At 40.0% G+C, this 72,089-nt stretch overlaps 1 protein-coding gene across 2 annotated transcripts; it reads left to right on the forward strand.

The window, feature by feature from the left end:
- Window positions 1-40,872: 40,872 nt before the first annotated feature.
- On the forward strand, window positions 40,873-60,540 carry C2H21orf91 (chromosome 2 C21orf91 homolog). Of its 2 annotated transcripts, XM_034074614.1 has the most exons (4): window positions 40,873-41,022; window positions 54,776-55,309; window positions 58,607-58,669; window positions 59,507-60,540. In XM_034074614.1, the coding sequence occupies exons 1-4, from the start codon at window positions 40,899-40,901 to the stop codon at window positions 59,665-59,667; spliced, it is 882 nt and encodes a 293-aa protein (XP_033930505.1). In that variant the 5' UTR covers window positions 40,873-40,898; the 3' UTR covers window positions 59,668-60,540. The 2 variants fall into 2 exon arrangements, with proteins under 2 accessions (XP_033930505.1, XP_033930506.1); XM_034074615.1 differs by lacking the exon at window positions 58,607-58,669.
- Window positions 60,541-72,089: the final 11,549 nt, after the last annotated feature.

Genomic DNA, 72,089 nt, shown 5'->3' on the forward strand with positions numbered 1-72,089 from the left:
TTTGCAGTGAGCAAAAGGTGAGGATAAAAATACAAGGAATTAAGAATGGCATGTATTTGAAAGTCTTAGGTCCTCATCTCTATAACCGTAATGAGTTAACAGGTTAATTACTTTCAAGGGAGTGAAAATTAGTCTGTGATGGCAATTTAATACATTCACCACTAATGTGGACTATTTCTTACATTTTAAGACCATTCTTTTTAGACTTTTTTCTTCCCTTTCTTCAATGAGAATTACTGCAGACATTTCTGTTCACCCTTAATAGTATTCAGAAAAAATGGTTCTTGCAACTTGCACACTATTTATTGTCACTTCTCTTCCCATAAAATTGGAGCGAGATGGCTGAGACAGAACAAGGTAGTTTCATGTAATCATCAGCCTGAAAATCGTTCAGAACATTCTCTCAGAATACCCAGAACTATTTTGTTTCAAATACACCTCTCATAATACTTTCTCAGATTACTCCCTCACCCCATCCCCCAAGAAGCAGCATCAGAGTTTTCAGGTTTCTAAGAAATTTTCACAGATCAGACTAAATATAGAAGTGACAGCTCCTGTCATGCACACATGCATGTGCCCAATAGCCACATGGCAAGAAAAGAAATTTAGGATGGGGATTCAAGGACCTGCTTGGGATAAGACAATGTGAAGATTTAGAGGCTTAAGGCTAGAAGAGCCATTTGCGTTATCAAATCTTCCCTCATTCACAATACAACAGATAGTCCACAAGAACAATTACTGCATGATATTTCAAAAAAATTTTGCAGCATCATTGAGGAAGTAAACTAAAAAATAACAGAACAAAACAGCAAAATCTATGAACAACTGAATACACAGGAGGAGATCTGAAGCCACCCGAGATATCATATACATTTCTTCAATATCACAGCACTTCTTAAAGTCATCTGGTCTCCTTCACCTAGCAAATGCAACAAACCAGAGGCTTGTTTTGAGCTAATCAGGCCCTTAGGCTATGTCTGTACTAGTAAATAAAGGCTCAGGCTGAAGCTGTGGCCTGTGATTATCCAGACTGCTCACTGTTTGTGTGCTCCCCGCACAGCTTTTACCTTCATCAGCTAAAACAGTCCCAGACAGTAAGGGGTATATTTGAGGAAATGTGCCAAAGGCTATTTCCAATATAAAGTGTAAAGAGGGCTTAACTGATTTGGCCCCTCTATCCACTACAATTGTCCAACATAATGCCATTAGGCTTTGCACCTTTTAATTGCCCTTATTTTCTTAGCATCATGTGACAACACAAACTGTCATGTCATTCCAGATACTTCAGGCTGAAAAACAGCATTATTCTTTTATTTTAGGACCATAGCAGCCCATAGAGCTGAAGTGTGGTTGCAGTCAGGCCATGCCGCTGGCCTAAGGGCCAAATGGTTTCTGGCCTGTTTTGTTTACAAATATGTGCAGGTTAATGCAGATGCAGTTTACTGTGTATTTTGGACAATTACAAGTAGTGCTGGCTTCTTGCTCAGCTGGTTCATGAGCATACCTTCTTCAGAATAAAGATTTTTCCTTGTGTTAAGAACCCCAGGCCCTGACATTGTAGTTGAGGAAAGAATGAAGTGCCTGCATAGCAAAACCTTTGATTGCCACAAAGCCTATTGCTGCACCACCTACCTTTGATAATCTGCTTTGCAAGTTCAGAGCACATTCCTGTGAGCACGACATAAATGTTAGGGAGACATATTGCATAAGTACTAATATCAGAGGTTTCTAGATGTATATAGTCCAAGGGTCTGCTGTAGTGTAAGTTACCTGCACAAGCACATTCATTATGAAGTTATACAGTGACTTCAGTATAACATCTCTGAGCTGAAACCCTTAGTTTCACCTTAAATTTATGTAAATCCCAAGATGGCATTCCCATCTTTAATATTTACATTATTTCCTCTCTCATTGTTAACCTAATTGAAGAGTGGGAGATCCAAAAAGACTGCAGTACTCAAATATTTACACTAGCAATGTAAAAGTCTTATTACAGGAAAAGATCTAGCAGCCATGAACATTTTTAATGTCATGCATCTGAAAGTGAAGATTATGGCTCTCTGCCACCTCTGAAACAGGGTTCTAGCAATGTTTCCCCTGCAGCTCAGCAGTGGCCAGTGTTACAGCCCACCACACCACTTTTGTTACATGGAAATGTTATCTTTTTAGGGACCCTTTCTTTTGCTGGTCAGGTAAAACTCTAAAGGCAACTAAATGGCTTTATTCAGCATATATTTCAGCTGAAAACCAGAAGATATTGAATTACCTGTCACTGTGCTTACATGAAATTTTTAATGGAAAACCTAGAAACCAAGGAACCAAGGACATTGCTGCTCATTTTGTGTCATATAAATGTCATACTTTCAATAGGTTCCTAAGCCTTATCTCAGATCTTAATTTTTATTGTAGGGAACTGGTAAGCTATGATGATAATTTTAAACTCAGGCTGAATAAAATATTGTATTATAATAGTCAGCATAACCAGAGCGGCAGGAAGGAAGTAAAGAATAAAAGTAATATCAGTAAGTTTCTTAAATTAAATCACATCTTATGCTTCCCAGATGGGAGCAGGACAGTAACTCCCACTTCACCATCATTCCCACCTGGTTATGATTTTTACCTATTCAATATAATTGAAAAGAGTATGAAAATACTGTGTATCTCTCCAGGAACATGTGCTGAAATGAAACTAGTAGATAATTCTTCTCAGCAAAAGCATGCCTACTTTTCTGATAGCCATTCATATTGAAATATTTTGGGGCTAAAGAACAATATATATATATTTATATATATATATGTCTCATTGTTGAATCAAGAATTAGAGTGGGATGAAAAATTGCCTTTTACATTGTAATTGTAAATGGAAGATCAACATTGTTCTTGTAGAATATTTGGAGCATTGTGGGTTGTACTTCTCAAATAAGTTATAATATGTAAACATCTCTCATGGAAACGTGCTGTGGTCAAGTTACTTGCCATTGTTATAGTATACGCAGTCAGTAAAGATTGACAAAGGTTTGGATTAATTTTCTTAATTCTGCTTTTTCTACTGTTTAGTTTAAATGCAAACAAACACAAACTCAGATCAAAATTTAAAGAAAATATGGTATATCTCAAAATTCCTGATTCTCTCAAAGGAAAGCCAACATCACATGATTAAAATTTTTAGAGTACATTCCAAAGGAAGAAATTGAGCAACAGCAGTGAAGGAAGTTATGAGGCCAGTTCTGCCCAAAAGCAATTTGTAGTCTTTGTGGAATTTCGAAGACACATAAGCAGGCAACAAGCCAAATCCCAAGCTTGTTGTTTCATTTTCTGTGTGCCATGCTGGTGATACACAGAAGTTTTCAGCTTTTCTAACTGGTCAGCTGAGATTCTTCCCAATGTGTGAATCACGATCCACACTTAAACTGAACTCTTATCACTCCCTTTGGAGGTAACAAGACCATCAAAACCTGTGGTATTTATGTGATCTCCAAAGGTGCATTGAAGTCTGAGTGAGGCCACTAGACAGTAGATGGGGGACTAGGGAAGTGGAAAGATGTTGAAAATTGAACCAAGCCCATCTCAGTGCTGTGCACAGGAGGATACCATATAAAAGAGGAAGACAATTACTAAGGTATACTTAAAAGACAGGACCTTTTTGCTGTGTTTTGAGGGGTGAAAAAAGTGGCATGCCTAAGCCAAGGGTTCAGGATTGTGGGTTGTGAATGGAGACACACCTGCTTGCTCATCCCATGTTAGATGGCTACAAAAAGAGGAAGGCCCACTTACCTGGGCATCCCCATCTAAGGCAGGCTACTCTTCCCAGGCCTTTTAAAGATCAATTAAATATTGTCTCACAGGCATGGATCTTTTAAGGACATCAGAACAAGCTACACATGGTTTTTGTAGTACCTACTCTTTTTGATTACATTAACAGTGAGTAAAATTGATAACCAAATGTAAGAAAAGCATACTAGAGAGGAGTATGGGGAAATTAATAAATGAAGCAGACAGATGTAGTGAATATCAAAGTGAATGACTTAAAGTAAATAATAAAGGCAATAAAATCACCAGTGCAATTTTTCCATTAAAGTTATAATTAAAATAAAGGTATGGTTCGTGATACTTAATCTTAAATATAATTAACATGAGTTGGCAAGGGTTGGATGAATGATCAATGTCCCTCTACTATAAAAATGAAAGTGATTGAAAAATGAATCTTTGTTGGCCTGGTAGTCTGAGAATTATTGTATTTCCACGTGTGTGAATGGACTCCACATTATGCTAGGTTCTGTGAGGCTTGCGAGCAGCCTTGCTGAAAGGTACCTGAGGGTCCTGTGGACAGCAAGCTGAAGATAAGCCAGCACTGTGTCATTGCAAGAATGAAGGCAAGTCAGATCCTGAGCTGGATCCACAGGGGCATTACTGGGAGAGATAGAGACATGATCAGCCCACTCTACTCAGCGCTTATCAGGTCAACACCTGGAACACTATGTTCACTTCTGGTCCCTGCAATTCAAAAAAGACAAGGAGAGACTATAAAGGGTCCAAAGGAGGACCATGAAGATGATCAAAGGGCTGTCCCATGAAGAAAGACTAAAGGCATTAGGTCTTTTTACCCCAGAGAAGAAAAGGCTTTGGAGGACCTGATCACAGAATTCCATACTTAAAGTGTGACTACAAAGAGTATGGTGGCTCCCCCCTCACAAGAAGGCACATGAAGAGGATGAAGGGCAACCAGGAAAGATTTCATATTGATATAAGGAAGAAATTTTTTTTTACAGTCAGTCACTGGAGCAACCTTCAACTGAATCTTTTGAACTGTTCTGAAAGATGCATGTTTTCTATAATCTAGCAGGAGAAATATGAACATATTTAAAGGTGTCACAGAGTGTTCACTTGATGAATACTGAATATTAAAAGGATCTTCATTTATAAAATATACTACTGTTCTTTTTACAATGCTGAGTAGTCTGAGGTCTTTTTATTCATCTTTATCTCACAGAAAAAAATTATCTTTTGACCATTTTCTTCTAACTAAAAGAAGAAAGAAACCAAAGAAAACTGTGCTTTGGGGAAAACTGACCCTTTTTTAAACAAATCTTCCTTCCTTTCTTTAAAAATTTTGCTAATGCCAAGTCTGATGCGATGGTATTTAGAGCACAAAGCTATTTTTAAAGCTAGAGGGAATTTGGAGAAGTGATTTCATGCTATTGCAAAGAAAAGATTTGTATTTTCTGATTCGTATGACAAATGTGTAGCAGATGTGAGAGGATTTTTCTCTTAGATTATAAATGACAATTCTCCCTCATAACCCACAAAATAATAAGATGGCTAAATGAAACCCAAAATACATCTCTATAGTATATCTTCCCCTTTCTAGTGCCTACATATCAGGCAGGAGGCTCACAGTCAATTAGCACCTCAGCATAGCACTGACCCCAGCAGGTGGGTGGGTAAGAAGGTGCTTCTTGCTTCATTTGCAGTTCCTTTTGTCTTGCTGCTGAGTTACACCACAGAACTTCACAAGCACAGAAGCCTAGAATATTTTTTGGCCTTTCCTTCCTCTGAATCTCTTACACAATTAATCGTCAGTGATTTTCAAGGACCCATCTATTTATTTTAGGAGTGCTATTCACTTACACAAAACACAAACGGGTTCATACATCTCTATATGTGGTTACTTGAATTTTCATTAACTCCGACATGAATTGGCTTTTAAGATGTTATTTTTCTGATCATAAGGGAATAAAAATTTGGCAACAAGTACAGAAAAATTAGGCTTTAGTATTGTAAAAAAAAAAAAACAAACAGCATGAAAAAAAACCCTGAAAAGTAAATAACAGTTTAAGAGCATTTATTTTCCACGTTTGTATCTCTCAGTTATTATTTCAGATAACAAGAATCCTGATCACAGTTCATTTTAATGTCAGCTTTACCCCAACATCATCTATGAAATGTCTCTTACTTGTTTTCTTCCCATTTTCATTCTTATTCATGTTGTCTTCTCAACAAAACACAAAAAATACTAATTTAAAAAGATCAGTTTTAAGGATGAACTATTAATGTGCATGTACATAAATCAATCTGCTTTGGGGATCTGAAAATCAGGGGGCCTGCCCATTTAATAATCAAATAATACACAAAATGCCTATGTAGAAACATAGCAAAACATAAGTTCTAGGTACAAGAACAAAACTTTAGCCATTCCTACTTAATTTAGGAACACAGTTCTCAAACATGTCTGCCACAGTGTGCTATCAGTTCTCTAGCCAAGGCTTCTGTAGATTCTTTGGTCACGATAAGCTGCTCTACATGGGAGTGCAGTCAACAAAGCAGCAGCCAGAAGAAAGGCTATGTTCATGCTGCAGCTCAACAACATAATATCTCCCACTTAAAAATTCTTTATTCTGGATTAAAAACACCTCAATAACATGATATGAAACTCTAATACATCATAAACTCACTCTTATGATTCAAATTTAAAGTATTTGTGTAAGTTTAGTATAACATGAGGCCTCATTATGAGGTCAAGTATTGCCTACCCATTACACTATAAATTTAGACCAAACCAGGTATCACTTGTCCTCCTATATCTGTTGTAGACAATCTGTTAGCTCCTCCTGCCTGGTGTACCCCTACACCTTTTAGAATTTCTCCTGTTGCAGCTTGCGACCATCGTCTCTTCCTTCAATGTGCACTTCTGAGACAAAACTGGCTCTGTCTTTCCTATAACTCACCCTTTACATACTGAAGGTAGATGGCTGACAAAAGTAAGGATCACAAAGCCTGCAGGAGGGCAGGGACATGGGATGAGCAAGCAGGTCTTCTCCCTTTCTGCCATGTCTCTCTCACCTGATTGATTGATTCCATTAGATGATTTCCAATTACATACCTAGAAAGGCTGTATCATAAAGAAAGAAAGAGATAACGCTGTAATGGCTGAAGTCTTTATTATAAGTGGAGTAGAACTGTAAATCATTGAGGCTAAAGCAGGATCCTTAAATCCTGGAATCAAGGATTCATCTACATAACGCAATGGAGACCAGAGATGAGATCTGTGAGATGGCATCTACTTGCAATGGTACTTCCACAGAGTGTGCCCTGCACAAAGCCAACCAGATGGATCAGGCTGGCTTTCAAGATATTTAATTGCATCCATTAGAGCAAGTAATAAGTCTAATGATCAAACTAGTTTCCTGTTTCAAGATTAGTTTGATCATTACCAGTTTGCTGATGTGTGCAGGGCTCTTAAATTCTGCACAGATACACCTTACAAGCTAGATCCTCAAAGACATTTTAGGTACTTAATTGCTATTTGGTATTCTTGTGCAAGTTAAGCATTTCACCTTTGTTTAGCTAAATGTGTTAATATACTGAAGAAATTAACTTGAAGGGCTGCAGTCAGATCTGGAGATGATTTCCAGCATCAGAGTCTGAGGGGGGAGCAGCCAGGAACACTATTTGATAAACGAAAGCATATGAAATGTACTTGCTGGAAAAGCTCAGGACTTTTTTCCTGGTAAACATATTAAATGTAGCAACAACATGAAATATTGTCCAGTGTATGTGCACTTAAAGAAAAAAAAAAAAAAAACAAAAGGAAGAGGAGAGGGGAGCTGTGGGTCATTTTTCAAATACAATTTTTGTCTCAAAGCCCAGCATTTTAGTGTTGGAAGTGAATAAAGCACTAGCAGAAATGACCTGGTAGTTCAAAGGGGAGAGAGTTAATGCTAACAGAGGAAAGAAACCCATTCCTGTCCAGGAAGGAGCAATCTCAGCACACCAGAATATGACCCCTGCTCTAGTGAAGTCCTTCCTTTAACTGGCACAGGTATAACACTGTCTAGAAACCCCAGGCTGTCTCACACCAATTCCTATTGGCTGATTCATTTCTTCTTGTAAGCTACAGCAACATCATAAATCAGTTTAGAAAATGGGCCTGGGATCAGGAGTCTTGAATTTGTCCCAGTGGATCAGATCTCACATCTCTCTGATCCAGAACTCAATTCCTGACTGTCATCAATGTTAGGCGTTTTGGAGAAAACCAAGTATCACCAAGTAGGTCAGTACTTGTGACTTTATACACGTGTCTATCATCACGGTTCCTGCCAATTCAATATTAGTTTAATTGCTGAAGCATGAGGTTTAACGTGCTTTCAATTTTTCTTCTTTTTAATTGTAACCAGTGTCACTTATTGACACATGGGGATAGTTTTCCCCAAAGGTGTCCTTTGAAAACCAGCTAGACAGCAGAGTTTGCAGAAAGGTGTCGGCTTTATGTGTGAGAAACCCCATATCCAAACAATTTATGAATGCAAATGAACATAAACCAACTGCTTCCTTTGAGGTCCCTCGGTAGCCAGGACTACCGTACCCACACACCGCACTGCCGCTCTGCACACAGAAGTTATGTGCACCCAGCAGATTTTGTAAAACGTGGCCTGGTTCACATTTTCCCATACACCGGGAGCCTAAAGGAGCCCTTTTCCGCCCTTGTCGGCGGCTGCAGGTGTTGTAGCTATCCGTGCAGCCCTGCTGCCCCCCTGCGGGCGAGCGCCCGCCTAGCCGGCAACGGCAGCCGGTCCCGTTCGGGAGGGAGGGAGCGAGCGGCGTGTGGGGCAGCGGGAAGGGCCTTCGGGCTCGGCGGTGTGGCCTCTGGAAAAACACCTTCCCCCAAAAGGAAACACAAATCAAACAGCAACCGAAGAAAAAAAACATAAAACAACCAAAACCAAAAACACACACAAACAAAACAAACATCAAAGAAAAAACAAAACCCACACCAAACAAAATGCGTTTTAATGTTTTCCTGTCTCAGAAACATTCAGGGTCTCTTGATCTGATTGATAACAAACCCAGAGCTATGTGTTTTGCTTTCACACCTCTGATTACCTGAACAGCATTTTAATGACAGAATCATGGAATCCTAGAATCATTTAAATTGGAAAAGATGCCTAAGATCATCCAGTCCAACCATTAATACGGCAGGGCCAAGCCCACCACTAATCCATGTCCATTGTTAAGTCCACCCCTCGATTACGAGCCCATTTGTATGTTGCATCTTTGCCCTGATGGCCTGAGGTGTCATGGGCCCACCAGGCCAAAAATAATTCACCTTTATGTTGCCAATCTAAGTCCATCTGAGCCACTTCAATCTTAGCAGCTTTATCCACTTGTTGTTCTGGTGTTCCTCAGTGGCCCAACTCTTAGGTACGTGAGCATCTACATGGTGTACCCTCACCACCAGTTTCTGCATCTGGGCAGCGGTATCTTGCCACAGTGCAGCAGCACAGATGGGTTTACCTCTGTTGCCAGTTGCTCCGCTTCCATTGCTGCAACCACCCCCACATGAGTCAGTATAAAGTACTGGCCACTTTTCTCGCTCAACAATGTCCAGGGCCAGCTGGATGGCTTTCACCTTGGCAAACTGACTTGATTCACCCTCTCCTTCTGCAACTTGTCATTGAGGACTCCACACGGCTGCCTTCCATCTCCGATGCTTTCCCACAATACAGCAGGACCCATCAGTGAACAAGGCATACTGCTTTTCACTTTCTGACAATTTATTCTATGGTGGTGCCTCTTCAGCACTCATCACCTCCTCTGGCTTACATGGTGTGGTTGTGGCTCAAGTGCAGGGTCCTGGCACTTGTTGAAACTCACGCAACTGGCCTCAGCCCATCAATCCAGTCTGATATTGCTTCTTTCTGCAAGTTTTGTTCAAAAGAGCAAAAATGCCCAGGTTTTTCACAGGCAATTGATCTATCAAGATGCCAGAAACTGATTGTAGTGAAGACATCTCTTCCCAAAATACTTAATGTGGTTTTATCTCTGAGAACCTCTACATCTTTATACCTTTAAAATTTGAACAATTTCCTCCTAGGTAAGAACCATGTCACAACATTTCTAGAATCTCAAAAAAAGTTTACTTTTTGTTTTCCTCTTCTATGTTTGTGTTTTCTGTTTCTGGAAAAATACAAGATCTGAAATAGTATGGAAAGCTTTTCCTGGCCTGGCTGACATACAGTTTCACTAGTAGCATAGCAAGAAAATCTTGTTCTTGAGCTATTTCTATGCCAAAAGTGTCTGGATAAGCAACCAGTGTGTTCCAAGCTTATTTATTAATCATTAATATATAATTTTAAGGTATTTCTCAAATTATCCTGTTGACTGAGTAAACTGAATGAGTTAAATTAACTTAAATTTGCAGAAGTGAGTTGCTATAGTGCCAAAGTACTACTTAAATAAAATGTGTTCTTACTGCAGTGAAGTAAGTAACTAGTCTTCTTAAACATACAATCAGCAAAGTGCAGAACGCATCTTGCAAAGCACAGATGAGAACAAATAGAGTCAACAAAATCACTTTAATATTGCAGGATTCAGGAGTCATTATTGTGGTTTTAAAGTAATATTTTATTATTTTGCCTTTCAACATTGTTGTTTTATTAGTAAAGCCACAATCTTATTATGATTCAGTATTGAATAAACACAACCAATGTGGTCTTAAAAGGTTCAAAATTCATCAAATGAAGAATGAAATGCTTGCTATTGATACTACCAATGATTTGGTTGAAGAAGTATTGATCAGATCACATGCTAAACAATGAATTCATTAAACTCAATGGGCTGTATTTAATTAACACACCAGGGCTGGTGAATGCCTGAAGGATGCTGTGACCCTGTGGGAAGCCTGCGCTGGAGCAGACCTCTGGCAGGACCTGTGGATCTGTGAAGAGAGGAGCCCATGCTGGAGCAGGTTTGCAGGCAGAATTTGTGACCTAGTGGGATCACAAGTAGAACTGAGGTTGTCTTAGGAAAGGGATATAAAGTGGTTAACAGATAAAAAGAGAATGCAGGTGTTACTTTTCACAGATAAGTTAGCTCCCTGTGGTAAAGACTTTCTGGTTTGGTTTTGCCTCTGTTTCCCTCTGTGGTTAATTTAAGGCATAACTACTTTTGTCATTTCTCTTCATCTTCTCACAACAAAGCAATTTGGCAGCAGCTCTAAATCCAGGAATTCCCTAGATCTAAGGTTCAAGACGGCTTTCTAATCGACACATTCATCCTCCACTATGGTGACAAGATGGAAAGGAGAACTGAAAATTATTCAACATCCTGTATGGTAGCCCAACTCTGTATGATAACAGTTTTGAGGGGCTCTTTAGATTAAGTCCCATGTTTTCTGTCATCCTGGAAATGGCTGGTTGATCACAAGCCTGGTCTAGCATTGATGTACTACATAAAAATGTTTTGCACATCTGTCTGGCTTTCTTTTAAGGATTTTAATGCACTTTATTAATTTTCCCTTCACAGACAACTATTGTCTACGTTACACAAGAAGTGTGGCAGAGATTAAATCTGATTTGCCTGATTTCAAGTTTTCTTGAGGAGTAGAATATGCCTTTGTGTCCCAAGACAAACAATCTTATTAATTTATCTGGAATTTAACTTACTAAGGCAGTTATTTCTCTGGTTTGGCTTTCTTTTTGTTTGTTTGCAGTTTTTTTCCACATTGTTACTGAAGTAATTGTCCATTTCATCCACAGGATGGCAGCAAGAAGCTTAAAATCCCATCTGATACATATTTAGACTTAGAATCATAGAATCAACTAGCTTGGAAAAGGCCTCTAAGATCATTAAGTCCAACCATTACCCCAGCTGCCAAGTCCACCACTAAACCATGTCACTGAGGGCCTCATCTACACAGTTCTTGAACACTTCCAGGGACAGTTATTCCACCACTGCCCTGGACAGCCTGTTTCAATGCCTGAGCACCCTCTCTGTGAAGAGATTTTTCCTCATACCCAGTCTAAACCTCCTCTGGAGCAGCTTGAGACCCTCACCTCTTGTCCTGTCACTTGTTACTTGGGATAAGAGACTGATCCCCACCTCACTACGACCTCCTTTCAGAAGAGTGGTGAAGTCCCTCCTTAGCGCTCTTTTCTCCAGACTAAAAACCCCAGTTCCCTCAGCCATTCCTCGTAAGACATATTCTCCAGCTTTGTTGCCCTTTTCTCAGCAACTCAATATCTTTCTTGAAGTGAGGGGCCCAGAACAGAACACAGTGTTCTAGGTGCCGCAGCCTCACCAGTGCTGGCTACAGGGGTGAAACTGTGATATTGCAGTAAACTGTTCTAATTTCCAATCTACATTGTAAGGCAAATTCCATTCAAAAATCTTCTTTTTCAGATTTTCAAATCAGCATGAGGAGTCAAAGATCAGTCTTTTTTCCTGAAAATAACTTCTTCAGAAAATTGAATTTTATAATATTGAAATGTTTTATTCCATCTTGGTCTGACAGTTTCTCTGTTGAACACATCACAGTTTGAGTGCATGGAGTCATAGTCTTCCATATGGAATAGATATTATGAGTTTTTCTTCCATACTGTTTCAACAAGAAAAGCCATGCAACAAACATAGTTAAGACCATACCATACCTAAATCATAAAAGCCAACAGAAGCACCAGAACCCAGGCCAGTCTTTCGTGAGGCATTTTATAAGGGCACATAAAATGGATCATTGAAAACTGTCTAGCAGTCCAAAATACTTTAGCTGAGTCTGTTCCCATCCAGCATTTAATATTTTCTGGAGAGACAATTTAAAAATGGGAGAAAAATTAAATGTTCTTTAAAGAAAGCCTCAACAGTGAAAAGTGCCCTCTCCACTGAAAAATACAATTAATATGAAATTCCTAAAGATTGCCATTATAGATGATGACTGTCAGTAATATCCAGTTAACTGTACTTTGCAAAGGCTGTGAGGTCCTGTGACCAACAAAGTTTGGGTTTAATAAATGTGCATTAATAATTCCTATTCATACTATTGTTCTAACACAAAAGAAGAATTTGAGACATTATGGTATGCTGAGACAAAAGGTTTAATTCACTCTGGATTATAAAATATCCTCAATTATACATATATACTTTTTGGGAAAAATTAGACTGGAAGGAGATTGTTCAAATGGCTTAGACTACAATTTTTATTTGCATTTAATTACTTAGGGTTTATGTGGTATTTTTAATGAAAGGATATTTGCTTTACTGATTCTGTTCAGTCAGAAATTAAACATCATGCTGTAGCTCAGTCTAGCTCAACCTCTTACAGTTGGTGCCCCCCATTTTTGTCAGTAAATTGCAATTTATATTTAAAGGAATACTGATGGCTTTCCAGAACCATATCCACATTATGAATATTTCAGCGTGCTATCAAATCACCTATCTAATCAAGTTAGAAAGGGCTATGGCTTATATATCCTTCCATGTTATCCAACCAAATACGTGAATTGCAATGGAAATAAGACCACTCCACAAAGGATAGCTATACTGCTGCAAAAATACGAGCTCCTGTTTGGTTGATGAGCTTCAGAAAAGTCAGAAGCCATAGATTCATCTGCTTAAACAGGAGGGACTTACTTGTTTCTTACAAGTCTTTCTGTCATATACCGTAGGTATATGGGCTTTAAAAAAGCCCTTACCAGCCCTGTTCTGAAGTGTGCTCAGCACAGCAGAGACCTCAGCATGCAAAATATCGGATGTCCAAGTATGTTCATATGAGTCTAGTCCCTTAATATTTCAGCTACACCTTGAACCACCTCCTCATCACCTGCACTCCAATACATGAAAAACATTTCCATCTATTCAGGAGTTTCTCTGGTCACAGCAGAAAACTGTGATTTGGCCTTCAGCTTGGGCTGACAGCACAGGCCTGGTAGAACGGTTCTGAAACAAAATGAAATTTTTAGTTAGTTTCTCACTGCAAATTGCTTAATGTGTGGTGTCTGAAGCCATCCTACAGGACAATATGGTGTTGTGTGGTTTATTTTCAATGAAATAATACGCCAATCCCTCACTCTGCCTCATTGCACATATCCCTTTAATGGCAAAACACTTTCTTGTCCTTCTAGCATTTGGAATCAATTTTGTTAAATAATCCAGTGACAGGATTTGACTTTGAGAAGCTGTCAGAAAAAAAAGCTGTGATATGCAGCGTCACAATCTCAGCTTCCCTTGCTATTTGCACTAAATTGACATAAAGGCACTGAAATAACAGTTTTTTTCTTAGGATCAGGAACATTGCTCATAATTAATTTTGTAGATATTAACACAGAAATTTCACTCTAGCAATCATTGTTGGTCATTTCACATCTAAACATCTACCTTATTCACCCCTGGGTTCAGTCACCTTGTAGCAGTAGATTTGTCTGTTCTAATATCCTCTACCTACGCAAATAGGTAACATGAACTTTAAGAAGTTTGCCCATGCATCAGAAGCAAAGCAGCAGTAGTCATGTTAAACTGGGGTTTTTTTCTCACTTGTAAGGATTTATGGATCCCCAAATCACTGCCAAGCAAGAAGAAAGTACATATTTGCTACGCTTGAATTGATATTTCTTATCTTAGACAGCAGCATTTGAAGCTGCACTGTCAGTGTAAAATGCGAAAGGCTTAACTCGAAAAGTACTGAGCCCCTTTAATGAGCTCTCAAGGACGTCAAACACTGTCCAGTGTCGAGTGCATGCTTTGACATATCTAAAAGCTTGTACTTTTGCGAAAACAGACAACTAAAATCCCCATGTGCCTTTTATGTCACCATGCCACTGCTTAGCTCCAAGTATGCAGGAGCTGTGGTAACACATCAAACATAGGGTCCTTCTGGTCCAACACCCTGTCCCTGCCACTACCAGGCACTGGGGACCTCAGAGGAATTTCTGTGGTGGACAATTATCAGTAACATCTTTAGCAAGGGTTTCTTCTAACTGTCAGGCATTTAGTGACTACTTGTGCATGACTATGTGTGTATGAGTCCGTATGTCCCACACACAGAAGGAGTTTGAGGTTTGTTCTTTTTGTCTCCTTTAATTCAACCTGTGGATCTTTTCATTGCTTTTACAATACAAACCTTTTGGTCTGTTCTCTTGTTTTTAAATTACTTGTATAAGTGCCTGAACATTATTATATCTTTTGGCAAACAGTTCCACATGACGTGTGTGTGTGTGTGTGTGTGTGATCAGCTTGCTAATTTTAAACTATCACATTTTATCTTCGGGGAAGGGAAATATCTGTATCCTTTGTATATCCTATATGCCATCCTTTATTACACAATATGCCTTTGTTCAGGCTTCTCACATTTACTGTACAGTGTAAAGCATTCTGACCAGTGTAAAGCATTCTGACCTACTCATTCTGTTCATGTAGAAATTAAGCCATTATGTAATTAAGTGTCTTGATCAAGTTTGCTACATTTCTCGATATTGTTTTATTTTTAATATTTTATTTGCTATTTTTGTCTGGATTTGGCAATGTGACTAGAAGTCAGAAGAATATTTGGTATGGTTTAAGCAGAAATTATTAAGCCCATGGATCTATACAAGGAGCTAATTTACAGAGGGATACATTTCATAATTTAGCTGATCTGAAAGATTAAAAGGAATTACCTTGTCTGTCTTCACTGATGCTCTTGTCCCATGAATTGGTGGTCATTCTGTCTTAGTCTCTAGTCCTTACTCTTTCTGCTTTAGAGGTAAATTCTTAGCCCCACTAATACCAAGGGAATTTGCAATTCAGAAAGCCAGGATTTGATGCTTCAGTTGAAGATGCTGAAGAAACTGGAACATCAACTGTGGCTCAAGAGATGATGTAAGTAGGTTTGTTGGCACCTAAGTGAAATATTACATATAAAAAATAGCCTTTTGGAGCACCAGGACACCTAGTTCCAAAGGCACCTAAACCATACCTGTGCCTGCAGTGCTTAAGGTTTGAAAGCATGGCCAAACAAGCATCCCAGACTACATGTGAGTCAATGACCTGCCTTTTCACTCCTTCCCTCGGCTGCACAGCCAAATGTAAAGTGATGATCTCACAGCATGCCTACCTTGTCAGTTTCAGGCACAGTTTCATTGAATCTTACAATCTTAGAATGCCATCTTGGAAGAGACCTCAGGGTTCATTTGCTCCAGTCTTTCTTAGCAAAGCATGAACTGGACTAGGTGTCCTAGCACCCTGTCCAGACAAATCTAAGTGTCCTACATAAAGGAATCCACCAAAGGCTGATTGCTTTCACTGGGAAATATCTTCCTCTTGTGTCCAGTCAGAATCTCCCCAGGAGTAACTTGCTTCCTTAACGCTTCTGTTTTTCCATGTGACTTCTTGAAAATGAAATCTCCTTCTTCTTTATAGCCACTCTTTAAACACTGGAACATGGTGATGAGGTCTCCCTAAGCTTTCTTTTCTCAAGGCTGAACAAGCCCAGCTTTCCCAGCCTTTTCTCATATGGCAGGATTCCCAGTCCTTTGATCACCTTTGTGGCCCTTTTCTGGATGCCCTTCAGCCTGTCCACGTATTTTTTGTATAGCAGGGACCAAAAACTGAACACACTATTCCAGGTGTGCCCTAGCAAACACTGAGTAGAATGGGAATTTCAATTGCAGTTTATAGTGTATATTAAACAGGTATCACATAGGATATTGACAGAAATCCATGTCTTTTTTTCCATGCAGGGAAGTGTTCTGATACCAAACTGTCCCCTTCTACTGGGACAAATACATCTATTACAATTTCCTACAAACTGAAGTCTTTCCAAGGAGAGGTAGTACGGGTCATCCCTTCTGAATTGTTCTGATGGTTAAGACCACAAGAGGTAAGAGACACAGATTTACAATCTCTTAGGCAGAAGAAGAAAATTATTCTATTTTTTTGTTATCTTGTTGACAATTTTAAATACTGAGCTACTAAATAAAAGAAACTTACTGTATGTCTCCTTACATGGACTTTATATAGTAGTCTCTTCTTCATAAAGTAGAGACTTGAAGAGAACTTGAAGAATCAGACCTGCGAAACACAGAATAAACTGTTTAAAGGCAAGATGAGCAACCCACTTGTTTTTCAGTGTTTCCTGTGGCTGTTTCCTGCTCTGGATGCATTGGTATAATTTCGGGTATGTAATTCTTATGCATCACAGAGGAATCCTAGGCACCCAGCTCAGGACTGCAATTTCTCTGGGAGAGACCAGGTGCTCTCAAGGTTACATGTTGCACTACTATGTCTTGTCTAGTAAGATACACTTTTACGTTTCTAGCTTTTAAGTTGCTTGAAGCAGTCATAGTAGTAATAATAATAGCAATAATAACAACAATAATAATACAAAGAATAAAAAAGATTTATCTCTTTTGTTTTAAGTAAATCAGGCACAGAGGGGTTCTCCCTTCACACCTAGTTTTGTCACAGCTTTTGACTATTCCTGGATGCTCTTAATGTATCCCCTCTTATGAGATCTGATATTGGAGAAAAAGCACTTGGCTTTTGCTGTTAGGAGTAAAATAGTTACTCCTTTTTTAGAGAGGTCTTGTGTTGATCTCCAGACTAATTACCATCAACTGCAGTATAGTAGGCGGTAACTCACAGTGCAGAAGTAATCTATCTAGTTATGTCAACAGCAAGGGAGCAGTGTTCAACCCCAAGAACTATAATTCTATAAATGTACTATACACCACAAAATAATTTTATAGAGAGACTGGATCAAGCTCTGCTTTCATTTGCATCACTTTTGTAATGGTGACATCCTTGCATCAGAACAAGTGAAAACAGATTCACTCATCTTCTGGTAAATGATTTGAAATAAACAAACTAATAAAGTTCATGTATACATCATTATGTTTTAATTCACTGAATGCTTATGCCAAGATCTTTGCTTGAATGAAAAATTATCCCCACTGGAATCTAATAAGGCTATTTGACATAAGTACAGAAATGAATTTAGTATTTCTCCCTGCCAACGGATCCTGGGCCTAGGCCTGCTGCTGTTGAACTCATTGGATAGGTAGGATTCATTATCCTGTCCTTGTAGAAGATTATGGACTACTTCTATGGTCCTGCAGAAGGCTTCTCATCAGCTCTAAGCCCTAAATGATCTGATAAGTGGCTTTCATTTCTGCACTGGCATAATGTTACATACAATTCTAATGCTATTTCCAATGCCAGAGCAAAATCCTGCCCTCAGACTTTTTGGCTATGGGATCATGCTGCAGCTGTGTGAAGAGAATTTATCCTCAATATGATTTTTTTTCTCTTCCCACTGTTACAGTGGGAGGAAATTGCAATTAATCTACTTCAATTTCAAAAAAGTAATTACAAAAATTAAAGTAATTGGGGCATTAAGCTGCACTTGAAATTATATTCTCTTCTATAGTATCCTTGCTGAAATGTAGTTTCAGATTTACTAATGAAATGCCCCTTTTCCACCACCATTAGTCTTCATAAAATATAAATCTTAAAAAAAAAAAATTATGCCATGGGTATGAAGTCACTGAAATCAAAGAATAAAAGTCAATGACTCTGTTACATTCAATGGTGCTTGATGTCAAAAAAAAAACACCACAAAAACAAAACAGCAGGGGTTACATAAAATTAAACCCATGTAGTAGATTTTCTAAAGGAAATTATCTTTGAGCTTCCTGCAAAACAAAGGCCTGAACTGAAATTCCATTGAAATTACAGGAATTTTTTCCTTAAATTAAATTACTTAATGTAACAGAATGTAATGTCCAAAGTGTCAGGAGAATAGTGCTTCTGTAAGCAATATTATCAAACTTAAGAAAATTAAATATTAAATTAAATATTAATATTGATACTATTAAACCAGGTTTCTTGAGGTGGGCTGATGCCAACTTCATGAAGTTTAATCATGTCAAGTGCAAGGTCTTACACCTGGGTTGAAGCAATCCCAGGCACAGCTACAGCTTGGGCAGAGAAGAGATTCAGAGCAGCCCTGCAGAGAAGGACTTGGGGGTGTTGGTCGATGAGAAAATGAACATGAGCCAGCTTCAGTGTTCGCTTACAGCCCAGAAAGCCAACCGTATCCTGGGCTGCATCAAAAGGAGCGTGACCAGCAGGTTGAAGGAGGAGATCCTGCCCCTCTACTCTGCTCTCATGAAACCTCACTTGGAGTATTGTGTGCAGTTCTGGTGTCCTCAACATGAAAAGGACATGGAACTGTTGGAACAAGTCCAGAGGAGGCCACAAGGATGAGCAGGGGACTGGAGCACCTCCCATATGAAGACAGGCTGAGAAAGCCTGGAGAAGGCTGCATGGAGACCTCTTAGCAGCCTTCCAGTATCTGAAGGGGGCCTTCAGGGATGCTGGGGAGGGACTCTTCATTAGGGACTGTAGTGATAGGACAAGGGCTAACAGGTTGAAACCTAAACAGAGGTTTAGATTGGATATAAGGAAGGAATTCTTTGCTGTTAGGGTGGTGAGGTACTGGAATGGGTTGCCCAGGGAGGTTGTGAATGCTCCATCCCTGGCAGTGTTCAAGGCCAGGTTGGATGAAGCCTTGGGTGATATGGTTTAGTGTGAGGTGTCCCTGCCCATGGCAGGGGGGTTGGAACTAGACGATCTTAAAGTCCTTTCCAACCCTAACCATTCTATGATTCTATGAAGTAATCTCATCGCAGTAGTACAATCCCAGCGCCTCCCCCATTTCCTTCCAGTTCCCTGTGCCAGTCTACCTGTCAGGGAAAATGTGTGCTGCAGCAGTGCGCTGACTCCTCCCAAAGAAAACAAGTAACAACATGGTTCTCTTGCATTTTCCTTAGTAGTAGAATTAAGGTCTCTTCTGTTTGAGCACTGGTTTCATAAAGCTACTAGGGGCATGATAAATTTGAGACTTCAAGACTTCTCCATTTTGGTCTCAGTGGGTTCAGAAGTTACTTGATGATGATGATGATAACGTAATACAATTAAAAATGCAAGAGCCACACTTTGTCCTGAGATCTTGCAAAATCAGTACAAAATCCTGTGGCCAGTTGCTAGCAACTGCATTTTTACCGGGCTGCTGGGCTGCAGTTCAAATCACCGAAACCTATTCTTTAGAAAACGAATGTAACATGGAGAAAGGGAAGTAGTTAATTTCTTTTGTGAATTGCCTGTTTTATTTACCATAGTCATAAATATATTTCATTTGAATGTGATTTTCAGTGGAAAAAGAGGCTGGCACAGGTAGTGTCGTGGTTTAAACTAAATCTGCACAGTTCCCCTTTTGTTTCCCCTCCCCCCCTCACCTTCCCACTCCCGGAGGGATGGGAAGGAGAGCCAGAGGAATACAACTCCCACGGATTGAGGTAAAATCAGTCCAGCAATCAAGGTATAACAGAAATCACTACCGGTACCAATAACAAATCAATGTTAGAGGAGACAAACAGGGACAGAGAATACCATACCACCCGCCGACACGAGGCCAGCCCCGAAGTCAAAGACCTCCCCCCTCCCCTCCTGGCCAGCTTCCAGTTGCTTCCCCGAGCCCAGCCCGGAGTGTTAACCCTTTCCCCCCTGGCCAGCTTCCAGTCCCCTCCCCGAGCAGGACGTGCTGTGGTATGGAATACCTCCCCGACTAGCCCAGACCAGCCGCCCTATCTCTCCCTCCTCCCTGGCAGAGCATGAGCTACTGCTGAACCCATGACAGGTAGGAAGCTAGCCTGGGTACAAAATGGAAAGCAGTGTCTAACAGAGGTCTCAGGGACATGGTAAAGAGATGTGGAGCAGCAAGAAAAGTCACTGCAGCCTTTCTCCTCACTTTTCCTTACATTTAGGGTTTGCAAGTTCCCAGTGAGGGAACCTTTGGTGTCACCTGCAGGTGCTGCTCTCTGGTTTCCCAGAGGCGCCACTCAGCATCAAAGACTGTTCCTCTGGGAACTGCAGGTCTTACTGGACCACCCTCACTCACACAACTCAGGCTAACTTTCTAGATCTGATTTCTTCACATGTTCACATATAGTCCAGACCACATGGGTTATGTCCAGGTCTGGCAAAAGGTCCACTGTACATAGGGATGCAAGATGCCCAAGGAAGAGGCAGCAGGAAAAGCTGAGAGGTGTCTGGCTTGCTTTAGGACTGTGTCAGGCTACAGCAGCCTAGAGAAGGCTGCAGGGGCTCCGGTGCACCTAGAAGTGTTTGGAAACACAGGAAAATACTCTAGTATATAAGAACTTGCGTATTAGATGATTATGCTGTAAACATGTCTTGGGTGCAGGGAGTCAGTGGAAACAGCAACCGAGCTTCATCTTCCAGTGCACTGGTACCCATAAACTCACCTTCTATCAGACTGAGGCAGTGGGACTGGCTCTTGTTCACATGGAGACATCTAAGGCATAACTGGCTGACAACTCAAGCTCCATTACCTGAGCTGCTTTTAGCCTTTCTCCTGCTGACCCACTGTCCTCACTGGCTGGTTGCTGCTTCACATCAGGAAACAGGATCTTCCCTTTGACACAGGTCACAGTACAGCACCTCTGGTACTGCCAGGTAGGCATTAAAAAAGGAGGAATGACTAAGCATCAGCCTCCTGGGGATGACACAGGCAAAAAGACCCCCAGAAGCTCAGCCCTTGGAGACACCTTTGAATTAGGAGGGCATTGCAACTGCATACTATTAATTTCATACTGATCCCATTTCCACAATTGGAAGACAGTTCTGTGGCCCTTAATATGGATTTTTATGATAATCCTTATAAAGACTATAACAGCTGTGTAAACACTTTAGGTAGATGAGGACAAAGGAAGGATCTGGGAAAGATACCTTGCAGAAAGATGCTGCATATTCTTTGGCATTTATTTAATTTCCTACCTGGAATGTACTTAAGGACTAACATGAAATAAACATAATTATGGGAAGGAACAGTTGACTGTAAAACTATTTAAAATTAAGATACTGCATTTCATGCCTTCTGTGAGATGTGAGCAACATTGTGGAGGCTTCCCATATCCTCAGAACGTCCATTTAGACTGAGAGCTGACTCCCTGTGGTTTTATGGGCTCTAAAACCTCATCTCCAAAACTAGTAAATTACCAATTAAAAGCAGTAATGGCAATTGCAGCAAAGAAGCCATGACTGGTAGTAATAAGATCTTTCTTGTTTAAAGAAGAAAATGAAGAGTGTGTTTGCTTTCCAGAAATGGTGATCCTCATAACACGTTAAGAATAGTTTACCTCAAGCTCTATGTGGAGCAGATGGAAAGAAAAATAATGCTTAAGATTGGGAATGAGTCCCCTGTGAGGTTGGTCTGCTGGCAAGATCTAGTTCATTATCCATGGAAATGTAAATGTTATGTCATCACTACAGGGGAAAAATGGAGTGATCTTCTCTTTTAAAAGACAAAGCCTTGCATTTTCTCTAATTTAGCTGCTGTAAAATTAGCTGCCGTCTTTACTCCCTTTGATAAAGTTTGCTCCAAAATCTAAGCTTTTATCTAAAACAACAGATTATGATTCTGCACCTCTGCTGTGAAGAAAGTCTTCAAAATGTCACCTTAGTCCAAACCAATAAAATATCATTCTCATTGAGCAGCAAATATGATTTGAAAAAAATAAATCTGATTTTCAGTTTCATTAATGTTTTTTTCACACTGCTGTAGTGTTGTAAAGGTTCCTCAAAGAGCAAGGACGTGGTCTGTGCAGATTTCCTGTTTTGAGCTCAGCTAACTCTTTTCTGCTGGCTTTCCCTCAATCACTTGTATCTGATGCAGAACTAAAGCAGGGTGCATGGCCAAGCCTGCTTACAGGGGGTCAACAAGCCTTTCATCTGCAAATAGGTACCACAAGACACATCATTGTTAAGGCTTCTTGTGCACAAAACATGAATTAAAATATGATTTGGCATTTCTTGTCTCCTGATCCAGTTCTTTGCCTCTACACTATTTAGCACAGTCTGTGCTTCGTCAGCTTCAGAAAACAATAAATGATGACATTGGTTCATCTGCTCTTGTAACTTATCCTACCAGTGGCTGACAGTTAACTGTAAGTTAATGACCAATTTTGAAATGCAATAATTACTTCTCCTGTGCTCTTATTTTTATTCAGAAAATCTGTGTTACTGAATTTGTACATAATTTTCACAGGCAATTTGATGTAAATTCATGACTTTGAAGTAAAAAGTAATAAATGAAATGTATTGCTATATTAAAAGTCAGCTCAGGATTTCCTGATGTTGTAAGCATTAAAGTTCCTTCCTCATAAGTTTTGATTAATTACATGTGATGTTGTTTAGGCAATTAATTTTTATTTCTCCAAGAAGGCCATGTTCATAAAAGGATGTTTATTATGTCCCCAGCCTGGTGTCATGCAGAACTGGAGGAAGACAGTATGAATGATAATTGCAGCATTACACTTACAGGAAAACACTATAAATAGAGCAGCTAAACTCAGGGACACACCTGCCACTCTGCTTTCAGAATTAAATCCTCGTACAAGGTGCTGAGCACCATGAAGGAGGAAGCTCATAGAAGTCACTAGTCATTAAGATGATCCATGCCTATGTTGCAGAGTGAGGTAGAGGTGAGAGTAATGCCAGAGTTGCTGCAAAACCCCTGAAATGTGTTATTTTGAAGCATACTGAAACACTGTGTGCTTAACTTCATGACACAGCTCACAGTGCTTCCTCCTCCATGCTGAAAATAGAAGACCAGAAAATGGCTAGTGAACCAATCCACCATCTCAGTGCAATGTAAGAGGTGAATTTCTCCATAGTGCTTCCAAAAGCACCAGCTCCTCACAAGAGTGAGGTCCCTTGGTAGCCGCAAGAGCAGAAATTCCTTCAAAACCAGTATTTAAACCCACTATGTAGATCTTAGAAAAACCCCTATCTATGTAACTTCAAAGTTCAAAATTTTCTTGCCTAACAGTTTTTCAACTGGTACAGTGCACTCATGCTCTTCAACAGGATTTGTGAGCCTGTCCTTTAACTTAATGAAGCAACAATATCATATACATCCCAGGAACTGGGAGTTAAATACAAATATTGGGTGGTGTGAGGAAAGGGAGGCTGAAATGTGAAAAACTGATGAAAGTGAAACATACGTTGCCTGCACCTCAGCTTCATCTCCTTTTGTGTGTGCGTATGTGCGTGACATGATGATGTTAAGGACAAAGGATTTCAGAAATAAGACAAGAATGGAAAATTTCAGTCACTGAATCCAACACCCTGATCTCAGATATTTATATCACCTTAACTATAAACTTGTGAAACTCCCATCTAGGTTTCTCAGCACACTGCTTTAAGTAACATTTTTTCTGATTACTACAGTCTACCTGGTTTCAAGCCAAATGTACTGTGCCGGTTTATATACTTTTGGTTTTATATAACCATTGTTCTTCAGTGTTTGAGCCTTTTCCATCTCATTTATCTGTTCACTGTACATAAAAAAGGAGCAACCATATCCCTTCATGTCTTCCCATTACAAGCTGAAGAGAATAAAAGCTTACCTTCATACTTTAACAGGAAGAACAGTACAATTAACAGGAAAAGAGACATACTGGCAAAATCCCAGTTCTGCTGGGAATAATAGCAAAACTATTATTTATTTTACTAAGATCAGAATATTATATCCATCACAACCAGACAGGTGGTCCATAAAACACTTATAGATCCAATAAGATCCAAAGACAGACAAACTAGAGACTGTTTAATACAGAGTAATATATTAATCTTATTAGAAGGTTGTGTTTAGTAATTTCTAGGTGTATGAAAGGGGAAGTGTAACCAGTACTTCTCCACTAAGTCAGAGGCTAAATCTTTATGAACCATAGGAGACAAGGGAGCTGCAAATGCTTTCTGCTGTGAATGCTTTCTGCTTCGCAGGATGGAAGCAGAATTGCAGCCTTTCATTCTCAAAAGAAAATGAGGGATGGGTAAGGGTGGCACTGTAGGGAGACTTTTGGCTGCCACACATGTGTGGGGCACACAACCACCACATTTAGTCTTAGGTTCTGCACAGACTTGAGTTATAGGCAATGTAAATGCATCAAGTTCATTACTGTGCAATTATTTCACTCATTTACAAATATCTGTTGTATTTTCTGTTAGTCGACTTGGGCTACTTTTATTAAAAAAAAAAATTCACAATACTTTAAGCTTTTTGTTTTGGAAAAAAAGAACACCTGGAAAGCAAGTCTTGCTTCTCCCATAAAGAGAGGGTGATGTGTTCCGAATAGTTGATAAATTACACCATGTAAATATTCCATAAATAAAAATGACAGGTCTCCAAATCTAGTCTTTTTTTCTTATAGTTACTCTGGCCTTTATTGCAGTAATGGAGACTGTCACTGAGAATGGTAAATTCACTCAGGAGCTAAAGACTGTCTGAGAGTTTTACAGTATTGCTTGGAAGGATGTTTTCTTGTGGCAATCACTAGTATATCAAGCCAACAGCTATTACACCTTCCATTGTTTGACAGGGTCCCATGAAACCTACCTGGAAGTTTACAGAGTTCTCATTTCCTTAGATGGAAGAAACTGCATTTAGAAGAAACTCACAAGGGACTTAGAAACTCAAGGAAATAGCACAGGCTAGGCAGTTAAAAAATAAAGCAAGAAGAGGTGGACATAAATAAAAAGCTGCTGGCAGAGCTGGATGCTAGAGTGCTTCATTATTGTTTCCCAGGGAGAAACAATTCTGTGTGGCAGGTCAGAGTTGAAGGAGGAAGAGAAGGGAGGTTGGTCTGACCGTTATCCCATGAGTACGCACGTGTCATCTTGATTTAAAATTAACATCAGTTGAGGAGATTAACTTGTAAGTTACACAGTGCTTTATACTAATCAAAATATGTGAAGAAAATTAACACAAAGTCTTTAGTTCTCCTCAAGGGAGACACTTTTTAGTGTTGTTTCCAGTTGATGTAGCTTTTAAATGAGTAAGGTTATAATTGGTAATTAAGCTGGCTGCATTTTGGGCATACAAATGAAGATGAAAAGTGGAACTCCAGCTTCTGAGGGGAAAATGAGAGTAAGCATATGGGAAGCAAATGAAGCTAATATGACACAATTCACAGCTTCATTAACATCAGCATGCAAGTCAGGCAGTCTCCCCTTGACGTTAACTCTACACTCGCTAAGCTTGATCATGAAATGACAAGTTCTGTAATAAGCCTGAAGAAAACAAAGAGGTAAAGCATAGTTACTAGGTAGAAAATACCTAAAGGGAAAATACCCACCAGCCTCACTCATACTCTGAATACAAAGATGAGACAGAGTCACACTATTGAGATATGGAAGATCTGGAACATTCCAAAGTTGACATGACACATAAATCCAGGGTTGTGATTGCTACAGTTACAAAGCAGCCTTGGATATCACTATTTCTTCCATTTTGTACAATAAAACATTTTCACTTTTATCTTCGGCCAAATTTTCTATATTAACACACCAGTAGAGAACCCAGGTGATTTGCAGCAAGAAAGTTTCCATACATCCAAGTTAGAGAGCATGTGAAAAACTGAGGATAACAGCTCAATAAACTGCTGCCCTTTGGGCCAAAACCCACTGAATAGGAATCTTTCCACTGAATTCATGAGGGTTTATGTGAGTGGGCTGAATGGGTATCTGGCAGCACCAATTTTCAGATACTCACAATATAAGTCTCTTCCCAACAGCAGACTTTGATTTTCACTTCCTTCTAGCTGTATCTTACCAGTCTTTCCAACTATGTTCTAATAATTTTGGTTCCTCCTACCTCTATTCAGTCAGGTGGTCCACTCCAGATTTAGGCATTAATGTCTTTTGGATGTTTTTCCCAGTGTGAGCAGTCAGGAACAGCTGCATTCTGGATCCCACTATGGGCAAAATTTACAGCAATTTAGAAGAAAAACAAAGTACCTCAGCCTCTTCTACATCCAACAATAATTTGATTCTCCTTATGAAATAGATTGCTAAATTCTAAAGATCCAGAAAATCTGCAGGTCAACAATCTTTTTCTGCTGGGTTTTTTATAGCTTGTACACAAATGTGCCCTAGATAAATGTATCAGGAAGGACAATGAATGAGTGAACTAGATTTTTAAAAAAGCTCTAACCAGAAATATTAAAACCTGAAAGAGCATCTGGCCAGAGGTCTGAATCCTGCATGGCTTGTGAATATAAACTGCATCTAAGTAAGTCTGCACAGAAAAGTAAGAGAAGTTTCATTCAGATTTTTCTCACACTCCTCAAGATTTCATCAAACTTTTGTTATCTTTCCCTTCAAAAAAAACAAAAAATCATCAGTGCAAAAGCAAGTGGGCAGGTAGCGTAAGGGAGACAGAGAAAAAAACAATTAAAATGTCTTCTCTCCAGACACGTTTGTGTTTGGTTTTTGCAGCCAGTGTCCTTGACTGGCGCAAAATTGACTTTCAATTACTTGATGTTTCATCACTGTGATGTAAGAGGTAGCCTTGAGGGTTGCAGATAAAGTTAACAAGTTAATAACTATACTGCCAAAAGATACATCTGGTCATTTTATGTTTCAAATTAGATGTTGATCTGGGAGGTTACACACCATTTTACTGAAAAAGAGCCAGAGCTTCATGCTAGTTACTGTACAGCCTGCTCAAGTAGGTCAGCACTACTGTGCTATTGCAGTGGTGTGTCTACCATTTTGGTTGCTGTAGTCCATATTTTTGCTGAAATATATTTTATACGTGACTTTGTTTAACAACAAATGCTCCTATTCTCCGTGATAAGTTTTTCCATTTGATTCATCTATAGTGATACGGTTCTGTTTTAGGAAACTGATCTTTGATGACTTCTGATACATAAATATAACAATTTTACATATATATTAACATTACTTGCTTTACACATTACAAAATAAACTACATTAAATAATTCTCTTTACATAAATATATTTCTATTTCCCCCATATCAATATATAGCTATCAGACTAATATCAAACTAATACCAATAATCAATAGAATTAGATCATGTAAACATAATTCTTCATTATCCTGGACTCTATGCAAGTATTGATATCAAAAGATGTAAACATTGCCAAATTAAAATGGTATATTGGGCACTCACTCATTGTGCTGACAGGGCCTTTGGCACAGGGTAATGAAAAACACCTCTCCAGTACTGTTAATACTCATTTTTGTAGATTGTCTACTATTTATTAGGTTTTTGTTAATGTTTATAAGGCAGCAAGTAGACAAGCAAGATTTGAACACTCTTAAAGTCGTGGGGATTTTTTAGTTTAAGTCATTTGCTTGGGTTCCATGCACAAGTAAGTGAAATTATCGTAATTTTTGATACACTGAATCCACCCAACTTATATCCAGAAGCTAAAAGTAGGCATTTTAGGTCAGAACCAAACTGCATGTTGTTAACAGTGATAATCATTAATCATTGTCCTGTTTATTAAGTGATACCTACCTAATAACGGGGAAATGGCCATCTTAGTAAAAATTTAAGGTCTTTCTAAAGCCCACAGCTGCAGCAACAACACAATACATACGCCTAAGAACCATTTCCCAGCCTGGCTTATGCATGTCAGACTAGACTACTGCAAACACCTTTCTTGGCACTGAAGATGCTACAGAGAACTGAACTGTCACAAACAATGTGAATGACCTATAGCTGATATTTTGCCAATGATGTATTGCTCTCCATATTCTAGTCTGTGCTTTAATGCATTATCTTCCAAAATCACTTGGTATACAAATATATTAAGCTTGTTAAATGGTTAAGCAGACATATGAAATTAGCCTTGTTTTTCAAATTCTCTCTTCTAAACAAAGTGAGACTTACGTCATCTGGTAATCTATGAGTCATAGTGGCTTTAGTAGCCCTAAGTATAGTATTTAATATAATATTGGAAGTATGGTATGGTAACCACCAGTGATAGCATGAAAATAGTGATATAGCTTGTAAGAGTGAGTAAAATAACTGAGCAATAGTTAAAGGCACAATATCAGAGAAATCTGAGGTGCAAGACAGATGCAATCTTAGGCTTCCCACGGGCACATGACAGATTAGAAGCAACAGTCTGAAGACCAAGTAGCAGATAAACCTGCTGCCAGTACAGCATGGGTGAATTTACCTGATTTATAATGAGATTGTATAATTATATCTAATTATTTCATGTAAATTAAGATATTCTTGTATTATTAAGACAATATAAGGACAAGTCAATTACCCCAAGTTTTCCTCTTCCCTTAAACCTATGCACAAACCACGCAGAGGTTCCCAACTGCAGATGCCCAATGTGTGGTCACTGAACTTAGATAAATTAGATCAGATTCCTGACGCAGTCAGTAATTTTCTCATCAGTGTTTTATTGAAATAAAAACAGACAAACAAACAAAACTAATTTACTAAGTAACACAACTTTTACTTTAAATCTACTTTTCTTCTTTTTTATTTTCATTCTAATTTCACAGTCATCTTTTGTTTACATTTCACAATTAGAAAAGCATGAATTTGCCATGTCATATCTGTAATATACAAATTTTTATCTCTATTATACTGCACAATTGTTATGTGAATTAAAAAAACAACAACAACAATAATCACCCATTACTATGAGACCCAGAGCTCTTCAGGGAAAGTTTCCAAAGCACACATGATTTCCCCATTACCTTCTGGGGACCACCAAATCAGAGTGCCTTACCGCATGTTTGTGAATAGCTATAATGGTCTGTTCAAAGAATGCATCTCTTTAGCCATCTTCCTTAATCTCTGTTAATAGTTTTTAGCTCTTCCTTCAATTTCAGCCATATTTGGCAGAGAGACAAAAGTCTCAACAGTTTTTTTCAAATTTAATGAAAGTGGGCATATAGGCCAGAGAGATTTTAACAGTGTCCCTACACAGGAAAAGAGTGCAGTGTGAGGGTATAAAACATTTATTGAGTGCTAGAGATGTGTGAGATATTTTGAATGTCTCAGCCCTAAGACAATCTATCTTCCCCATGACTTTATTCCTTCCTACATGCCAGAGTTTATTCACAAGGTACAAATCTGCAGGAAATTTCATAATACCAGTGCTCAGGGAACTCTGTGCTAATTCCTTTTTCTGGATATTTCCATATGAATGAAGTTTGGCATGCAGTTTGGCAGTAAAAATGGTAGTTAGCAGCCCATCTTTGGTCTAGTTACAGAAGCAAGTACCTTACCTGAAGAGACCAAAAATACAATGGAAAAAAAATAATATCAGAATGCTGTTTTAAATATTAAGACATTTTAGGGTTAAAAAAGAAACAGACATAATGCTCATTAAATAGAACCAGCAGGCATCTGATTTGAAATGGGATTAGTTCCTTAATCCTGCTGTGCTGTTTTCATGTACATGGATAGATTAACAAAACAGGTTGGGTTTGATTTTTTTCTTTTTTATCCTCATTTCAGAACTGTCAGCCACTACTTCTTCCTGACTTTGCGGACTAAAACTTTTAATGAATTCCATCAATGGAAACTAGGTCACTGTCAATAGTGAACCTAATACTAACTGACACTGGAGATTAAGGCTCAGCCTGTAGATGGAGTGATGTGTCATTTTAATTTTAAGTAAAAAGTCGCAACTAAACACAGCCTTTGCTTCTCATTAAGTTTAATAGAGACAACACACATATTGGGCAGCTGCATGGGGCACTGCTAGTATTTTCCAGAGGCTGATAAATTGACTCAGTAAGATTGTCATAAATCTAACATGTTCAGGGTTGGGGTTAGGAAATCCAACAATCTGATGAGGGATGTGAAGGGTAACAATAAGAGCTTCTATAGGTACAACAGCAGCAAAAAGATCAGGGAAAATATGGGCCCATTGGCAGGAATTCTGATGAAAAAGGACATGGAAAATGCCACAGCATGCAATGCCTTTGACTACTAGTCTGCAGGAATCACAAGTCCATCCCACCAATCCCAGGTGGAAAAGTCTGGAGAAAGGAAAACTTAATCCTCAGCAGAAGAGAATCAGGTTAGGGAGCTTATAAACAACCTGGATATACTCAAGGCCCTGTAACCTGATGGGATCCACCCAAGATTGCTAATGGAGCTGGCCAACGTCACTGTGAGGCCATGCTCAATAATGTTTGAAAGGCTGTGGCAAATAGAATAGGTTTCTGAGGACCAGAAGAAAGCAAACATTACCCCTACCCTCAAGAAGGGCCAAAAGGAGCATGAAGACAACTACAGTCTGATCATGCCTTACCAACACGAGAGCCTTCAATAAAACAACCAGTTCAGTGAATGAGGAAAAAGCCATGCTCTTCTTTATTTTGACTTTAACAAGGCTTTTAATATTGCCTCTGATAGTATTCTCATGGAGAAACTGATTAAATAGGGACTATACCTGGGTAATGGGACAGAGTGCTCTTCTGTCACTTTATAGTTGGCACAAAACCAGGAGGTGTGGCTGAGACACAAGAGGGTTGTGCTACCCTTCAGGTGCTCCTCAACAGACTGGAGAAATGGGTGAGAGGAACCTCATGAAATTCAACAGAGAGAAGTATAGAGTCCTACACCTCAGGAGGAATAATGCCATGCACCAGCGCAAGTTGACAGTCAACTGGCTGGAAAGCAACTTTGTAGAAAAGGAGCTGAGGTTTCTGGTGGGCAAGAAGTGGAACATAATCTGCCGAAGTGGCCTTGAGGTCAAGAAGGCCAATAGTCTCCTGAGACGGATTAGACAGTGCTGCCAGCAGCAGGTCAAGGGAGGTTATCGCTCCACTCTGTTCAGCCCTGGTGAGACACAACTGGAGTGGTTCAGAGCTGGGCTCAGAGTCGCTGGAGACAGTCCAGTGGAGTGCCACAATGACTGAAGGTGTTCATCCTACAGGGAGACTGAGAGCTGGCACTGTTCAGACTGGAACAGAGAAGGCTCGGAGGGATCTTATCCATATATACAAATACCTGATGGGAAGAATAAAGAAGAGGAAGACAGTCTTTTCACAGTGGTATCCAGTGATAAGTCAAGAGGCAATAGGTACTAAGTGAAACACAGGAAATTCCACTGAAATATAATGAAAACCTGCTTACTGTGAGGGTGGTTGAACACCAGCACAGGATGTCCAGAGATGCTTTGGAGTGTCTTAACACTGGAGATACTCAGAACCCAGCTGGACACAGCCTTGAGAAACCTGTTCTCACTGACACTTCTCTGGGCAGAGGTTTGATCAGACTACCTACTGAGATGCTAAACTACTTCAGCTGGTCTCTGAGTGTGTGATTAGAAATGTTGCAAAGTATGTTATGCCCACGATTCTAAAATTAACAGCCCACATTTATTGCACAAATTCTTGATGAGGTTTTCCTCCCTCACTTTGCATCTTCTCTTATGTTTAGGCACCTAGGCTGAGGTCTTTTCTAACACTGTGGTATGGCACTAACTCTTCCTCCTGCTCACATAAGCAGCTACTGAGTCTACAGTTAGTGCAAATGCACTAAAATGTACCCACCAAAGTTGGAAGGCAGTGCTAAGCCAATAACCTGGACAGAGGAGGGATCTTAACAGCCATGCTACAATGAAAGTCTCTCTATATATACATAGACAAAATGCCTTTAGAACCGAGAACCTCAGTGAAGTGAGTATTATGGTAGGTTCACCATCTGCTCCAGTGCAAATTCATATTGCTGCAAAGTGCTGCTTCCTTCTGCAAGAACATTGGCATTGAAGCACGAACTTTCAAATATGTGTGTGAATAAACACATAAATGGTGACAGCAATAACAGGCAAAAGATGCAGCAAACAATGTCACTGCATAAATGAGTTTCCAAAGAGGACTCTGTTTCCAAAAGATTACTGCTGCAGCAGTAATTGGAATTAGTGTCACTGACTGCGCGGAGAGCTCATAGCAGCCTTTCAGTATCTGAAGGAGGCCTACAGGGATGCTGGTGAGGGACTCTTCATTAGGGACTGTAGTGATAGGACAAGGGGTAACGGGTTGAAACTTAAACAGCAGAGGTTTAGACTGGATATAAGGAAGAAATTCTTTCCTGTTAGGGTGGTGAGGTACTGGAATGGGTTGTCCAGGGAGGTTGTGAATGCTCCATCCCTGGCAGTGTTCAAGGCCAGGTTGGATGAAGCCTTGGGTGATATGGTTTAGTGTGAGGTGTCCCTGCCCATGGCAGGGGGGTTGGAACTAGACGATCTTAAGGTCCTTTCCAACCCTAACTATTCTATGAACAGTTGAGGCACTTTAATCAGGTGTATGTTTCTTGAGGCAAGCGCAACTGTCACAGAGACATCCTACCACTTGAAGAATTATTATCACCAGAATAAAGAAGAGAAGTAATTCAAATGATGGCATTCAAAAGAGAAAGTGGCTCTCATTTTTTCTAAGCTTCACTAAATGTTTTAAATTTGTTGTATAATTTTAAATAGGTAGTTGATATGTCTGGGGTTTTTTTGCTTTTCTTTTTTTTGTTTTGGTCTACTGTACTTTAAGAAACAAACAGTGGAAGGAACCACATAATGGATCAGCTGCTTCTGATACACTGTTAAAGAGCAGTTTCAGGGTTATTACAAAAAAAAACCAACTAGGAGGACAATAGTATGAAGATGTTGTTCTCCTTGTGTTTGTTGCTACAGCAGACTAGTATGAGGACAGCATACTCCATATTCTGACAGTACAACTAATGCTATCAGTTTTCTAGGTAAGTACAGAGCATTTGCTAAAATACTGAAACATACTTCAGAAGCCGTACCTTAATCTGTATCATAGATAGTGATACACACCTTTCTGCTTTCTCAGGTTACTATCTTGGTTTACACTTTTCAGGTTGATATTTCAACATGCGAAAAGCCACTAAAGAACAGAAAACAGAAGTTTCATAATGCTGTGGGTATACATGTAGGTTTCATAACACCGTGTTGATGTTGTTCTATTATAACAAAAATTCTCCTTATAAAAAATCAGGCCTTTCTGTGCTACTCAGTGGTCCTCACATATGGGGAGCCAGTAGCACATATTTCCCACATAATATTATATATCAATTAGCCAAAACGTTAATGAAATTTTTATTCAAGCAATGTGAGACTGCAGACTACTTAAGATGGTTTTTAATAGGCCACAGTTTTGGGAGCTATAAGGTTTTCATAACAATTGTGTGAGGGTTTGTAATAAAAGGAAGACTAGATTTTATAGGTTGCAAAAATACAAGGAGTAGAACAACTGGATAAACAGCACTGGTGAAAAGAATGAAGGGTACAGACACAATGACTGCATTTTACATGCTCAGCCCTCTGCAAAATCTCTAGCAACAACGCAGAAATAAGTCCTGGGTGAGATAACTGCATGAACTAATTCCTTTAAAATTTGAGAGGAACTTCCAGCAAAGGAGGAGGTGTTTTGTAAAAAGGCCAAAGGTGATAGCGTGAGAGATACACTACTGAGACAGTGAAGACTAGTATTACTGACAGAGTACATGTGGGCTGATGCTCAAAGCAACAATAAAGCTGATTCAGTTCAGAGTCAATTGATCAGAAACTTTGAAGTGGACAATGAGTTTGCCTTTCATGCTGATAAAACTGAAAGCCAGAAGAGAGACATAGACATTATGTCAGCAAGGAAGATAATCCTCACAGTGCAATTCTGAACGAGTTTTTGGAGAACACAGTGGAAGTCGCAGGAGTCAGAGAGAGAAGGTGACAACAGCTGAGGTGTGAAGTGACAAGACACTGAGACAGTCAACAAAGCTAAATCTTCTAACTGATATGTAGGAAGAAACAAGATATTATAGACAGTCTTCACTTATGGATCCAGAGAGCTGGAAGTGGCATTCAAGTTAAAGACCTAAATGCCTGAAAGGGCAGTGTGGCTTTCACTGTAAAAAGAGGAAGAAAGAGAGGTTTGTGAGAGAAAAAACACAGCCTGAATGTACTGTGTTAAGTGTAAACTGTGGTAGCTTATACTTGCCACATCAAGGAGGTGGCAAAAAGGTACTGATTTTAACTGGGTGTGGAAAGACAGGCCAGCGACAGATATGGCAAGTCACGAATCACCAGATGATTGATTACATATATAAGTCAATGCCAAGTTCTGGATAAGGGAACCAGAGACACAGCACACAGTGGTGAGGACTTCAAGGGGATATATTACAGATTCTGAATAAAAGCTGATTAACGAGAATCCGGCACTTTAAGAGAAATAGCCAAGAATTAGAAGGGTCATCAGACAAAACCAAAAGCCAATATGAAGTCTTGATTTTAGAAACAATGGAATGACTTGTATTGTCAGAAAATACAGAGAGGTCAAGGGTGGAACAGAAGGGCTGAGATTTGGGCAGAAGGAAGGCATGCTCAGGTTCGGTCAGCACTTTCAGTGAATTGCTGATATCCACAACTTTGTGGATTGTGTGATGATCAAGGAGGAAAATGAGGCTGTGCCAGAAACAAGGCTGTGGCAATAGACAACACATCAGTAAACCTTCACAGAAGTGTAAAGAGCTTTAAATAGCTCATTAAAGGATCAAGAGGAATTGTAAAGGATATTTAAAACCATGGATGAAAAAGGAATACATAAACATCACTTAGAAATTAAGTGCTATTTCATCATTATAATTAATCACCACTTCCCATTCCTGGCAGTGTTCAAGGCCAGACTAGAAGGGGCTTTGAGCAACCTGGTGTAGTGGAAGTTGCCCCTGCCCACGGCAGGCGGTTTGGAACTGGAAGAGTTTTAAGGTCTCTTTCAACCAAAACCATTCTATGACTCTATGCTGAGATCTTGTTAGGATTAAGAAATTTTGTGTGGTGTTCTTAAAAGAAATTCAGAATAAATTATTTACTAGAAGTCTTTTACCAGAATATGAAGGCAGAGAATTACCAGAATATGAAGGCACTCTCTGTCTCCCACTCACGATTTAATTCCCACATACTGATTTATCATGTCTCTGATCCTCCACAGCCAGCAACCTGCTATAAGCTTTTATTTACACAGCACAAATTGTTGCTGCTCCACCCTTGCGTGCTCTGACTCAGGCATAATTTTAGGCTGGCTCAGCTTCCTCCATTTTGTGGCCTTATAGATGTACACAGTCACAGATTTGTTTTTCTAACCACAGAAAATATAGGACATGAATTTCCAATGAATAATTTATCACACTACCTGGATATTTAATTTCAAGAGCCAATTGTGAAGCCAAAAAACTTAACAAATGAGCAACCTCCCCTTTTCTAGCTGGTTTACTGAGATGACATCTGTGAATTAGACCACTGGTATCATAGTTAGCTTTTAAGTTTCTCTAGCAGCATCTTTTCAAGTTCAGTGCTGAATTTACTGAACAGCCCTACATCTCCTGTCATGACTAAAGAACAAATTTCCAGTTTAATGAAGACATGCAACTCAGTGAGTGCAAGAAAAAGGTACAAGAGAAAGAAGAAAACCAAATAGACTCTACTACTGCTCTTTACACTCCTGTCATCTTGATGTAACCTCTGCTGTATCACAATTAATATCTGGGCAACCCTGCAGTTAACTGGGCAGGAATCTGACTGATACTGGTTACTTTTCAGCACAAAACTCAACAAAAAAATAAATAACGGGGAAAAAAAAATCAGAAGAAGCAAGGAATACTTCAGTTGCCAAAAAAAGGATCATGGATTGTTGTATTGCCTGGAGGGAAGATGCAGCAGAAGGACTGGATAAATTAGCAGAAGAACTAGGAGCAAGAGATAAAAAACTGGTGATGTTACATTGAGTTTGATGCGATTTCAGCCTGCTGGAAGTTCAGTCACATTCCCACCCTAAAACCCCTTACACAAAACGTAGCAATATAGCTGAACAGTCATTTCAATGAGCAAATTAAGAAAAGTTTTGAGAGGTTTTTTTTTTTAAGGTTTGGGGATTTTTATCACCTCAGTGACTCATTTTCCTTGCAGCAGCCATAAAACCAGCAGATTCAACACAAAGGAAATGGCAAGGTGTGGGAAAGAGGATCTACCCGTCTTCAATTAGATTTTATACCACACACTAAAGGGACTAAGTCTAGTTAACAAAGGCTTAAAATACTACATTATAGTAAAGGTTGCACACTGAGTCAAAAGAGGACTAGAAGAATAAGAAGTAACAGGTCACAAAACAGAGGAGTACTAGAAAAGTATTCCTATTCATATCTGTTCAGTCTTCCAAGGGTGAAAGATGAAATAAACTAGGAAAAGTTACAGAGCACAGAAACAAGAGACCTGGAAACAAAGACAGCAACAAGTAAAAGAAACTAGGGAGAAAACCACAGCAGAAAAAAAAAAATGGAGTCGGAGAAAATGTGTGTTTATTGGCTGCAGACAGAGAATTGCCTGAAGAACATGATGATCTGCCAGAGTGCCTGGAAAAGCCCCAGTCGCCTGACCTACAGAAGAGAAAGCCCAGGGGAGAGCAGAATGAAGAGAGCAGAAGGGAGAAAAGAAAGTCAAGCTGATTTCGAAATGTTAGTTTCTAGATGTTTGGGGGGGGGGGGGGGCGGGGGGGGGAAGGTGCAGACCTACCTCAGCTAGACTCTCAGTTTCAAGTTCAAATTTTTTATAAACTTTCCTCCTTTCCTGAGTCTCTTTCAATACACACATGGAAACCTACACAAATACTTTCATTTGACCAGTGCCAATACTATTCATTATCTCCACTGGGGATTTGCTGGAGTGTATTTGATAATGCCCGAGCAACCCCACCTCTGACTGGGCTCTTGTTAAATACCATCTTTTCCAGTAAAAATGTCTTTTAGATTTAGAACCTGTAAATCTTCACTCAGGAAACTGGAACAAAGTACGTCTGTAAAACGCACAAGATTTAATTTCTAACTGTTGGGGGTAAAAATCATAATAAAGCTCAAGCCATGATTTCACTATGGAGGGGCCAGAGTACTCATTTTCATCTATGCATTTTCCCTTCAGCTGCCTTCCCACCAGTGCTTCTAGGGCTGCACTGTGAAGCAGAAGAGTGAATCAAATTGAGGTAGAATTAATTTTCCTTCCTTTAAATCTAGTCCCTTGTGTCATCTCACAGACACTGAAACACAGTGAGAAAATTGTGTGGGAACTCAACCAAGCAGCTGGGAGAAGGTGAAACAGTGGGAATTGTTAAAACGTGATCACTGCCAAAGCCTCCCTGCCACGAAAATGCGAACTCAGTAAGTAAAAGGAAACATAAAAAGGCAGATTTGTTTGCTACTAAAATAATTTTCCAGTGTAAGTAAACTGTTAGCTAGAATAAGGTGCACTGCTGAACCAAGGGTCTTGGAAGAAATATGTATGTATACAAACAAGACAAAATAAAAGTGGACAGAAGAACAGAGGTCAGGGTGGCCGTGTATGTTTATGTATATAAACCGTGCCATGGACAAAGATAAAATTGCACAGACAATCTTCATCTTGGCATTTGCTGGGTTTTTTCATAACTTCACATTAGTTCTCTTTTTCTATTTCTATTGCAATGACCTCTATATTTTAGAGCAATTTTTTTACAAGAAAAGCAGCTTGGACAGTGAAAACCATACTGTCTCACACATGTCGTTTACTAACAAGCTCCATGACCTTTTTGCCATTGGCTTTCACAGCTGCTGCACTGTAGTGATGGGCTGCTGAGACTCAATAGCCTTTAGATCTATATCGGAGAACACTCCAATGCGTATCACCTTCATAATTCTCCACCATCATCTGTCCAGTCTTTCCTTTCTGTTTCTAAATCCTCTACCCCAGGGCTTACGTCCTTTTTTCTGCCTTACTACTGTTTTTGCAATGAAGTCAGGGGCTGCTTCTTTGCCACTCTTCATGTACATCAAAAAAAGCAGAGAGCGAGGGGACAAGGAAATGAAACCCCTCTCCCAAATCTGGTCTCAGCCTGTGGGAGAAACAATTTGAGGGAGATTTCAGTAAGCTGTGAGATTAAATATGTTTCGTCATCCTCTAACAGAAGCAAATCTAAAGGTGGCTCATTACTTAAGAGTTGTGAGGGCACAGTGTGGGATTTCTTTTTTCTTTCTTTTTGGTAACATTGAAGAAAGTGCACAATTTCCATCAGCTGTGGAAATCCTCAGGATGATCTGACCTACCAGCTGTGGCTTCATGACCAAGTGCAAGCACAGACCTGCTTTCCATTCAGATCACACTTACAGACTGTACTTGGTATTTTCCACCACACCAAATATGTATACTTGGGACTTCAGTTTTTAACCCTCTTCAACAGCAACTTCTTCCCTTCCCTGCTCCATAGGCCCATGAAGGGAAAAAGAACAACCCCTGAGGAGCAATTTTTATTTCCTAGAAAGCTCAGGTTTGTGTAACCTGAGCCTGAGACATGAAAGGATGAAGTCACCATCCAGCACATGTTCTACACACACTCAAGGCACCAGAACTTGACTTTGTTTCCTCCCTGCCCCTCAGCAAACTCACCCCAGCCTCCATTCCTATACATAATTCTTTTGTTTTACTGCTAACAAAACCCAACCAACACATATCCCCAACCTGCTCTGTATGATACATTACCAGCTAATGATCACAGAATCATAGAACATAGAATCAACAAGGTTGGAAAATACCTTTACAATTAAGTCCAACCAGGACTGCCAAGTTCACCACTAAACTGTGTCATTAAGGGCCTCATCCACACAGTTTTTTAATGTTTCCAGGGATGCTGATTCCACCACTTCCCTTGGACAGCCTGTTCCAGTGCTTGACAACCCTTTCAGTGAAAAAATCATTTATAATATCCAATTTCAACCTCTCCTGGTGCAGCTTGAGGCTGCTACCTCTTGTTCTATCACTTGTTACCTGGGAGAAGAGACCTCACCACAGCCTCCTTCCAAGCATGTATACACTCTGACATCAGTCTCCTTTTCTCCAGGCTAAACAATCCCACCTTCCTCAGTTGTTCCTCATAAGACATGTGCTCCAGACCCTTCACCAGCTTCACTGCCCTTCTCTTGATCTGCTCCAGCACCTCAATGTCTCTCTTGTAGTGAGGGTCCCACAGCTGAAGCCAGTATTGCAGGTGCTGTTTCACCAGTGCCAAGTACAGAGGGAAAATCACTGCCCTGGCCCTTCTGCCACACTGTTTCTGATACAAGCCAGGATGCCGCTGGCCTTGGCTGCCTGGGCATAAGCTGGCTCATGTTCAGTGGCTGTCAATCAGCAGCCCAGATCCTTTTCTACTGAGCAGATTTCCAGCCACTCTTCCCCAAGCCTGTAACGTTGTATGGGGTGACGGTAGCCCAAACAGGACCCAGCACTTTGCCTTTTTGAACCTCATACATAGGTTTGGACCATCCACCCAGCCTGCTCAGGTCCCTCTGCAGAGGCTCCCTACCCTCCAGGCAATCAGACACTCCTACCCAATTTGATGTGTAAGTGGGCCCTAGGTAACTGCACAACCAAACCCCAAGCCACACACGACCCACTACACGTTGACGGTACCAGCCTGCCCGCAGCAACACGCTGAGAGAAATACCGATGCTCCCCTCCGCGCTGCTGGGCCCAAGCTACAGCCACGCTAAGCGGACTTCCCTCCACCACCCCCGCCCCTATCTCCCTGGGAGAACCCAACTGCTGCTGGGGAGCAGGGGAGCTCCCGGTTTCCGTGGCAGCGCGGAGGAGTGAGGAGGAGCAGCTGCTCGTTCCTCTCGCCTCGTCACTCTTCACTACGCTGCTCTGAGGCGACGCCAGCAGCGGAGGTGAGGTAAAGTGCGGCTCCAGAAGCCACTACATCCCCATACTCCCCGTCTCGCAATGGTCTCGGCCGGAAGAAGAGGGCGGTGCCTGGCGCCGAGCTCTGGCGGCGACGGCGCTGGCGGTTGAACAATAGTCGCGCGGGGTGCTGAGGCGGTTGGAAGCACGGAGTCGGGCCAGACTGGACCGGACGGCGCGGTGGTGAGGAGCCTGAGGAAGGGGCTGGGAGGGAGCGGAGTGGGGAGGGGACAGGGCAGCTCAGCCTCCGGGGAGGGAAAGGAAAGGGTTGCACGGGCGGCGAAGCGTTGGAATGTCTCGGTCCTTGCCGTCCGGTTGTACGGCATGGCCGCCCCCTCTCTCTGAGGAAGAAACTTTCCTGGGACTCTGCCTCCCTCGTTCCGCCTGCTTTGGGTGGGCTAGGCTGCGTGAGGCGCTGCCAGGCGTGGGGTGGCCGGCGCTTCACCCAGGTGGCGGTTGAAATTAACGGTCCCGTTCCTTGTGGTGTCCGGTTCCCACCACAGGGCACTATGAACGAAGAGCAGTTTGTGAGCATCGACTTAGACGATGACAATATCTGCAGCGTCTGCAAGCTGGGGACCGAGAAGGAAACGCTCTCCTTTTGCCACGTTTGTTTCGAGCTGAACATCGAAGGTAACGCTTTACAGGAGTCGTCCTGTGCGAGCTTCGTACTTGCACTACTTGGCTTAGAGCTGAAGGCATACCGAGCTTTTCTCTGAAGGCTCACATAAAGGTTTAGGTTTGGAAAGGTGTATATTTATAAAGCTTTCCTGCTGGCCAGACTAGTTTTAAGTTCCTAGATAGCTCATTTCTAGTAAAGGTGTGTGCCCTAGCTACTCTAGGTGTAAAGATATACCCCACTTCAAAGAGCTTCTGAAATGCCCTGGTATTAATTTTGTCTTCTGGTATTAGACTTCTGATGTTAATTCAGATTGGAAGGAGTTAATGCTCTGCCTTTATTAATGGTTTTTGCTCAGTAGTTAGAGGGACTTTGTGTAAAACTTACTTCATTTGCAAATTTTAAAACATAATAAATTGGGTTTTGTTTTGATTTTTAAGATTAATGTTTTACTGCAAATAATCAGAGGGTTCTTTCTTTTTGCTTTCATGAGATGACAGTGCGTTTCGTCTGATAAAGCTGGGTTCATTGTCAAAGCTTCTTAAAAGCTTGCAAATTGTAAAATAGGAATTTTATCCGTCTTTTAACAAACTAATCTTGTGCTACCATTTTGGCCTCCAGTATGGTATTTTTAGAATTTCAAACCTTCTTCTGCTGAAGAGCTTGCTTATCTTGTTGCTTTTCATATATGAATCAAGTGCTGGTCATGAAAGAACAGGGGATTCGTTAGTGCTCTTTTAAAAAACAATTTTTTTTAAAAGTATGAATATTGTTGCTTGATTTTGGCACAACAAAGTAGTTTGTTCCTTTTATATAAAGTAGTATTTGCCAATTGTGTGTGCATGTGACTGCCTGGAGTAATCTGTGTTGGTAGCAGGCAATTGAATACGAAGATCTTAACACAGTTCTGTGAATAATCCCATTTTTTTTATGACAGATGGTAAGATTTGTTCTGTCTCTGATATATATGAGGGTACACAAAAGGTCTTAATTCTATGAGAAGTACCAAGAGAGATAAGCTCTGTACCCAGTCATCTAGTTGCTTATTCCTAACCCTAGAAGCATAAAACTGACTCAAATTTAGGGGGCTGTAAGGATATGTGTTCCATACAGTTTCTGTTAGATGCATCTGACTTTAAGGTCTTTGTTGCTACTAGAGGCGATATGCTTTAATCTGAACAATCCTTTCATACTTCAGTAGCAATTTGCATGCTGTATGTTTTTGTTTAGAAGAGACATGCTTTCTGATATAACTCGGAGCAACTGTCTAACCTCTTGAGTTTTCTTACTGCTTTAAAATAGGTTTACTGTTCTTCTCCATGTGGAGTGAAGATGTTTCTTGCACTAGGCTTTAAAATGAGGAAAAAAGCCTATATTGGCATAATGACAATTAAGTACTTTGGTTACATTCAGAATCTAGTTTTGTTTTGAAAGTGTTGAAGCAGATAAAGCAATGCATTAAAAAAATGCTGGATGTTTTCTGTCCTCTGTTTTTTGAGATAAGATGTGGATTTGTCAAAGTTACTGCTTTCCAAAATAAGCTCTCGTTTTAGCTGGAACAGTTGTTTGGGTTTTTTTTTTCTGGAATTCTGAAGTAGCCTTGATGATAGTAAAGACTTAAATCTGCAGCAGACTACTTTGCATAATCTTCTACATTTTTGGTTCATTTTAAAAGAAGGCTGCTTATACAGAATAATGATGAAAGCTCACCTGAAATTACATTGTTACAGTCTTAATTTTTATTTTGCACAGTAAAAGCATTAATACCTTTGATTATTACAGCATCAGAATGCCTCAGTTTCTGATCCTGTCTTCTGTGTAGTACCACTTTGAAAAGTGGTACTGTTACTGCTTATAGGGAGAGGCAACACCTATCTACTGCATTCCTGTATTTTCCTGTGACAAAAGCTGTGATTTTATATATATATAAAAAAATAATAATCTTTTAGCAGCCCTTGGTAGGGAATGAAATGGATAATTCACTAACTCAGAATGTTAGACTGGATATTTTCATATTGACCTCTTGCATATATTTTAATGAAGTTCAAATGTGTTATAGCTCCAAGTTGAACAGAATCAATTGTAAGCAGCATCAACTCTGTAGATGTGCTAACTCACAAAGAAGTGTTCCTCATTAATAATTTTCCTGTTTGTGTAATATTGTATTTAAAAATCCAAGCAGTTTAAATGCATACATAAACAATTCAGGAAGCAAAATACACTAGTATAAAAATATAATCATACAACAGCTAGGATAGTGCTTACGGCTTGCTCATTCTTAGTGTTGGTTGATGTGCATGTGTTACTCCTCAGTGAAGTAGGAAATAGCAGGCAGGCTACTAGTATCTTGCAGGATTCTTAAGTACTCCAGCTGTTTGCAGCACTCTGTTAACTTTCATGTGTTAAGGGCTGTATGACTTAAGGGGAATGTGTAGCCCTGCTTCCATCTTTCCAGACCATCCGGTCCTTGCTAAGAAGTGTGTCAGGATGGAAGGGAGCATTGCAGATACATTTACAGGTGGTGGTGGCAGTGTCAGATTTGCAGGAAAGGACCTTTATGATTCCATGAGTGAATGTATGAAATTCTGGAAGTGGGTGTCCCAGTTTCCTTTTTTAAAAGGGTGTCATATTCTAATGCTTTAACAGATCTCATGAGATCAAATCAGTTTCCCTTCTTATTCCTTAAAGCTGTCTATGATAAATCCACACACTTGAAACTGATTTAGTCCAAGGCTTAATTACCTGAACCCCCTCTGAAACACTTTCACAAATGTGTATAAACAAAATACTACAGAAAGAAGTTTACTTAGCTGTACTTAATAACATTACAGCTTAGTGCTGGTGAATCTTTGTGTCCTCTGATACCTCCAAGTTCAACAGCTGTGCAAGTTTGCTTGTGTGTAGATGGTAATGTTGTTGATCTTCTTGGTTGGCCAAGATGAGTAATTGGAAATGGGTGAATCGAATACCGTTCCCATCTCTAATGACTCAACAGACTTTTTCCTGGATCAGTGTTGTGATATGTCTGTCTTTACCTTCCTGACCTTGGGGTGCTTTTTGTAACTGTTACTATGTTTGAACAGTAGCTTGATAATGATAAATAATTGAGGGAAAAAAAATCAAGTTATTCTTAATCCTTTACAAAGAAGACTGCTGTACAGAAAGCTTAATCTACGGTCTGCCTTCATTAAATAACTGTTGAGTTTCTGAATGAGGAAGTTAGTTACTGCATCATAACTCCTTTTTTTGTTTGTTTGGTGGTTTGTTTTGTTTTTTTATCAGAAATCAGGACTCCATATTTTTTTTCAATAGTGGAATTTTAGTCTTTTCATGAAATAAAATGGTAGCTTAGCCTGAAATTATGCTTCTTCCCAAGTTCAGTCACTTCACAGAAAGCACTGGTTTGAGTGGTGAATCTCTTCAGGAGTGATGGATATAGATAATAGGGTCAGTTTCTCTGAAATTGACTGAAAGAGTAGTAATGAAGAAGAAGAGAGAAAATAGACATACAGAATAAACAGAAGGGAAAAATGCAGGTTTAAACTTTCTCCTATTAGGTGTTATTAACCTTTGTTGAACAGGTAAAAGAGTAGTGTTCTTAGGAGGGTTCAGTAGTGCTAATCTTCAGTCGAAACAGGGCAAGAGGGGAGTTGATGTGTCTTGACAGCACTTTTGTCCCTGTTGCACTTGCTTTTTCAGCTCACTTATTTTGAGGATTCATGCTCTGTGAAGTTGAGTGAATTAAGTGCCATATAATTACTTGTATTGTGAAAACTAGCTTTTGTGTCTGAAGGATCATTATCAGGTGATTTTAGCAAAACAGAATCCTAATATTACTGTATCAGTGACACTAGATAATGGTCCATGGTGAAACACAAAAATAGAAAAGTATTGTTTGTCCGTGGTGGCTCCTCCCCAGAAAGACCGTCTTTAGTGAGTCCCCAGAAGGTCCCAGTTTGGGGGATCCCCAGAAAAATCCTGACCCTGGGAGACCTTTCTAGGTATAGCTGGCCACTTCTTCCCATGTAGGCTGGCCACCTACATCAGAAGGAGTGTGTGTTTTTGCTAGTATAAAAGCCCAAGCCTCATGCAATGTGGGGGAGGCAGAACCTCATACCACCCCGGTCAATGTTGCCTCTGCAGGGATGCCCGCTAAGGTTGAACCTGCCACTTTGCACTGCAGTGATGTTTCTTGGAGCTGGTTTCCTGATTGTCATTACATGGTCTTTGGGGTTGGTAAGATAACCAAGCATCAGAAATATCCTTTACTGTATTTTGTTACATCTGTATTTTCCCTTTATTAATAAAATAGTTGTGATTCTTTATTGTGCTGTGTTTCTCTCTACCCGGAATCCTCGAACTCTGGAACAGCGACTCTTAAAGTTTAAAATATGCAAAGTATTTACATATGAAATACTAAAACTAACATTTTGAGCAATTTGTGTTGATTCTGTACAGTGATTTTAAAGTTCTAGGTGGAGTTTAGAATATCTTGGTGGGTGTGAGTCTGCTGGAGTTTGTTGTTGGCTTTTGTTTGCCTTGTGCAGGCAAAATGAACATATGAGATTGTGTGCTGTTTTGTTTTTCTGAGTAGGTGTCACAGTAGTAATCTGGATTGAAACAGGAAACTTTAAATTCATACGTAACTATGTTGCATAAGTTGGGAAATCATGTGCGGTATATTAGTTTGAGACAAATGTCTCCTTTTAATTTCATTATATATGTGAAAATGATTAACTGAGCTCTGGTAGCAAATACATAATACTAACAACAAATCTGCAGTTACAGCTGGAGGGTAGAGGGAAAATATGTGAGCATATAAACGTGTATGTATGAAAGGTGCCTGTATGTCTATATATCAATAAAACAAAACCCTCTGCCTAAATATAGTATCTCTACAAGCTACTTTGAAACTGCCATTGTAGGTTTTCTACATAAGAATGCGGTGCTGTACAGAGATACTCAGGCTGTGCTCTAATTCTGGTAGCAGGAGGATGTAACCATCTAGACCCTGCTTCAGTTGTCCTGCCTGTGGTACTGCTTAGAGTTGTTTAGATCTCTTGACATGGGAATGCATTGTGCAATGCAGATGTCCTTTGTTAATGCAGGCTTTGTGATCCTCTGGGCAATGCCTGTGAAAATCCCAGCTTGAGGAACTTAAATGTGTTTGTTCAGACATGGGACTGGTCTCTGAAGGTTTCAAAGATGAAAGTATGTAATAATTATGGTTTAGCTTTGTTATGTCATCGACAGTTTATATGTCTTCACCTGGTTTCATGCTAGTATGTCTTGATGCAGAATTATTTAAAAAACTGAGTTTCCTGAGATTCAAGGATTTGTGATAGAGAAAAAAAAACACAACATAATAGAAAAGGAGAAATCTGATTGGGTTTTATTAATTGTTTTGCTTATCTGGTGCTAGCTACAATACCATTGTGGAGAATGTGACCTGACAAACAAACTGGCTTACTCCCATTTATGTTTAGAGTTGAACTACAGGTCTTACAATACAGGAGAAGAGATGTTGTAAGTACTGGACATTTATTTCTGTGATTTATGTTAAGATACTTATATTTTCATGGTCTTAAAGTGCTGATATAGCATGAGTCAATTTTAACATCAAGTTGGTGTATCCCAGTCTCAAGTTTGAGACAAAGGTCCTATGGACAAATCGGCCATATTATGTAGTTTTTTTCCTGTTAAGGTCTATCATATCTTGTTTAATATCCTCATTTGCTGTACTTCATGTTCACCTAACAACTAATCACTGCGCTCACCCCCCCTTTTTTCTTATTTCATTTTTTTTAAGCTGTAAACACTCAAATTTCACTTTTTTTCTTCTTACACTCTACAGATAAATATCCCACTGAAATAAAATGGGTTATAAGGTGCAGCTGAAAGGTTTGAAAACTGCTGTTTAAATTTCGTTCTGTTCCAAAATACACACATCCTTTTTTTTTCCCTTTCTCAGTGTTAATGAAATAATAATCAATAAAATGTATTATTCTGGGAACAAAAGCTAAAATATGTCATCATTGCCCTTTAGGCTAGACAGATAAAAACTTGTTTCAAGGTAGTGTTTGCAGTCCAGAGGTGTGACTCATTTCTGCAAACTTGAATGAACTTGTAGAACTAGATGCAGTTTCCAGTAAACCTCTTAACTACAAATTTAAGTCCAAACACAGCTGGATATCCTGTTCTTTATCTTCTAAGTGCCACTGAGCAATAGTAGAGCTGTGTGGCTAATTCTGAAAGTACTGTTTTAATTCCCTCTGTGTAAATTTAGGAGGTTTGTACATGAAGAAAGTAAATTGAACAGTTACGTTGTTTATGGCATAATCCAGAATACAGAAATCTTGTCCCATGGCTCCTTTTCTAGGTCAGGTTAATTGATTTTTCTTAAGAAGTATGAGACATCTTTAACATAGTTCTTGTAGTAATGTATTCATCAGAATGTATTGCTTTGTCTAATACATTAGTAAACTCTCTTCTTAAATAGCAGTTTATAGGGAACGTGAATTTTGAAAATGTTAAAGGGTCAGTTTGATCTCTGTTCTGTCTTACAGTGTGTCTTTGATATGTGCTGAAATACAGATGAGCTGATAGAAATGGAGTGGGAGATGATTTGTGTGCATACCTGATGCATGGAATGCACTGACTTTATCATATGAAAGTGAGGCAAGAACTTTAATTTACTAACAAGATAATACCTGTTCTTTATCAGGTGTCTGGTTTGGAAGTTAATGAATGGCACTGGCATTTTCCTTCTAGCCAGTCTAATAAATCATAAGATTTAACTCAAATGAAATTGCATGCATACACTTAAAAATATCAGTTGGTTTTATCTCTTGTCAGGCAGATGCAGCAGACATGTAAGTCTCAAATGATCCCATTTTTCAGTGCTGACAGAACTGTAGGACAGAAGAATATCTGTTTTCCCTACCCCTTGTCATTTAGGCATGTGGATGACTTGCTGTCTTAGATCATCATGGGCCAAGTTTATTTAACGTGTTTTGGACATGTCTTGGGATCTGCTTTTCTATTATAAGAACCCCTCTCTTTCAGCACTCTTAATAAGCAGACTAAAATGCAGCACTGGTTTAAAATAGATAGACATGAACACTTAATCTCTTGTGAAGCATTTCTCTGTCTGCTGCAGCTCTTAGCCCTGTATACCAGGTAAGCCAAATGTGAGCTTATTTGATCTTACTAGCTCCTTTTGGGAGAAGCTGTTCAGAAGCTGTTTCAGGAGCTGGTTAAACATCCCTGTTTATACTGAGCTATGCTGTATGTGTGCAGATTGGACAGCTGAGAGAAGCAGCTGGAACATTTCAGACTATATAGTCAAAGCCAGGGCTCTTAAAGTAGGCAGCCATAGACTTGCATCCTTCACAGGGGTTCATGCTTACTTATAGGATTAAAGGAAAAAGCATAGGTGCCTGTCACAAATCTTTCAAGAGTTAACTATTCAAGATGAGGTAAATGGTGCCTGAGAAGTGTTCCTTTACTGGCTATGAAGGCAGTCTCCACAGCTAGCTAAACCTAGAAATGTACCTTTTCTGAGTGTTGTGACTTAAACTGATGATTTCACCCATGCTGCCAGTACTATACAAATTTGTGTTATGCTTTTGCTCTTTGTCTATAATAACCCCATGTATTTTACACACTTAAGGAAGCACTGTATGTATGGCAGCATTATACTGAGAAGGCAGCTTTTCTTTTCCTTTCTCTATGGTCAGGTGTATACATATATATATCTTGCCTGTAAGTACTTGTAAATTTTATAAAGGGGCTTTAATTAACTGATGTTGTGGAACAAACTTATAATTGACTATTCATGTGTTTAGAAGTATTCTTGTTAATTTTAGTTCATTCCATCTTGAATTCTGTGGATTTTGTCCTCTTCAGCTGCTTAAGCTAAGTTTATTCACCATTGCAAAAACAATTTGTTTCCAGCTTTGTGGTATAAATTGCTAAGAAGGGAACACAGGCTTTAATGTTATTTCCAACTGATGGAGCTGAAAGATCAAATCAGAAAGTTTTTAAAAAAGGAACAACAGACAGATGGGAAAAAACCCACTGTGGAAAATAAACAAGCAAGTTAATAATCACGTTTGTTTGTTTATGAAAGCATTTATGAAGTAGTCTTGGTATTCAAGAGCATACTTTTGAATTAAATTTGTTTAGTATTATTATAATCTTCAAAAGGTGAATCAGTGGCAAAGGCAGACATAAAGTCTTTGTAGACTTCTTCCCTGCAAAACAGACCCCAAAACTTTAGTATGATCGAAACTTACTTACTTTCAAGTACAAATACTTTAAGATCAGGTGTACGTTTTTGAGATGTGATTTATATGCCTGTTTATATGGTATATGTTCTCCTGCTCTCTGCTACTTTGCACTTAAGAATAACTAGAAGTTATAAAAATATGTACTGCTTTATAAACTACCTGATTGCTATTTATTCATTTACAGTATTATTTTGCAGGAGTGGATTAGGACTCATTGTGGTGAGAACTGTACCATTATACTTAGAAGAGTTTCTGTCTTGTACAGCTTACACATTTAAATATTCATTTTTTATTTTCTTTTTGTCTAAATACTAAGCTCTTAAATAAGCAACTGTATTCTTTAAACAGCTCAATATATAAAAATATTGCTGAATAAAGTGATACCATTCATATTTCATTTACAGTGCAGACCAGAATCAGAAGCTGATAAATGCTTACCTACATTGTATTGTGATTTTTATTTTTTTTTTTTTATGTTTGAGATCATCCTGTGAATCTTGTTCACTTGAGGCATGATCTCTGGCATCTGCTTTCAAGTTAGTTAGGTGCGGTCATCTAGATGTTCCTGAACTTCATTGGATTTTTTATTTTTTTAATTTTTTTTTTCACTACAGATAAAACATTCCTGCTTCTAATGGTTGTGGGCTTTTTGCTTTTGATATTTTTTTCCTTTGTCCGAAAAAAATGTGAAGGATAGGACATAGTTGGACATAGTCTGCAATCCTATTCTTGGGAAGTAAGACAAAAAGGATAAGCGTGCATGTACGTACAAAATGCAGAAGGAAAATGTTGATGGTTATGTTTTGCTGACTTGAAGAATCAGAAAAAAAAAAAAAAAGCTGAGGTGGATATTAACAAGCAGGAACGTTGAGATAGAACTGAAACCCTGTGAAAATCCCCAGAACTGACCATAGCTATTTACCAAAATTATGGTATTACTTCTTGTAATGTTCAGAAGCCTTAACTTGCTTTATTCATTTCTTTGTGTATAGTGTTGTCTTCTAAAACTGAGTCATCATCTTACATGATTTGTTTGATCCATGCCAGTTTACCAGCTGGTAGATTCTTTTTTTTCTCCAACTGTGATGAAGGGAAAAATATGAACTAATCTGAGTGGAGCAGAAGTTTTACAAAAAACAAATGGCATGTTTTCTGTCTTATAAAGCTAATGGTATTGCCCATAACAGAAGGATTTGTGTTAAAAGAAACATACTCTTGCTTGATGTAATACTGCTACGTCATTACTGGTTTGTGCTCGCACAGCAGCTGTTGTGAATACTCAGCTCTTCCAGAAGTTTAATGACTGATGTTATTCATGTTCTCTGTATAGGAAAGAACTAATTGTCACCTTAGTACAAAAGATTGATTGAGGGTTGTTTGGGGGGTTTTGGAAAGTTTTTTTGCATGTGCTTGTTACAGTAGAAATCTAGACCAGTTATGTGGAAGCTGAAGTCTATTAGCAGTTCTGTACAAAACTGTTTTGGTTTTTGGTTTTGTACATTTTCTGTTCCTTAACTATATTGAAGAGTATTTAGATAGGCTCTTTTGGGGTTGATTGTGAGGGTTGTGGGGGTCGTATTCTTGTGTGGTGGAACTGTTTTGTAATAACTTACTTTATGTTCAGAAACAGTGATGTTATGGCTAATATGTGGCATATAAATAACAAAAGTTAGACTTTCAAAGTAATGTAATTTCTGTTCTGTAATAGTCACTAGTTTCAGGCATACTCAACATTGCTGAATTCTGATGAAAGATTCCATTGGGCAGTGTGCCTCTGGAGTGGGGAAGTTAACAGTGTTGAGAACCCTTTTAAAAGGTAAAGATTTTTCAGAAGGAAAGACTTGAGTAATCTTGAGCTTATGGCTTAGACATAAAAATCAGATGGGGCTTTTTAAAGTGATGCTGCATTTGTTCTTTTTGTGTAACTGGAGTCGTGTGTTTATTTTGTGTGGTCTCACACTCATCATATTGGAAAAGCATGTTTATTCTCATGGAAATAATGAAGCAGCTTCAAAGGAATTTTATTTATTTAAATTTTATTTTAAGTGGTGCTGGAGCATTCTATCATTTACTCTGCAGGTGTTTCTTTTGTGATTGCCCCAGAAGTTACAGTGTGAATACATAAGGAAATGTTGTCTGACCTGCTTCTTCAGATGTGTCAGGCAGAGGACTTAGCTGTAAGAGGTTGTGCCTCTAGAACCAACTCTGGGAATATTTCATTAAACCCACAAGATTTGGAGTTTTTTCCTGTTTTTAATAGAAACAGTGCAGTAGTCCTTTCCCTAGTTTTGGGGAATGAAGGGATACGGGGGAGAATAAGGAAGTGAAGTCTTGGTAGGTACGTTTGATGTTTGAGTTTGGAGAAGGATGGTATCCTGAGAGCAGAACAGATTTTGGTACCTATTAGTAGCTGTGAACTAGAAACAGCCTGTGCAAAACTGCGTTTGTCCCAGATTTACTAACTCCTCTTTCTGCAGTTTTCTTTCCTCTTCTTTACCAGATCTTCAGTTTGCTTTAGGTAGGATTGCTCTGTCATGTGATCAGAAGACATTGGCTTTATTCATTCATCTTATGGTCAAATTGTTAGGTGGATTCTAGAGCATTATTTTAGAAATAGTGTATATATTGTGTTATATAAGATTGTATAAAACTTTCTTTTTCAGCCAGTCTCATGATGTGTTCTGTAAGTAAAAGTAAGCACTGTAAGCATCAGCGGTGAAGAATCACTTGAGTAAAGCAAATAATGTTGAACAAATCATTCTAGCTTTGTAGCCTTTGCAGTGCTGTGAATATGTGCCTTGAGTTCAGTTGACAGTGTTTGCTCTTCCTTGATGGCTTAAAGATTTAAGGGTTTCCATCATGCTTGTTCTATTGAGTTTAGCAGACTTAGTATATTTAAATTGTGTTGATAAGTCATGAAAGCAAATTACTTGTCTTTCTTTGTTTTCACTAGAAATGTTTAAAGTTTTCTTTATATCTCTAAAGATAGAGAAGGAAAAATAGCCTTGGAAGTAGGCAGTAGGTCACATAGAGCTTTAGAAAAGCTAGTGAATGTCTTTTTGCTGAAAGGAGTTGAAAGATATTTGGATGTGTAGACGAAGAATGTTGACTCTATACTATAAAGACAACATCTGTCTTTGCTCCAGAACTTCAAAGGTGGCTCTGGTTAGGCTATAGTTTTCGTTTGTTTCAATACTTGGTTCAGGGACAGAAGGAGTGTCATGACCTTACTTTTCTCCCCTGCTGCTAAGAACAAAACAAATTCCACTGCTGTCCTCTTTCATTTTCCTCTTTTTGTCATTTTGCCCTATAAATTGTGTATACTGTTACAGACCCAACTGCAATAGTAATGCTTGTGGGTTTCAATGCTGCCCAAAGAGTGGAAAATCAAAAATGTATAATGGCTACTCTCAGTGTTTGAACTTCCCAACTTTGAACATTTACTCCCCAGCAGTTACCAGCAAGTGAGAGACCCAAAATGAACTGTTTGGATCTGTTTTCACTATTTTTATGCTAAGAGTTTTACCTTTTTAGCTTAGTTTTGACAATAGTTTGGGATTTTGTAGATTTTTTTTAAGCTTTTTTTGGGTGGGGTGCTTAAAGTTTGCTGCAAGAATTTAAGAGTGTAAGTCAGATATAAGTGAGAATTGTGGTGACATAGTTTTCTGATCATTAAAGTCTCTATTACCAGATTTTGTTACGTGCTGCATTTCTTGTTTGGAGGGTTTTTTATTATTTTAATAACTTTGTATACTTCTGTGCTAAAAGGTACAATGGCTGCAGCTTGGTTCATGTTGCCTAGTTTCCAAGATCAAATTATGTTGTTACATGTTGATTTAAATGTTCTGGCTTTAGTAAGCATTGAGCACTTTCAACCAGTGGTTCACAAGTATACTGTTCATTATTTGCAGTGAAGAACCTGTTTGACAGAATTGTTTTTCATTATATTGGGAATTTCCCAAGTAGTATCCTGGGCACTGGGATAAGTGTTGAACTGTTCAATATTCTCGACTTCTGTACTGAATCTACTGCATAGGTGAATCTGAATTAAAATAAATAGCCACTAAAGTTGCAGAAAGTAATTTTGTACTGTGGTACTACTAACTTTCCAAACTAGTTATTTCTCATACCATCTGTGTTCACGCACCAACTGTAGATCTTCACAGATTGTGTTCCTTTTTAATATGTCAATCACTATCAATTACTTTAAGGTTTGAGTAAGTTACATGCTGTAGCTATTTGAATAGTCTTTGAAGGAGGACAAACAAAGAGGAAAGAAACATCCATCTTGTATGATGTCATGGTTTAACCTCAGCCAACAACTAAGCCCTGCACAGCTGCTCACTCACTCCCCCCCTATTGTGATGGGGGAGAGAATAGGAAGAGTAAAAATGAGAAAAGTCATGAGCTGAGATAAAGACAGTTTAATAGGTAAAGCAAAAGCCATGCCGGCAAAGAAAATTCATTCAACACTTCCCAAGGGCAGGCAGGTGTTCAGCCATCTCCAGGACAGCCAGGGTTTATCAACTGTAATGGTGACTTGGGAAGACAAATGCATTAGTCTGAGCATCCCCTCTTTCTTCTTCTTCTTGCTTTCATGTGCTGAGCATGACACCATATGGGATATGCCTTTGGTCAGTTGGGATCAGCTGTCCTGGCTGTGTCCCCTTCCAACTCCTTGTGCAACCCCAACCTGCATGCTAGTGGGGTGGGATGAGAAGCAGAAAAAACCTTGGCTCTTTGTAAGCCCTACTCAGCAACAGCTAAAATACCCCTGTGTTATCAGCAGTGTTTTCAGCATGAATCCAAATCAGCCCTGTAATAGCCACTATGGAGAAGATCAATTTTATACCAATGAAAACCAGCAAAGATGAAACTAATTTCAGGACAGTTTAATGTTGACAAGTGTTGACAGCAATAGAGCTTGGTTCTCCAGGTAGGCTGCAGGCTTGTACCAATGCAAAACAACAAACTAAGTCTGAAGTCTGAATTACGTTTGACCACTTGGATAGCACAAGCCTGCTCCCTGGAGTGTTTGTTGACAGATGGCTTCTACCATTATCCATAGAAGGTGGGAGCATGAATGACTGCTCTTGAAATGCCTTCAGAATTGTTCTATAGAACGTTCTGATATATAGCTGGAATCACTTATACAGCTTTAGGCACTTGCGTGTAGGGGTAATGCAGTTAGGTACAGAGTTAGCGGTTTGCTTCATCTGTGCTTTTATCCAGGAGGCACATGCAGGTAACCTGCAAGCCCTGAGCTAAAGATTATTGTGTGCAAAACACATGCTAAGAACCCAAGACTGGGTGGGATTTCTCAGATTTTAGTGTGTCACATATCCTTGTTTGCTTCAGCAATTAGACTGTTAATAGGAAAGCATCACTTAGGTTTCTATTTTCTTGGTTGCTTGTGAGTAAAGATTTTGAACAATTGAGTATACAGTAAGTGAACTTTTTCCTATTCTTTTTACAGGAGTACCAAAGTCAGATCTTCTACATACAAGATCTTTAAGGGGACACAGAGACTGCTTTGAAAAATTCCACTTAATAGCAAATCAGGACTGTCCACGATCAAAGCTCACTAAAAGTCCATATGCAGAAGTAAAAAATATCTTGAGCAAAAAAATTAACTGGATTATACAGTATGCACAAAACAAGGATTTAGACTCTGATTCTGAAAGCTCAAAAACACGCCAACACCAGCTTTTTAACTTCAGACATCAGACTGATAGAAAATTACTCCCACAGTTTGACTCCCCAGTACCCACATACTCTGCAAAATGGATAGATGGGAATTCTGGAGGCATCTCAAGCTGCTCACAGACTCTTTTGGAAGAAAGAGAATCCACTGATTTTGGACTTGGTGTGTTACAAGAAAGAGATGCTAACTTCTGTTGCAGCAGTGTTTTGTGGTCTAATCGCAGCCAAGTCCAGGAAGCTGAAAAAGCTGAAGGTGATTCTCTTACCAATGTTCATAGAAGGCATCCTCAACACAGCAGGGAAGAACGTAAGTATATATTTACATACAACCTAGCTTGCAAGAGCTAGAAATACCTCTTGACTATATAATGTTCCCATAGGGCATTCACATCCTATAATACAGCTTTTAACAATTTGGAGTTACTGTAAAATTTGTGGAAAGAGGAAAGGCTATGTGGCTAAGCAAATAGCACAGAGGTTTTGGTTGGTGTGGGGACTTTGTTGGTGTCTCTTCTTTTAGAAGGGAGTTGTGGGCTTTTGGTTTTGGTTGGGTTTGTTGGGTTTTTTAAATTCTTTCATTTGTTGGTTTTCACTGTTGTTTGGGCCAGTAATTTTCCTGTCAGTTATACCCCAATGTGATACAAGACACCTAATTTACACAAAAAAGTTACAGTTGATTACAGTCATTCTAATGAGTCAATCCTGGCAGTTGCACAGCCCCATTTGTGAGTACTAAGCTCCCAAAAATAAGTGTCTTAGTGAACATGTGTGGTGCCTTGAGTTATACTTTGTTGAGAGCTGCCCTAAGTGATGGGAAATTAGAGGTAGGGTAGCAGGGCAAACTTGTGCAACAACATTAAAGACTAAACATTCCTAATAGAAGCAGACTTACCTTGTGCGTCTTACTATATTGTTCTTTTCCATTCACTGAGAATGAGAAAGTGGGAAGGCCCTTATATACCATGTCCTCTTAAAGGCTGAGGCATAGACCTGACACATCTTCTGGTGACTGTGGTGATATTGAAAGCAGTGGAAGAATAAGTTTTCCCATTGTTTAAGAAGATGATTGATAAATTAAGTCGTTAGAAATACCTAAGATATGCTAATATCTCTAGAGCCAGCCTACATAAAATGGGTTTAGACTGAGTTCCCAGAGATCTCTGCAGTTACCATCCTGCTATTAGAACAGCCTGGTCCAAACTGGAATACATTTACTTTTATTTTTGTAGATGAGGAAAGTAAATGGAGAAGGTTTCTGAATTTCAAAAGACCTGAGAAAGAAGACGAGCTGGTAGAATACTCAGTGAAAAATTAGGTGATGTAAACCAGTAATAATAATGGAATTCAGAATGTCAAAAGACAGAGTGAGAAGAGATACTGTAAAAGGTTGGAGCCAGTTTCTTTAGGTTCCCATTTTTTAAGAAACCTGTCCTTGCAAAGTTCAGTCATTTCTCATTCTTTATAAAAGGATTTTATTTAACTGCTGTATGATGTTTCTTATTGCATTGTAGTGAATTAGTTGTCTTAAAGCCATAAATAAAAACAGATATGCTGTCCTGTTTGACCACCTGTCTTCTGGAGTCATAAATTGGGATTACATAAATCAGGACAGCAGTTAACAGAGGAATTACGAAAGCTTGACCTGTTTTGTGGGGTTATCTAACAGAAGTTAGTGACTTGGAATTGCTCTCTCCAATCTGAGTTTTGGGCAGGAGAACATAAAGCCATTTTAAGCAGGATAACAGATTATTTTCCTTCTGTTATGACTGCATAATGCACTTTTGGGGCATATTTACTTCGTATTGTAAGTATTAATCTTTTTGCAGTATTTAGCTTTAAAAGACATTTATTTGGAAACTCTGTGGTTATATAAAAATTTGTGTTTTAGATAAAAACTTTTGTCAAACTTCCTGCTAGAATTCAGTACCTTTTTATTTCAGTTACCTCCACTGTAACTGTTTCTTACACTAAGAAAAAATATTCTTAGTGTAACTGTAAATAGCTTGATCAGCATTCCTTTATAATTTACCTCGGTTATGGATTGGATAATGTTTTATCATTTAAATTGGGTGTTCTGTTCCTTCTCCCTTTCCTTTTTGTATCAGAATTGTGTGACTTGAAACAGTCCTGTCCTGATAAACACACACATACATGAAATGCTTGAACCCGCCTATCTGCTACAGTTGATGAAATGATGATAAAAATAATGAAAAGGTGGGAAGTAACATCCTACCACTGGGTCTAAAAAACTGTTTGGGAATCTCGACCTTTTTATAAAGCTGTGAATTCCTGTATTAAATCCAGTCAGAGCTTTTATGGAGCATGAAGGGTTGAAAGATGTGAGAAAGGAATCTTCAGTTTGCTAGCCAAAGGTAGGAAGGAGCACCACTGTACCTGGCTGTTGGAGGAGAAAGGTGAATCTGTTCTGCTATTGAGTGACCTTATGTCTTGAGTAACAAGTAGGCTAACTCAGCTGTTGCTAACTTGTTTGGTTTGGCATTATTGACACAAAGTTAGTATCCTACAACTGCAGGAGCTGAGAAAGTTTGGAAAGGAAGGCTTAGGATAATCATAGTCTCATGGGTAGATAAAAACCATCTTTTTCAGAACTTAGAAACCTATTGCACTGAGAAATCTCTGAACAAAAGCTGCATCATCACAGTGTAGGTTTTACTCAAGTATGCAGTGAGAGCTTTGTGCTTTTGTTCCAGTGCCCTGTATCCCCCACTGGTGATCAGGATTGTTACTTTTCACCATGCTGCCAAGACCATTTCAGCATCAGGCATGGCACCAACCTGTATCCACCACTGCTGGGTTGAGAGATTTCTGGGAAGAAAGCCAGTGCTTCCCCACTTGCTGCTGTTGATGGGGTCAGCATAGAACACTTTCACAATTCTATCCTATGAGGTTTAATATACGTTTTCTGTGAGGCTGGTCGATGTACACAACCTGAGATACAGAAAGGCATTTGAATGATGCAGAGGATCTTCTAGTTCTCACTAGGAACACAACACAAAGTGAGAAATAAAACTGTTTTTATATGCTGGTCTTTGTTTCAAACTAAGATTTTTATTCATTATTTCAGCGGGGTACTCAGAAACTATATACATTATTTTTATATGCAGAAAGCTTGATAACTGAAACAGATTGCTTGTGTGATGAAAATTCTGTCTGGAAGCTGTTTCCTGTAGGCCTGCAAATGTAGCAGGAATTACCTCAGAATTGTCCACTTGCCCACGATTAAACAGGGGTACTTGGCAGGGCTTGCACTGCGGAAACTTCATTTTGCAGTCAGAGGAAGGTAAAGTATTTAAAAATGTTGAGCAATTTACAAGCAGCTAATTCTGGAGTTCTGAGGGTTTGAGTTTCTAGCTTTTTGACATTGAAAAGGGAGCTTTCCTATGGAGTAAATTCTTGTCTGTGACAACATAAAGAGAATTGGCAAATTATCCACAAATGACTGATAAATAATGTTGCCTCTGACTTGCTGCCACACATCTGCTGATTATTAGCATGCAAATGATGACAATTTGAGAAAATGGAAATTTGCATAAGGATGCTTATGTTACTTTAGTATTAGTAATAACAAATCTCATTGTTACAGTGACTGCGATGACTCCTGGAGAGTTAAAACAACTTAATGAAAAACTACTCAAGCAAATCCAGGGTGAGAATTTGTCAGTGCTTTTTGGTTTGGGTTTGTGTTGCTTTTGTAATATGGAAAATCTGTTTTAAAAAATAACTGAAAACCATCACAATTTAAGTTTTGAAGAGAAGTCTTTATAGATCACATTTCTATGTAAAACAAGAAAATTCTAGGTAAAGGTTTTGACAGGACTCAGAGAATCATTTAGGTTGGAAAAGACCTTTGAGAGCATCAAGTCCAAATATTAACCTAACACTGACAAGTCCACTATTAAAACATGTCTTTAAGTGCCACATCTACTCTCTTCAATACTTCTAGGGATGGTGACTCAACCACTTCCCTTGGGCAGCCTGTTCCAATGCCTGAAAGTCAGTGAAGAAATTTTTCTTAATATCTAATCTAAACGTCCCCTGACGCAACTGGAGGCCATTTCCTCTTGTGCTGCCACTTGGTAGCTGGGAGAAGATTGACACCCCCCTCAAAACAACCTCCTTTCAGGTAGTTGTAGATAGTGATAAGGCCTTCCCTTGTTCTCTTTTTCTCCAGTTCCCTCAGTAATTTCTTGTAAGGTATGCTCACCCTTCACCAGCTTCGTTGCCCTTCTCTGGACCCACTCCAGCACCTTGGTGCCTTTTTTGTAGTGAGAGGCCCAAAACTGAGCGCAATTTTTAGGGTGTGGCCTTGCCAGTGCTGACTACAGGGTGCTATACATCCTGCTGGCCACACTTTCTGGTACAATCAGAATCCACTTAATTTTCAGCTAAATGTCTGTGCCTCTTTTATAGTGATGTTCAGCACTGCATCTTAAGTCTATGGAAGTACAGGGATCAAGTGTGTTAACCTAATGTGTTCTTGCAGATGTGTTTGAAGAGCTGACACAGCAAGTCCAAGAAAAGGATTCTCTGGCCTCAGAGCTCAACGTCCGTCATATTGCTATTGAGCAACTGCTGAAGAACTACTCCAAGCTGCCATGTCTACAGATGGGGCGAGCAGGGATGAAATCAAATGTCCCCATTTAAAAGGGGGTACTCTTGTATCTCCCTGTAGAGCTAACTTTCCCTAATAGCTTTGATAACCATTAAGTACAGCTGCACAGATATTAAAAGCTTTTTGGGAAACTTGGGCACCTTTCTCTTTGCATTCATAATCCATGAGGAGTCTTATTCCACTTTGGTTTTAAAGAGGCAAATAATTTAAGTATTGAAATCTATTGTAACAACGTTTATTCACACTCTGGGATTTTTTTTTTCTTGCCCATAACTATGCATGAGCCTTGAAATGAATTCTGTGTTTCATTGATAGTTAAATTGTTCCTAACAAAGAATGACCTGAGCCTGTAAAGCTGCCTGCTTCATAGAAAGGGAAAACAAAAATTGGAGATTTGATCAGGTCTGACCATGTTACATCCAGGAGAGCTTTAAGGGGAGAACAGTGTTAATGAAACTCATGTTTTCTTATTTATTATGAGCAATATTTTATTATTGAAATTTTATACTAAATAAATATCACTATTTTAGGTACTTTTCCAGATCTCTTTATAAAATGTCTGAATTACTCTGTGTAATGTTTATGCCTTGTGTATGATTGTTTATCCTTTTTCAGGTCTGTATCTTTCATGATACAATTTTAAAAATACTTGTTTCCCAAAGAGACTAATTTTGTGTTAAAGAAAAAGAAGTGGTGGTGCATCACTTATTTTTATCAGCTTTATAACTGAAGAATTTAGTTCATGAGAGACATTTAAAAAGAAAAGCACAGCACTTCCTTTCAAATGAAAAAGAAAAAAGTCCATACTTTGGTTTTAATGCATAGAAGTTGAAGTTGTTTTATATGTGTGAAATTTTCAATGCTGAAAGATTACTTTGATGAAACTAAATAAATTTGTAATACTACGTTACCTTGTTTTGCCTTTTTTATAATGTTGGATCATATTGTGATAGTGTTTTTAATTTTGAAATGCAAACAGTGTTGTTACATTACAAAATAGAGCAGACTCTGCTTTTTTAAATCTTCTATCAGCCTGCCACACTGAGAAATCTTTGTTAATGTTTGCCAGAGACAGTAGAGCTGCATTTGTGTAACTAAAAGTTCCTGAGTTGCACTAAAAGAGTCAGGGGTTGGGGGAGAAAGTTCCCTCTGCCAAAAGTTAGTGTCTTTGTGCTCTCTGTTTTTATCACATTAAGTTATAACAGGGTGTAGCTTATGTAGTTGACCTGAAGGATTGACTAGCATAGAGGGAGGTTTAGATTTGATTTTAAAATCAAACTGAGACTTAAGCTGAAGTTCAGCCTGTTTATTGATTGCCCTCCCTGTAGCGGTATCTGGACCACACAGGACAGGGTGATTAATGTTAGTGTTTATTCCATAATGCATTTCTGGAAGGGTCCTGAAAGGAGTTTGGAACAGCTTGAGAGTATGCATGAGTGGGGGTTTGAATTTGTCTGTGTCTGGGTATTTTGTGGTTCTAGAGGGGGAAAAATTGGCATCATTGCATGCATATGCAAGCAGGTCTGTAAGTAAGTGTACACTAGCTCATCCCTAATTATAGTTGTCAAAAGATGGGTTAATCTCCATGTGTAAGTCTGTCTGTAAACCTTTTTAATACAGTACTAAGAGAAGTGCAAGTATAAGGTGACAGAAGTACTATTGTTACTGCTATCTGTGAAAAGACCACCGTACAGTCTTAAGTGAGGTTGGGTCTCTAGTTCCCCACACACCTCATCGAATTGATGAGGGCTTTAATGTCACTTCACTGCACTGGGAGTGAGGAGAACTAAGTTATATTTAATGCTTGCTGTTCACTTTTGAGGGAATTAAACTGAAAATCTAGGCAAAATTGTGGCAGGTTTTTTTAAACGAAGGAATATTTTGCCTATAAAAACATTCACCTAAACTGAATCCTGAGACCTTTTTTTATATTGTGCTGTGCGTGGAGATGCTAACAGTGAGAACACAGCCACATCTAAGGCTGAATTAGTAATTAAATTCATAAGGAGAAGTCTTGCTTGATCAAAATTAGATCCGTATGGGTCTGAAGGAGCATACAGTAAAGTTAGATCTATTTCAGAGCTTAATCTGTTATTTTTATGCAGATTCTTCCTTTTTTAGCAGCGGCTTGGCTACTGCCTTACAAAAATATTCCTCTCCCTTTTCCTTAGCCTGGGATCTTATATTGGGCAGAGGATTTCTGTTAGCACCCCTGAATGATAATGCAAGATCTGGTTTCCAGCAGGCCCACAGGTCACGTCCAGCAAATAGGTTGGGAGCATGGTGCATGTTGCTGCTTTTTAATGAGTAAAAACTCTAGGAACAAGATAGATTTTGTTGTTTGGTTGGGGGTTTTTATTAGAAGTATTTCAGCCATGTAACACTTTCTAGGTAATGCAACTCTTTATGTCAATGTTGTAAATGCTAATTATGTGTGGCAAATACGTAACAGGTTGCATGGGCAGTTAAATTTGTTTTGCAATTAGGAATTTCAGGTTGACTTATTTTAAATACTGAGATTTAGTTTTGGTGGAAATGTAATAAAGCAGTCGATATCTTTCAGATTAGTAGGTTGATTACTTTATTATTTTTTTTCTGCAGGATTTTTGGTTTTAAGAATTAATAAAATCTTGTTTCTGATTTTTTTTTAGTGGATATAATATTAATGATGTATAACTTAAGGTAACTGACTAGGCATAGTGTGGAAGCTGTTAAAGTCAGTTGGGTCATATGTTAAACTTTCACACAGTAACAGGGGTTCTAAAACATCTTAAAGTCATGTTGCTTCTGTCTAAAGAAAGGGCTTAAATTCATAATGTCTGCAAGTAAACCTATTTGGGGTTTTTAAGTACCTTTTTATGATGTAGTGTGAAACAGTTTTTAAAAGTTCGAGTTTTTAACGATTTCATAAGGATGTTCAGATGGTGTATTGGAATGGAGTAGGAACACCTGTGGCTGTAGCTCAAGGTAGATTAAATTTTGCAGTAGGGTGTTAAAGATGCTACTACATTACTATTGGGTTTTGGTAATGAAATAATAACAGAAGTCAGTGGGGAATCCCACAGTGAAATGAAAGGCAGAAGTCACTGGGGTTTTGCCTCCATTTAATTTGTATCCCATACAGTTCCCATTGCCATAAAGTCCTGAAACCTGCAGGAAATGTATTGTAATCACTTGTTTACCTACCATCTGCTTGAATGTTTAAACGACTGTTTTCCTCAGTTACTGAGAACAAATTAATTTGATAGTTGAAGGTATAGTTACATAGTTAATTTTCCTCCATAGCCCCTTCTAACGCAGCCACATCCTTGCCTGTGCTAGTATCCTCCTCTGCTCACTGTAGTGTGCACTCCTGAGTTGTGATAACCCTGAGATGCCATCGTTCTTCTGTTAGCATAAACAGCAACAAAAAATAAATCAATTAACTTCTCAGTACCTGTAATACCCGAAAATATCCTCTTCCCCCCCCCCTACCCCTGCTCCCCAACACCCAGCTTGCACTCTTGGTAACTTGCTCATGCCTTCACCACTTGGCCCCTCACCCTTCGGCTGCCAACCTTCCCCATGTCTGAGGCACAGCTACTTAACCCCTGCTTGGGTCTTGGAAATGGTGAGAGTGCTGAGAGCAAGAGGAAAGGTGAAATCACAGGTCAAAATATGATTGTTGACAGAGTAATTTGTTGGTAGCTCAAGAATTCAAGAGTAAAGCATAAGCATGAAAGGGGAAGAAATGAAGGGTGTAGAGCCCGCAGCTGGCTATCAGTCAGGTCATTGGTGTTAGCAGCATCACTGCATTTAGTGTGTGAGTGCAGTTCAACAGTCCTCAAGGGCTGTACATAGCATGTTCATGTAAAGCAGATACAAGTGTTCGTTACAAAGCATAAATCATTGCATCCCAAAACTGAAGAAACATGGCTAAAGACTGGGTTTATTAACCAAGGATAGCCTAACTTCTTTTTTTTTTTTATAGTAATACCAGTTCAGTACAGGTTCCAGAACAGAACAGTTCCAGTAATTCCTCTTTAAAATATTTTTCTTCCTGATACAGCGGAAAAAATAAGTACTCTCTGAAGCCAAATGCCAGCTTTAAATGATGAGACTTCCTTAATCCGCCTAAAAAAAGATGAACTTATCAAAAATAATTTTGCGGTTTTCACCTTTTCAATTATATTTGCTAATCTGCTGAAGCTAAAAAATACTGTGGGAAGTCAGTATTAGGGGGGGTTGGGAGAGGAGAGGTAGCAATTTATGGCTTCCAGTAGATACATTAATGAGAATTCGAAATCCAAGGCAGCCAGACTTCAACATGAAAAGATCACAGATTGCACATTGTTGTGTTTAGAGCTGTGCATTGAAATAAACAATAAGGAACTTCTTTCCCAAGATCGTTTTAAAATATGGTCCTGAATGCATGTTTATGCAGGCTGCACTTAAAAGATGTTCCTGTCTAACTAGAGGTTTGTTTGAAGTGCCATTGCTTTAAAGTCTTTGTGTAGTTAATCTTGTACAGGTGACTTTATTTAAGGATAGATGGTCTTTCACTACAAATATAGGCAAAGGAATAATACAGTGTGAATTTGCAATTAATTTTAGAACATGCAATATATCTCCTCTCAATGCACTGTGGCCTTTTAAGTCATTGATAAGCAACAGCATCCTCCCCCATAATGCTAATGCAGCTGGTGTTCTGCTGTTCAGAACAAGTTGGACCACATTCTTTGTCCAAAAGCTCTATCACCCAAATAGAAGACAATTTGTAACAATCTTTTGGTAATTAACTGCTGCCAGCGATGCGCAGCAAAAGGCAACATGCAGGGCTGTGCCTTCTGGCACCAGTGAGCACCACAGGGCACATGCTGTGTCAGCAGGAAGGGGAGTGGAGTAGTTCGGAAAGCCAGGCTCCCGTGAACAAGCTGAACAGCCTCCCCTCTTGCTGCTGTTGGAGTCACACTACTGGGATAAATGGGCTGTTGCTGTGACACAGCAGGGCATTTTTTCCGTACTCTTTCCAGACAGATTGTTTGGAGCATACCAACAGTAACAGCCCTGTTTGCTGTGGCTGCTGATTTATCTTCTGTCTCTTCCCCCTGCTTAAAAAAACCTTCCCCCTTCAAAAACATGCTAAAAAATAAAATCAAATCCTTTTTCAGAATCCTAACTATTGTTTGGGAAAAAAAGAACCAAACTATAAAGTGCTAAATCCACTTGGGAGGATGATCCAAGTGGGAAAGATGTACTCACCTGTTCCACTAACCAGGAGGCAGGTCAAACTCATCTCTGTTAGCCTGAAATCATCAAGTATATTTTTTTCCAGCTGCAAAGAGCACTTAATTTTATTACTGTATGTACTTATGAAACATTCCCTTACTACAGTTCAATTCAGGCTGCTCAGTTCTCAAAACTTGTTTTTCCATAATCCACACTTAAAGAGAGGAGATTATTTTCTGAAGGCACTGTGGTGCAATATATTGGCAGGCAAAGGAGAAGGCAAGGTCTTTTATCTTTCTTTTGCTTAGCTTCTTAATGAAAGATAATAATAAGATTTCTTACTGCAGTAACTAACAGGTGATTGTAACCTCAGAGGAGGCACTCAGCATACATGCCTAAGAGGCATAGGCTGGCCTTCAGCGAGCCAGGTGTCAGCTGCCTTTGTATATGGCTCCACTAACACTTTACCCTAAGATCAGTGAGACAAGAAGTGGGAGGGAGTCTGGTCTTTTCCAGCCGAGCCTCCTGACAAATTAAGATATAACTCTGCCCCACTAGAGATAATTCCATCTGAAACTTAAGAATTGGCTTTGTGAGCAGCAGGCCTGGGAATGGCTCCTTCCAGCTTCCCCAGCCAGCAAAGAGGGGCTGATGGTGTTGTCCTTGGCTGTCTCATAGCGCCCACAGCCTGTCCTTGGGTTTGTCAAGGAGAGGTGATAAGAGAAACCTGCTAATGCTCAAAGCCAGCAGAGCTGGCTGAAGTGCCTCAGCTCAGCCACAAAGACTAACCTGCCTTGCTGCTCATGAACAATTGCACTTGTTTACTTTCAGTGTGACAAATGGCCAAGGTCACTGGCTTGCACTTCTTTCTGTACTTATTAAAATAACACAGCACTTAAAAAAGAAACTGAGTTTTGGCATACGAGTCAAAGACATTGATCCAACAAGAAAAGCAGACCAGTTAATCACCACCAGTAATGAGATGGGGTCCTTCAGTGACAGAAAAACTAGTAGCCAGGTGCTTTCATCCATTTCCTTATTTCTGCTCCATCCTATTCAACCACAACAACTCTGTTAGTTAACTGCATTGATCAAAAATAAGTGCCTAATGTTTAGATTCAACATTGTAGTGTTCAGTGCTGCATCATGGGTTAGTGTAATCTGTTTGCTAGCTTTAGTATTGTACTCATTTTCTTACTCTGCACATCATTTAGCAAGGTTTTCCACACAGGAAAAATCAGATGACAAAAATATTTTTCTAAAAGCAGGTAATTCATACTCGATAGTAGCTGGTGTTTATGTGTAAATAAAACACCTATGCATCTGCAAATCTCAATCACAAGTATGTTTATTGTTTTATCTGGCCAAGGTGCTTTCAACCAGTTCCAGCAGTAACAGCGAGGCGACCACTTCAGCACCATCTTCCACAAGACATGAGCAGGATTTGCTAAGGAAATCACCGTGGAGATGTGTTACTTCATGTTCAAGGTCAGCTCAAGGCTTTTCCAATTTAGCTTTGATATTCTTCATGTTGTTTCCTGAGAGGCAGATCCTAGACACTGCATAGCTAAATGTGAAATGCGGCCTTTCTCCCTGCTAAAAGCACACACCTTAGAGAGGTGGTGTGCTTGACCTCATGCTCACCAACAGGGAAGGGCTCGTTGGAAATGTGACAATCCAGAGAAGTCTTGGATGCAGTGATCATGAGATGGTCGAATTCGAGGTCCTCAGGACAGTGAGAAGAGCGTGCAGCAAGCTCACTGCCCTGGACTTCAAGAGAGCAGACTTTGGCCTCTTCAGGAACCTGCTTAGCAAGGTTCCATGGGATATAGCCCTAGAGGGTAAGGGGGCCCAAGACTCTTGGTTGTTATTCAAGGATCACCTGCTACAAGCTCAGGAGTGTTGCATCCTGACTAGAAGGAAGTGCAGCAGGACGGCCAGGAGACCTCCCTGGATGGATAAGGAGCTGCTGAGAAAAACTCACAGGAAAAAAAGAGGCTTATAAAAGGTGGAAGCAAGGACAGGCAGTTGGGGATGAATACAGGGATGTTGTCCGAGAAGTTAGGGACCTGGTTAGGAAAGCTAAGGCCCAATTGGAGCTAAACTTGGCTAGGGATGTTAAAGATAACAGGAAGGGATTTTATAAGTATGTAGCAGCTAAAAAACAGACTAGGGACAATGTAGGCCCCCTTGAAGTTCCCGACGACTGGAAAAAGGGAAATACAACCCCTATTTTCAAGAAGGGGAAAATGGATGACCCGGGGAATTACAGACCAGCCAGTCTCACCTCTGTGCCTGGCAAAATCTGGGAGCAAATTCTCCTGGAAGGCATGCTAGGGCACATGAAAAACAACAAGGTGCTTGGTGACAGCCAGCATGGCTTTACTAGGGGAAAATCCTGCCTGACCAATTTGGTGGCCTTCTATGATGGGGCTACAAAAGTGATGGACAGGGGTGGAGCAGTTGACGTCATCTACCTGGACTTGTGCAAAGTGTTTGACACTGTCCCACACGACATCCTTGTCTCTAAATTGGAGAGACATCAATTTGATAGGTGGACCACTCGGTGGATAAAGAACTGGCTGGATGGTCGCACTCAAAGAGTTGTGGTCAACGGTTCAATGTCCGGCTGGAGACCAGTAACGAGTGGTGTCCCTCAGGGATTGGTGTTGGGACGGTTCTTGTTCAACATCTTTGTCGGTGACATGGACAGTGGGATTGAGTGTGCCCTCAGCAAGTTGGCCGATGACACCAAGCTGTGTGGTTCGGTTGATAGGCTGGAGGGAAGGAATGCCATCCAGAGGGACCTTGACACACTTGTGAGGTGGGCTGATGCCAACCTCATGAAGTTTAATCATGTCAAGTGCAAGGTCCTACACCTGGGTGGGAGCAATCCCAGGCACAGCTACAGGTTGGGCAAAAAGGAAATTCATGGTAGTCCTGCGGAGAAGGACTTGGGGGTGTTAGTCAATGAGAAAATGAACATGAGCCAGCATTGTGCGCTTACAGCCCCGAAAGCCAACCATATTCTGGGCTACATCAAAAGGATTGTGACCAGCAGGTCGAAGGAGGTGATCCTGCCCCTCTACCCTGCTCTCGTGAGACCTCACTTGGAGTATTGTGTGCAGTTCTGGTGTCCTCAACATAAAAAGGACATGGAACTGTTAGAACAAGTCCAGAGGAGGGCCACGAGGATGATCAGGGGACTGGAGCACCTCCTGTATGAAGACAGGCTGAGAAAGTTGGGGCTGTTCAGCCTGGAGAAGAGAAGGCTGCATGGAGACCTCCTAGCAGCCTTCCAGTATCTGAAGGGGGCCTACAGGGATGCTGGAGAGGGACTCTTCATTAGGGACTGCAGTGACAGGACAAGGGGTAATGGATTGAAACTTTAATAGCAGAGGTTTAGATTGGATATAAGGAAGAAATTCTTTCCTGTTAGGGTGGTGAGGTACTGGAATGGGTTGCCCAGGGAGGTAGTGAATGCTCCATCCCTGGCAGTGTTCAAGGCCAGGTTGGATGAAGCCTTGGGGGATATGGTTTAGTGTGAGGTGTCCCTGCCCATGGCAGGGGGGTTGGAACTAGACGATCTTATTAAGGTCCTTTCCAACCCTAACTATTCTATGATTCTATGTTAACCTTTGACTTCAATGCATCAGCAAACACTGCTGTTTCCTATAGGACTTCGTGAACATTTCAGCCTGTGTGCTGATCACAGATCCTTTTTAAGCTGGCACTGGGGCAAGATTAATAAAAACTTTGTAGCTGCATATTATTTCTTGAAAAAAAATTGATTTTACACAGTTGGTATAAACAGATGTTGTGATTTAAACCCAGCCAGTAACTCAGCAACATGCAGCCACTCACTCACCCTATGCACAAGGTTGGGATGGGGAGAATTGAAGGAATGTATAACTCACAGGTTGAGATAAGAACAGTTTAATAACTGAAGTATAGTATAATAATACTAATGCTAATAATAATGATAAGGGAAATAACAAGGAAGAGAATATAAAACTAAAAGGGGAAAGGAAATAAAACAATAAACACACGTGATACACAATGCAATTGCTCACCACCCACCAACCGATACCGAGCATAACCTGAGCAGCAATCTGGCCTTCTGGGTAACTTCCTCCAGTTTATATACTGGGCATGACGTGCTGTTGTATGGAATACCTCTTTGGCTAGTTTGGATCAGGTGTCCTGTCTCTGCTTTCTCCCAGCCTCCCTTCCTCCCTGTCAGAGCACAAGAAACTGAAAAGTCCATGATCAGGGTAAGCGCTACTGAGCAACAACTGAAACATCAGTGTGTTATCAGTATTGATCTCAGACTAAAGCTGAAACACAGCACTGCACCAGCTACTGGGAAAAAAAATAACTCTATCCCAGCTGAAACGAGGACAGCAGAGGAAATAACATTGCCTAGCATTACAGTTTTCAGACTCATTTGATTGTAACATGCTGCCTCAGCTGCTGGCTTGGCTGCTGAGCATCCCCCTGTTGGTGTGTGCTCCTCAACACGAGGTGTCTGCTTCAAAGGCTGTCCTTTCCACCAGATGCCGGTAGCCATAGCTCTAACAAGCTCCTGTGCATTTTTGCATTGGCATGAGGACATGCAGCCACACCTGCTGCAAACCTTTGCTGAAGGACACCTCCTCCTGCCCTTGCGAGGCCCCCGGCCTCAGTGCCCAGAGCTGACCAGCCTACACCGCTCAGAAACCCCTTGTGCTGCAACTGCCGCCTGCAAGGTCACGGCTCTGCATGTGGCTCTCCGTGTCAGGCCGAGACCTGCCTCAACCCAAGCCACACGTGCTTTGGGGTTTCAGCAGCTATGTAGGTCAGCCCCACCTCCTGCCACCTCAGTGCTGGGACTGGTGAGGCCAAGGCACCGTCTGCCCACGCAGGCCTTTGGCCACCATTGCCGGGGGTGTGGGACATCTGTTCCCATCCCATTCATAGCTATAATAGAAACAACAGCCACCGTAATTCATGGTGGTAAATAAAGTCAAAATTAACCTGGCTTATGTTGAAACAAAGCGAGTCAGAGACCAGGGGAGGTGAGCAGTTGCCCTGCAAAGCTGAGGAGGCTGCACAGAGCTGGCGGTGCTGGAGATGGGCTAGGACCAGTGGGTGCTTCCTGCCGCTCTGGTAACCACCACCCCACCACCCCCCCCAGGCTATCAGTTCCTGTATATCTGTCCCTGAAGCACTTGCAGCGCAGCCCTCAGATCCAGCAATCCTGAGGACCCAGCAGATGGATCCCACTTTCCAGGCCACAGCCTGGTGCTGTGGGGGCACTGGGATCCAAGAAGCACACACCAGCAAAACCCTTCCCCTGAGCAGCCTAGCGTGATGGGTGCTGGGCTCAGGCTGAGGGGGAACTGCAGGTGGGAATTACCCCAAAAAGGGGTTGGAAGCTGGTGAGGGTGAATAGAGCCTGCTGCTGCACTGCAGGCCCCCATGTTTCTCTGTCCATAAGCACATAGACCAGTGCTGTCATACGCTGAATAAGGATATCTCTGCTTGTTCAGTGAGTCCCATCTATTGTGGGAATGAGGAGTTTGAGGAGGAAAACACAGAAAAAGTCATGTGATGGTCTAAGCAAAGACTCTCATCATGGCTAACCACAAAGGAACAAACTGTGCTGCACCAACTTTAACTCTGGCATGGCAACCCAGAACATCTCATTTTGCCAGCTTAGCTGCACACGTTATGTTTTTGAGAGTGCCTTATTGCTGTTTTTAAGACTGGGCAGTCCCAGCGCTCTCAGTCTATCCCTGTAGAACAGATGCTCCAGTCCGTTAATCACCTTTGTGGCACATCACTTGACTCCCTGCACTACATCTTGATACTGAAGGTCCTTCAAAGTAATAAAGCCACTCATTTTATGACTACTGACCTTCATCAGTCTACCAGGAGGCTGAGGACACACTCAGGGCTTTGATTGTCACCTCCTGTCATAGTTACACTGCATTTCATCATCTTTTGGCTCATTGGAGCAGAAGCTGGTCAGAGCAAGGCTGTGAAGCTGTCTTCAAATATGGGCTCTTTTTCTAGCTGTGTTCCTGGATTTTTGGGGGATGGCCATAAGTGAATCCATTACCAGTTACTTACCTGTGCTTGTTTCTTCAGTTACAAGAGGTGGCAACACTGAATTTGATTGCAGAGCTTAATCTGTTTATATGTGAGATCATGTACAGCCCTGTGCTATGCACCAGTGCCACTATTTGCTACTTCTCAGCCTTTGGGGAGGATTAATCCTTCCAAAAGTCCCTTAAATTGACTTCAGGATTCTTCAGGCCGATTTAGACAATGGAGAGCCCAAAAGACAAACGGAAGTTGTCTTCTGCAGTACATTCCTTGCTCTGATGAATTCAGAATATCCTGAGATCCAGCAGCAACTACTTTTCATTGTCCACAGTTTAAAGCAATCTTGCTGGACAAGTTAGTAGTGAGCAAGAGTGGTGCCTGGTCACCCATAACAGCATGGCTTTTTTGCTGGCTTTGAGAGGTAAATCTGTTTGTGTTGCTCTGTAGTTTGAATGCAAAGAAACCTTTCTTCCTCCAGCACAAATGCTGCATGAAATTAGTTGTAAAGATTCCTGTTATTTTCCCTACCATGAGAGTCAGCTGTTTTATGTCACGGGTCTGTATGCCTCTTCCATTCTGAAGTGTTGCTCTTTGAAGACAGTTTTTGCCTTGTGGTATGACTTCAGCTAAGAAACACATTGCAAGCCTTGGGCTAAAACACTGATAGAAAAGGAGGAAAGTGATTTTTCAGTCCCCTGCTTCAGAGATCCAGTGTAAATTCTCAACCTGGCACTGGCATTTATGAAAGCAGTGTGGAGCAGCTTATCTGGTGTGTCGCTTATGAACTCTGCAAAGGTACAGTTGGAAAGGATGGAGGAGTTACTATTTGCAGGGAAAAGAAGCACTGAAATCAATCAAGACAGATCAGGCACACTGGGAGATGACAGTGTAACTGAAAAGACATCCTGAGCATTGGAGCCCCTGTTGTTTTCAATGCTCTTCTTCCCCACTATCACATAGAGGATGCTTTCTCACCCACGTCCAGGAGCCCTCAGCCAACAAGCATGCCTCCACTGATACCCTGCTCTCTCAGCGAACTGGGAGCCTCCAGGTGAAGCAGCTTTTGAAGCAGGCTACCTTGTGCTGTCAAAGCACTTTCCTGGCTAGCTGAGCCAAGCAAAGGTGTTCCTGCTGCCTCATCTCCCCTCCTTCAGCA

Source organism: Melopsittacus undulatus, chromosome 2, assembly GCF_012275295.1.
Source record: "Melopsittacus undulatus isolate bMelUnd1 chromosome 2, bMelUnd1.mat.Z, whole genome shotgun sequence".
Taxonomy (NCBI): Eukaryota; Metazoa; Chordata; class Aves; order Psittaciformes; family Psittaculidae; genus Melopsittacus; species Melopsittacus undulatus.

Bases quoted from the DNA above. Each gene is read 5' to 3' on its own strand.
- C2H21orf91 (XM_034074614.1), top strand. From the start codon at position 40,899: ATGAACGAAGAGCAGTTTGTGAGCATCGACTTAGACGATGACAATATC. The intron at 41,023-54,775 runs GTAACGCTTTAC...TTCTTTTTACAG, and splicing joins TTTCGAGCTGAACATCGAAG to GAGTACCAAAGTCAGATCTT. The intron at 55,310-58,606 runs GTAAGTATATAT...TCATTGTTACAG, and splicing joins TCAACACAGCAGGGAAGAAC to TGACTGCGATGACTCCTGGA.